Below are 72089 nucleotides of genomic sequence, written 5' to 3'. Positions count from 1 at the left end.
ATATCTCTCTTTGAATACAACAAAGCTAAGCACACGATTAGCAATGACAAGTAGGATTAAACAAGCAAAATAAAAGAAAGGAAAGCAAATAAAAAGACTCTAACAATAGCAAAAATAAATGTTAAACAAGTTGCTCCCCGGCAACGGCGCCAAAATATGATCTCGGGTTAGATAGGTCGTTAAACTACTACCCTAATCAAATTAATCATTTATATACCTAAACTACCCTAATACAAGTATAGGGGCAAGTAAAGGGTCAAACCACTAAGGAAGCTCACTCATTCAACATCAATTTTCACTAATGCAAGAGTAAAAGGAGAATGTTTTTGTTGGTTTTTGAATAAAGAGCACTAAAACTACAAATAAGCAAAGATAATGATGATTAAAATCAAGAGAGACGACGCTAGGGATACGAGGGTGTCGAATATGACTAGAAAGAGGGGAATAATGATGATTATCATGAAACACATGCCAAAGAACACAAGATTCTACCTAAACAATTCATTCTCATGCAATAATATAGGCAAATCAATAAAAGAGGTCTACACTAATAAGGATCATTCTCATGCATCCTATTAGTTACAATAAAATCAAGAGAATAAAGAAGCACAATCCATAAAAACTCCACTTCAATAACTCATTCTCATGCAATCATTAAAATAGAGATGATCTTAATCTAGTTCAAATCACTTTCATGCATTTAAACTAGAAAACATCAAATATTGTGCAACAATAATATCAAGCTATTAAAAATCATGTCTTTCACCAATTCATGGAATAAGTTTAATCCAACCATCATCATTCATCCAACATCAACTCATATCTTCCACCCCCTTCCCCTAGCTAAGGGTTTAGCCTAGAGAAAGGAGATTAAACATAATATCAAAACTAGAAATAAATTCAAGAAACTTATAACAATACATGATTAAAATCAATGAAATCAATAACAACTAGAAGAACTAATAAGATTAACAAGAATAAGCAACAATAAAACAAATAAATAAAAATAAAGGAAAGGAGAAGAGATTACTAAAGAAATGATTAATGAAAGATGAAAAATTGAAGTCTTGCTTGATTGAAAATTAAACTTGAGCAAAGTTGAATACTTGGAAGAAAATTGAGCAATAATCTACTTTCTCTCTCTAAAAATTATCTAATATAACCCTAAGAGAGAGAAGCTCTCCTAAACTAATTAAGAAAATAGCATAAAAAATTTTCCTTTAATTACCCTAAAAATGGGTATTTATACTAAGCTAAATAAAAGAAAAAGTAAAGAGAAAACAAAAGAAAAGAAACTAAAATAAAGAAAACTAACTAAAATAAATAAATAACAAAACTAAAATAAAATTAAAAAAAAAAGAAAAGAAAACCCAAAAACCCCCCAAAATCCCATCAAACCCACGAAAATCCAACAAAACCCCTTCATTTCGTGGCTGCTCTGATCTTTGATCTTCTTCACCATCGCCGCATCATCAACCATCATCTTCACCGTTCAATCATCATCAACTATAATCGAGCATCAAATCGTGGCCATCCGATTTTCATTAAAATCACATGAAAAGCTCGTGATTGAACCCACATTTGCGCGCCCGCGAAGACGTCGCGTAGAGGTCGCGCAAATGCTATTGTATGATTCTGTTTTTGGACTCCAATTGTGTGCGCCTTCTAACAGGGATGTGCGCCCACGAAACTCCAATCAAGTTGAAGCTTGATTGAGGTTCGATTGCTTGAAAAATGGTGAAGAGCGTTGACCGGAAATCGCTGCTAACGTGGGCGGCATTGGTGGCTGGAGATTGAGTGGGAGTGGGTCGGTTTGTGAAGTGGAGGAGCTGCGGTGGTGAGCTGTTGCGAAGGTGGAATTGCGGGTGCTTGGTGTATTGGAGGTGCGTGAGGGAGGTTGTGAGGAGGCGTTGCGGCTGGAGGGAGCAGGGGAACAGGTGAGGTTGAGTTGTGGTTGCGCGGAGAGGTGAATTGGTGGGCTGCTAGTGCGAATTGGTGAAGGGGAATTGGTTGGAGTTTGTGGTGCTGAGATGCGGGTGGTGGCTGGAGGTCTTGGTGTTATTTGGTGGCTGGTTTGGGCTGTTTGTGGGGCTGTGAAAAGATGGAGCAGGGGTTGCTGGTGATTGTTTGGTGTGTGGAAGTGGCTATTGCAGTTGGTGTTGTTGGGGGGAACAAGGGATTGAGTGGTGTAGGATATGGTGTGGCGGGGTGAAGGATAAGGGGCTAGCAAATTGAGCAGCTTGGGGCAGCAGCCATGATGCTTGGCTTGGACACCTTTGACTCAAACCCGGAATTTCGAACTTGATTTGAACATGGAAATCGAGCGTCAACCCGAACACACCTACAACCAAAAACCAAACACGAGGGGATTATCAAAAGATAAAATAAAATTAAATAAGATAAATAAAGTAAAATAAAATACTAAAACTAAAGAAATAATAAAATTAAATCAAATGACATAAAATAAAGAAAACAAATTAGAAACTAAAAGAAAATAAATAAAACGAGAGAGGTGGGAAATTATTAACTAAAACTACAAAAATAAACGAAAAACTAATAAGAAAAGCAAAAATACTCAAAATAGAGATCAAATAAGGAAAATAAGAAAATAAGCAAAATAAAGTATAAAACTAGGGAAAATATTAGAAACTAAACCAGAAAATAAACATAAAAATACCCTAGAAGTGACATAAAAGTCACGTATCAACAAGTATAATGGTAAGTCGAGGGGCGAACCACTAAGGAATGGAGGGCGATCTTATATTGTCAAGTCAAGCTATTCCGAAAAGGATAGGTAAGGGTGTGGATGCTAAACAACTAAACAAGCTAGGTTGGGACAAATGTAATAAACACTAGGGCTCAGGATCCACATATACTTGTAACGGGTTCCGCTAATTGGGAAAGAGTTGACTAAGTCGAGTGATGCGAGGGAAAACCAATCATGCAACCAAAAGAGCATATCAAGTTATTTTCCTAGAGGTGTAACTAGCGTCAACTACGATAAACTCTAGCTAGGAATGTCACAAGACACCTCAATCGTTAAATGCAAGCCACAAATCATTGGTCCGTATCAAAGTGAACCTACAATGCAATCTAGTGTGAATAACTAGGGTGATCAAGCCTAAATCAAACACACACATGCACATAATCAATTAACCAATTTAATCACATCATCAACTCCATCAATTTCCCCAAATTAACATCAATCCATTACTCATATATGCTTCACCATTACCCTAGAAATCAAACTACTCACAATCCATAGAAATCAAGATCAAAACAAAACTAAACAACAAAGATCAAATTAAACAAACTAAAATCAAATAACAAATCAATTAAACTTCAATCAAACTTGAACATTCAACAAAACGATTGAAATCAAACTAAAGATCAAACTAAAGATTGAATTAAAGAAAAGGAATCCTTACAAACTTGATCAAAGATCAAAGGAAATGGAGAAATATTCAATCATCAACAATCCACCATGAAATTCTCTCACTAAAACCTAGAGTTTCTCTCTCTAAAAATCTCTCTAATTTTATCTAAAACTAATTCTAATTCTATTCTAATCATTCTCTCTCTAAAAATAGAAGGAAAAACTATATATAGTAAAACTAACAAGAGAAGAGTTAGTTAAATCGTCCAAAAGAAACCCCAGAATGTGCGGTCGCAACAAGGGAGAGGCGCGGCCGCGAGAAAAGGGGTACGGAACAGGGGCCCTGGCAGGCGCGCCCGCACCTGCATCAGGTGCGCCCGCATCACCCTCGTGCGCGCCCGCACCTAGCAGCAGGGGAGCTCCCTCTTCTTCATCCTAGCTCATCCTCGTGCGCTCGTCTTGGTGATGATGATGAACACTAAGGTAGGAAGTCTTAAAATGGCCATTTTGGTGGGTTCATGCCAAAGATGATGCTCCCACCGCATGCATGCACACCGATCTCAGAAACTTGCTCCTTGCATTCCTTTAAACTTGAGCTCCAAATGACAAGCGAGAGGCATCCAAAATTATGAGAAATATGAGAGGAAGGCTCGGGAATCCTTGGAACACGATCATAACCTGAAAATACATGAAAACAAGCAAATAAAAGGGAAAAAACCAAATAAACAAAGAAATGCACAAAGAAAGAAAACTAACTAAGGAAAGCACAAACTAAAGAAATAAAGAACAAAACTAAGGAAAACTAAAGAAAAGAGCTATAAAAGAGCATGAAAATCATCCTAAAAGAAGCCAAATGAGTGCCATAAATGACACTCATCAAATGTATCTTTGTTTTGTTCTTTCTTTGGACATAATACTTTTGGACTTGTATAGTTGAATTCTTTTCTTCTTAAATGGTAACAGTGTGCACGGTTTGAGAGTATGTTTGGTTGATTCTAGGATAGAGTATGCTAAGGTAGTCGTTTAGAACTATTGGGACCTTAAAGCCGAATTCTATTTGTTTTTGAAAATTTGCAATTGCTCCCTTTTGGTGAATTTGAAGCTTTTGGTGAGTTTTTGCCACAACCTTGTGAGGTTTCATGATTTTTAAGCCTTCTACATTACTTGCATGAGCAGCATGGATCCTTGACTATTGCGGACCTAATCTTAAATCTTGACTCATAATTCTCAAACTCGAGACCGAACCATCTAGGGAGGAAAATGACATCTTTTTGGGGTGGTAATTTTTCTTTTTCTAGGTTTAATCTTCTTTATTTTAGTTCATTGGGTTTACATTTGCCTTCTTGCTAACCATTTGAGTGTTTTCCCTTCTTTTCAAGCCACATATTTAAAACTTTGAGCCTTTTGTTTCTTTTTGTTCCTTTTTTTTGTTTTGTGAAGCAAATGATCTTGTTCTTGGAGCTTGTGGTATATGAGTTTGGATATTGGTTCTTTTTGTAAGCAAGCTTGTGTTTTGTGTATATTTTGTGAATAATGGAAAATGAATGATGGAAAAATCCGTCCAAAGTTAAAAAAGGCAAGGACATAATAAAAGCAAAGTTGTAAGAACCGTCCATAGTTAAAAATGACAAGGACAATTGCTTTGAAAATATGAACACAACAAAAAAGTGAAAATTAGAAAATTCAAAAATATTTTCATGTGAATTATTCTCCTTTTCTAAGCATTGAGGACAATGCTTCATTTAAGCTTGGGGGAAAAGCGTTTACGCTTTTTGTATATATGTTTGTGAGTATAGCTTTGAATAAGCTTGGGGGTGTTAGTTTGTTTTTGTTTGGTGACTACTTGATTGTGATTCTAAGAAAGGGCCCGTTCTTTGCTTCACTATTAGGGGTACCACCAAATTTTTAAATTTTAGCCTACCCTCAACCTTTTACCTTTACGTTACAACCATTGGGAAAGACCTTTTGACCTAGAGGTTGAGTCACATATCGAGGGAGGGCATTATGAGTTAAAGCCTAAGGAGAGGGGATGCAAAGTCAAGATGTCGAGAAACCTCAAATCTATTTGTTTTTCCGGTTCCTTCGAGGAACTATAGAGACGCTCAATAAAAAGTAGATTTGAAGCTAAATTGGGAGGATGTGCTAAAATGTTTTGAGATAAAAGTGAATTGCGTTTCTTTAGTTCTCTATGCTTAGCATGTCCTATGTTTCAATCAACCTTAGATGTCTTAGAACGTGCACTCCCTTACTTGTTTAGAAAGATTTGCATTCACTTGTGCTTGTACATTTGGAAAAGTCCTTTCATGAACATTTGTTTGCTTATCTTGTATTTTGGTTTCTTTTTTCGTGCTTTTCCTTGTTTGTATTATTACGAGAGTTATAGGTTAATCTCTTAGGAAACCTTTACGAGAGCATCACTCGTCCTCTAGGGCGATCTAGGGGTTTAAATGGCTTGTCTTTAGTTGCTAAAATTGACTGTGATTCTTACGAAAGTGAGTTAGTGTATATTCTTGTGTTTTCTCTTTTTCTTTTGTTTGTTTGAATAAGCTTATCATTTCTCCCTTGGTTTTGTTTTGCTTGAGGACGAGAAAAAGGTAAGCTTGGGGGTATTTGATGGGTGTCATAAATGGAACCCATTTGATGAGCATTTAAATCGTTTTTACCTTCTTTTCATAGCTTTCTTTCTTTCTCAATAAATGTTAAGTTTTATGTTTTTTCTCTCTATTTTACCTTTCCTCTCTTGTTTTATGGCTTTTGTGCATTTTGATGGTTTTTCTAGTATTTTCTCCTTTATCTGTTCTATTTTGTTGCTTTTCCTTTATTTTAGATTTTATAGATTTAGTTTTATTTTATTTTGGTTTATTTTATTTCATTTTTTTCATTTCATTTTCTTTCCTTTATTTTCTTTTCATTTTATAATATTTTCTTTCTTTTATTCTTTTCATTTTCATTTTATTTCTTTTAATTTTTTTTGTTAATTTTGAGTTCATTTTACTTCATTTTCTCCTCGGTTTCATTAGTGTTTTGTAGGTGGATATTCCAAGTTTAACTTCTTGTGCTCGCAAAGCCGCGCTCTCAAGTCGGGTAGTGTTGAACCCACCGTGGAAGTGTTATGGGACTGCCTACTATAGTGTTCATCATGAGCATGCTGTGAGGACAATGCTCGTGCCCACCAACCACTCATCCTCACCTCAAGAAATTTCCCCTACTCCCCAATTAATTCCCCTATTCCCCAATTCAACAGCAGTAACAACTCCAACAACAACCGCAATTAACACCCAAAATTAGCCACCAACCGCATAGTTGCTGCCCCATGCTCAGTCACAGCTAACGCCACCAGTTCCGCAACACCAACAGCAATTATTCCGCCACCAATTGCAGCCAATCCGCCACCACATGACCAGGACCACCTTTATCCCGCAACAGCAAATCCACCTTCTGCCTCCTCAAACCGCAGCCACCGCAGCTCCCAATTCCTCCACCACCGCACAAATCAGCTGCTGCCCCTGCTCCATCTTCACCACCGCAGCTAGCAGCCCCGCAAGCACCTCCGAGCTGCCTCCTATCGAACACGGGCGCGCATTCATTAATAGCGGCCGCGCACAGCTGGGTATGAATTAGGGTCGTTGATTTTTATTGACTAATGTTTGAACGGTTGTGATGGTTTGTGATTTGGGTGATGATTGTGCGAAGCATGGGATTATTCCCACTTGTTGGAGCAGCGAAGTTCGCAGCCCCTGATTTCATTTTCTTTTATTATTCATTTTTATCTTCTTTCTTTAATTCCTTTTTTATTTTGGGGTTGTTAAATATCGCCCTCAAATATCTAACTAACGCCCGCAAAATAAAATAAAATTATGTATTTATCCTTATAATAATTATAAAAAATAATTAATTTAACCTCAATTTCACACTTTTACTGTACACAAAATTTTTTACCGTTCTCTCTAGTGGTCAACGGCCACCAACGCTCATCGAACAACCACCCAAACCACCGTGAGTTTCAAAATCAAACAAATTTTTAAAATTTTGCAAAATCAATTTTGTTAGATCTTATGGACAACGACGAAATACAAGAAACACAACCTTAGACGCTTGTAGAAGGCTCGTCAAACTGTATGAAATCAATACGTCGCGATAAATTTTTTAAAAAAATTTAAAATCCAGGGAACGCCTAGTTTTTTAGAATACCCTAGGCTGAAACGCCTAGTTTCTTATAATACCCTAGGCTGAAACGCCTAGTTTTTTCGAAACATCCTAGGCTATTCGAAAAACTATATGGAAACACTCCTTTCAAAATTTCCATCATTGCATCATTAGTCGAACAATTATCCACAGTTATAGAAGACAACCTAAGATCAAGATTCCATGATTGAATGCTTTCTTTCAATGCATCAGCAAGGACCTCGGCAGTATGAGGGGCAGGGACATATAAAAACCTATCAAAACCATTGAAATTGACATATAAAAACCTATCATCATCACTTATAATTACTATGATATTTTCCAGGGAACATCAATATAAAGGTATGTTTTCATTTTAAATCTCACACAAAAAACTATAACAATACAAAGGCAACCAAAAAAATAAACAAGTTATAAGTAACTAGAAAACAATACCTTATGATCCGACTTTGCAACTTCCATGTATTATCAATGAAATGTGAGGTGACAGCCATATAACCTTTTCTCTGGTTGTCAGCCGTCCACATGTCAGTAGTTAAGGCAATCTTGCCCTTTGCTTTCCTCAACAAGGTTGCAACATTCTCCTTCTCAAGCTCATATCTTTTCATAATATCTTTTCTTGTTGTGTTGCGAGATGGCACTTTAATTAAATCCAGGTTGGAGTGTCTTCCTATACTTTCTAAAACTCATATGTTCAACCATGCTAATTGGATACTCATGCAAAATAATCATCTCTGCCAAGTCTCTTCTTCCATCTTCTTGGTGGAATTCATAAGGGGCCAATGTCATCGTTTCATTCTTATCATTCAGGTTTTTTTGTGTACCAAACAATCTTGATTGTCGAATATCTTGACATAATCTCTTTGGACATATTTTAAAATGATCTTTCAAATGAGTAGTCCCTGCTTTCGACCCACCGGCAAGTAGCTTAGAGCAATGGTTGCACTCAGCTTTTACTGCATCACCAACCCTCTTTCTCTTAAAATCAGACCACACTGCTGAAGTATGCCTACTAGTTATTGGTAGGACGAAAGGATCGGAATTAGTCTCCACGGGACTTTCATCGTCATCCAATGTAATTGGAGTATTACTAGCGGAAGTGGGAACACTAGCATTATTGTCATTTTTTGATGTCATTCTCTGGTTCTCCTCTAAAACAAACTGCAGTAATTTAATGGTCAATTCATGAACAAATTAAACTACTACTTTCAACAAGTCAACACATAATCCTTTAGTGTACTTAAAAAAAGATATCCTACAAGTATCTGATCCTTGAACCTCCCAATTTCCCATACAAATACAAATTATCAACATATACTTTGAAATTATCAAACATCTACGGTTAACAGTAGACAGAATTGAACATACAAGTACAAATTATTCTATATCATGCAACTAGACAGATCAAATACAAATTATACAAATACCCTTGAACCCCCCATTATCGTCATACAAATACAAAATAAAATGCAAATAGACAGATCAATTATATCAATATCATGCAACTCAAAAAACAAGTAATCAAACATAATAGCAAATTATTCAAGTAATTAATCAAATTATTTTTCATCAAAAAAAAAATAAATGGTTTTGTTACCTAGGACATACTCACAGACGCAAATCAATTAAATTAACTCATACATAATCAAACATTCAAACTTGTAGTTTTAAGCATCCAAAATCTTAATGGCTTCTTAATTTCTTAGTTAATTAGTTCATTTATTTTTCATAAGATAAAATGGTAAGGGAAAAAATAATTGGGGGAAAAAAAAGAGAGAGAGAGAGTTAGAGAGATTACCTGGTCGAGTTTCTGGTCGGATTTTTCGTTGACCGGCGATGAGATTCACATCCTCAGAGGCGGAAGTAACGTGACAGCCTGAGAGGAGTAGAGGACAGAGGAGAAAGTGGGAAACGGAGGAGAAAGTGAGCCTGACTGCCTGAGTACGTGACGGCTAGGGTTGAAAGTTTGAGAATGAGAAATTGAGAATGTATGGCTTTTTTCCAGAAACTTCATTAATTATTATTTTTTTTTTTTGCTGTATACATAATAAATAAATTAATGATATATATGTACATATGGGTGGGTCGGGTATAATGCGGGTATGGGGCGGGTATGGGGTGGGTCAGGCGGTGCTGGGGCGGGTCAGGCGGGGCGAGGCGGGTCACGCGGGACGGGGCGGGGATGGGGCGGGTACTGCCTAAAATCCACCCACGCCCCATCACCCATGGCGGGTATGGATTTTAGACCCATCCCCACCCCGCGACCCGCCAAAGCTAGACCCATCCCCGCCTCATCGGGGCGGGGATGGGGCGGGTCTCCTACTAGACCCGCCCCACTGACATCCCTAGGTGGCATATTGCAATGTCCAGCCACTAGACTGGAAGCTTCGTCTGCTCCTCCTCGGTGAACAACCTTCTGCGTTCACCCGGGAGATAACCGAGGCGGCCCAGCCGACCAAGGTTAAGAATGTATTGGTTGGTACCTATGATGGTACCACCAATCCAGAAGATCACCTCATGGCTTACACCAACCTCATGTATCTGCAGGGGTTGGATGATGCCACTTGGTGTCGTTGCTTCCCGGCTACATTGAAGGGCATTGCCCAACAATGGTTTGGTAATCTGCCAGCCGGGTCCATCGATAGTTTTAGGAAGCCACCTTCCTATTTGCTGCCAACTTCTCAATGAACATCCCTGCTAAGAAAACAAGCTTGGACTTGAGCACCATTAAGCAGGGGGAGAGAGAAGGGCTGCGCTCCTATGTCAGGCGGTTCAATATGATTAGAATTCAGATTCAAGGACTGTCTGACGAGGTAGCTTTTATAGACTTTTTCAAAGGTCTGAGAGACGGATCGACTTTCAAGTTCGACCTAGTCAGAAAAGGGGCTTTCACCTTACAAGCAGCTCTGAAGGAGGCGGAAAGCTACATTCAAGCTACTGACCTCTGCTCGCCTGGTAGCCAGTCGGACTCCAAGAATTCCGACAAGCAGAAAGACAGCCGGCCTGCCTAGCCGGCCAAAAAGAAAGGAGAGAGCAAGAGGAGAAAATAAATTTGGGCGGTTAGTGATTCTGTCCAGCCGTCCCAGAAGAAGAAGAAAGAATTTAAACCGTACGTCCCAAAGTACGAGTTTAACAAGGACTGCAACTCCATCCTCATGGAGATTAAGGATCGGTTGTCCCAAGAGAAGCCGAATCCAATGAAAATTTCCATTCAATCAAGGAAAAAAAATAAATTTTGCCAATACCATGAGGAAGTTGGCCATGACACCAATGACTGCTTCAGCCTTCAACGGGCGTTGGACCGCCTGGCTGACAAGGGAATGCTGAAGTCCTACATTTCTAAGTCCCCAGCCGGGGCAAAGAAGAAGAACAAGGGTCAGTCCTCTAAGACTACCCCCAGCCTGCTAGTAGCTCAGATACCGATAATGAGCCGGTCTACACAATAGCAGGCGGGTTCTCATGTGGTGGCCCTACCATCTGGGGCACCAAGAGCCATCTTCGAAAGATGGACAAAGATGATGATGGGCAGGCGTCTGCAAGCTCCACCTTCCCGGATGTTCTGATCACCGAGAAGGATAGGGGCAGTGTTCGCCGCCCGCATGATGACCCGGTCGTCATCGAATGTAAGGTTGCCAACCAATTGGTTGGACTGATCCTTATTGACACCGTCAGCTCATCAGACATCATCAGTCTCCGGTGCTTGCAGAAGCTAAAATACAATGACAGCAGCTTGCATCCGGTTTCCCACCCCTTAGTTGGCTTTGGAGGTGGAATGGTTTACCCAGTCGGAAGGGTTGATCTACCTATCCGGCTGGGTGAGAAAGGAAAAGGGCGACACCTGGTCGTCAAGTTTTTGGTCGTTGAGGAGTTGACCGCCTACAACATTATTTTGGGCCGGCCAACCCTCAACGAATCCAAAAGCTGTAATCATCCCTTCCCTCATGCTCATCAAGTATGAGAGGGATGACGACTCTGTTGGTTCCTTGAATGGGGATTAGTAGATGGCCCGGGAGTGCTATCTCTCAGCCGTCAAAGATACCGTGGCCCAAGACGGCCAGGAACCAATAGACCTTGACAATGTCAAGGATGCTGATCCAGTACCAGCCCCGCCAGCAGCCGGGAAGAAAAGAAAGGTACCTATGCTGGTGGAGGTGAAGAAAGAGAAAAAATAGCAATCACTGACCGGTGAACGGCCAGATGAGCTCCGTCCCCAACCGGCTGGTGAACACATTGATATACCTCTGGACGACAGCCGTCCGGAGCGTACCGTGAAGGTTGGGACGGTTGCTTTTGCTAAGTTGAGTGCAGACTTGCACCTTCTGCTGAAAGAATTCAAAGACATTTTTGCATTTGAAGTGGAAGATATCCCAGGCGTCAGCCCGGATCTTGTTGTCCACAAACTCGTCGTGGACCCTAAAAAGAAGCCCATTCGGCAGAAAAAAAGAAATCACGGCGAGGAAAGAAGTCAGGCGGCAGCTGCCGAAGTTAAAAAGTTGTTGGATGCTTGGTTCATTTGACCATGTAATTTCCCCAATTGGGTAGCGAATGTTGTGCTTGTAAAGAAGCCGAATGGTACCTGGCGTATGTGTATTGATTACACAGATCTCAATAAGGCATGTCCCAAGGACAGTTATCCGCTTCCTAAGATCGACAACATGGTCGATTCGACAGCCGGGCATGCCTTGATGAGCTTTACGGATGCCTAATCCGTCTTCCATCAGATACCCCTGTGGAAGAAAGATCAAGAAAAGACGGCCTTCGTCACTGATCAGGGGCTATTCTGTTACACTGTGATGCCGTTTGGCTTGAAAAATGCGCCGGCTACGTTCCAACAAATGATTAATACGGTCTTTATTAATCAAATTGGGAGGAATGTAGAGGCGTACATTGATGACATGATAGTCAAATCCAAGCAGCAGGCGGATCACCTTGCTGATCTCCGAGAAACCTTCACCATACTCAGGCGGCATAAGGTTATGTTAAATCCTAAGAAATGCGTCTTTAGTGTTGAGTCTGGGAAGTTTCTCGGATTCCTGATTGATCAAAGGGGGATAGAGGCTAACCTTGAGAAGATACAGGCAGTAATTGACATGAAGTCACCCCGCACTGTCAAGGAAGCACAGAGACTAACCGGTTGCCTGGCCGCCTTGGGGAGATTCCTCAGCCGGTCAGGTGACAAATGCCTTTACTTCTTCCAAGCAATCAGGAAGAAGACCAAATTTGAATGGGGGGATGATGCTGAGGCGGCCTTTCAACGGCTGAAAGAACACTTGCACTCCTTGCCAAGGCTTGTTAGCCCACTGCCTAGAGAGGTGTTATACATGTACCTAGCCGTCTCGGATCATGCCCTCAGTGCCGTTCTCCTTGCTGAGAGAGACGGTGTTCAGCTTCCAGTCTATTTCATTAGCCATGTTTTAAAAAATGCTGAGCTCCGGTACCCCATGGTAGAAAAATTTGGCCTTGCCCTATATATGGCTTTCAAGAAATTGAAACCTTATTTTCTGGCTCATCCGGTGGTAATCTACACCGACCAGCCCCTCAAGCGGCCAATGTCTACTTTGGAGTCATCCGGCAGAATGTTGAAATGGGCTATTGAAATGCAAAGTCTTGAAATCACTTTTGAACCTAGAAAGGCAGTGAAAGGTCAGGCGTTTGCCGACTTCATTGTTGAAATGACTCGACCGGTGCAACCGAATAATGTTGACCAGGTTTGGAAAGTGTATGTAGACGGAAGCTCAACGAAGAACGGCTGTGGTGCAGGAATTATATATGAGTCTCCTGAGGGGGACAAATTTGAATATGCACTGCGGTTTAAGTTTCAAGCCTCAAACAATGAGGCGGAGTACGAAACCCTGCTAGCCGGAATCCGCATGTGTAAGGCAGCAGGGGCAACTAAAATTGACTCCTATTCTGATTCTCAATTGGTTGTCAGCCAGTATGAGGGAACATATGAGGTAACTCATCCGGCTATGATCAAATATCTTCAGGCAGTCAAAGAAGAGGCTGGGGCACTTGAGGAATTCCGTCTGAATCAAGTGCCTAGGTCAGATAACAACCAGGCGGATGCGTTGTCCAAATTGGCTTCATCCGCCTGCTGTGATACTCCTCGGTCGGTCTTTTGGGAAGTTCTTGAAAAGAGAAGCATACATGAAGAGCCCATTGGAATCTTAGACCGAAGCTCTACCTGGATGGATGGCATCCGGGCATATTTAGCAGACGACAAGCTTCCTGATTCACCACAGGAGGTAGCCGTCATGAAAAAGCGAGCAGCAAACTTCGAGTTGAGAAACGGAGAACTCTTCAAGGCGGGTTTCCTCAAACCTCTACTGAAGTGTGTTACCTCAGAAAAGGGAAAAGAAGTTCTCGAAGAATTGCATGTTGGGTACTGCGCCTCTCATATAGGCGGCGGGTCCCTAGCCGTCAGAGCTAGGCGGCATTACTTTTGGCCTACTCTTGAAGCAGACGCTAAAGAGTTAGTCAAAAGATGTGACAAATGCCAAAGGTTTGGCCCTCTTATTCACCGCCCAGCTACTGATTTGACGGCAATCCACAGCCCAGTCCTATTCGCCAAATGGGGCATGGATATCTTAGGACCTTATACGCCTGCTCCAGGCAGAAAGCGCTACATTTTGGTGGCTGTGGATTATTTTACCAAATAGGTAGAAGCTGAGCCGGTTAAGAACATCAAGACAAAGGATGTCATCTCTTTCTTCTGGAAGAAAATCATCACCCGGTTTGGGGTACCTATGTCTATAGTGTTTGATAATGGCCCCCAGTTTGAGACCTCACAGCTCAAGACTTGGTTGGGAGATCAGGGTATCTCACACTATTTTGCATCAGTCAGCCGACCCCAAGCAAACGGCTAGGTTGAAGCCTTCAACAAACTCATCTCAGACGGCATAAAAAAGAAAATTGAAAGAGCCGGTAGTTTATGGGCAGAAGAGTTAATTCAAGTCCTATGGGCCATCCGGACTACTGCTAAAGGGGCAACCGGAGAAACCCCGTTTCTTATGGTATACGGTGCTGAAGCTGTCTTGCCCATTGAGCACTATGAGCCGACTCTCAGAGTTATGCTCTATGATGAAGAGGCAAATTGGGAGGCCATGCGGGTGGCATTGGACTCCCTCCCGGAACGCAGGGGCAACGCTGCCCTACGCCATGAGATATACCGTCTGAGAATGACCAGAGCTTATAACAAGAAAGTGCACAAGCGTTCTCTGAAAGTGGATGACTTTGTGTTACGAAAAATGGAGGCAACCGGTAGGGCCAATGAGACTGGGAAGGCCCCTGTCGGATTTATGAAGAAGTCAGGAACGACACCTACCGTCTAAAAAACCCCAGACGGTCGCCGCCTGCCTAGAAATTGGAATGTAGATAATCTAAAAAAGTACTACTTCTAAGAATGTATATTTTTTGTAAACAATAAGTCAATTAATGAAAATTCAGGCTTTGTTTGCAGATTCATTTTGCCGCCTGGCAATGCTCGGACGGACCCTGAGTTTAACTAACTAAGTTTGATACTTAGTTTAGTTGAACATTATAATTGCTAGTCTGCCTGGGTAAAACTCAGACAGACTCTCTGTTTGAATCACTAAGTTTGATACTTGGTGTAATTTAACAATTGTTAGTCCGCCTGAGTAAAGCTCAAACGGACTCTTTGTTTAAATTAATAACGTTTGATATTTGGTGTAAATTATCAATTGCTTATCCGTCTGGGTAATACTCAGACGGATTATTCATTCAACCAACTAAAACTTGGCACAAAAACGCCTAGTGGCTATACAACCGGTCTCAACAAAAGGTCAATATGGCCGGATGGTTGCTAATTTTACAAAACCGCCTGTCCCAACATGGACAAAGGCGTCCGGCGACACCCCTCCGGGTGCAATCGTCGCAGAGAACAGACCATTTGTCGGTTCTATGTACCAACGCAGACGGTGGAAATTGAAAGACCAAATTGGTCAACTCATAGCCGTCTGACCAGAATAATCTAAAGAACGATTAAGTTACCGAAAACCGGATGCCCTGAGGCATCAGTTGGTCATCGGCTGAAGTTCTTACTTAGGTTATTTATTCCAAAGTTGCACTCACTCCCCCTATTAGGGCAAAAGATTGTGTAATGGCTACGCGTCAACCCCAGACGGAATACAACCGCCTGGGCAAGAAGCTCAAAGCACCCGTTCTAATGGTCGGCTGTGCACTTGGTTTGGGGCAATCACCATTGTGATTGATTGGCCTAAAAACATTCCATACTTCTCCTAGTATCAAGTGTTTTCAAGCCAATCAATCAATTTGAAATAAAACCAACCACACAGCCGCCTAGGGGCAAGAGCACCCGGATTGCAAACCGCCGCATGCCTTTTTAAGTTGGGCAAAATATTAAAGAATTGCAAACATACGCAAAATTCAAATTGAAAACTCAAAACACAAATAGGTATAAACAACTGACTGAGTCGGAATACTTCATTAATATTTAAAATGGCACAAAATATTAAAGAAATGCACGTGCGACCTGTGAGGGGCAAATGTTTAGGGTAAAAATACCCTAGACACGTGGACCAATGAGAGGAGGCCACGTGTCGAGCTCAGGATGGCCCACGTGGCTTAACATCCTCTTGACACATGGCGCCCTCAGATACACCTCTGAAATGGCGGCCTTCAAGGGCCCAAATCCCTAGAAGCGTCGTTTTACGGCGCAACCCACTGAAAGTTAGGTCAAGTGACCTAGATAGGGGTCCACTCTCCAAGGACCCTATAAATAGGGAGATATTTCCCCACTTTGGGGACAGATTGAATCATTGATTACACCTGCATTCTCTCACATCAGAGAAAGACCTGAGCCTGGAATCCGAGCAGATACCCACCTAAATTTCCGTACCTTTTTCTCTCCCTTCAAGTTTCTAACTTGTGCGTCGGAGGCGGAGCACCACCCAACCGGTGTCTCCGTTTGTTTTGCAGGTACAGCTCACGCCGGATCAGTCTTCGTGTGGTAACTCTCCTGAGGGACAAAAACACCCAAAACATCATGCATTTAGGTTTTTTTTTTAACCACTAAAAAAAATGTATTTAACAAGTAACTTCCATTCCACTACATTATTTATTTGTTTTTTAAACCAAAAAAAAAATCAATAACTACCCAACCAACTTTTTTTTTTTTGGATTTTTTCAAGGGATTGCAATAGCTAATGATAACAATTCATTTTTTAAACACTACTAACATTTCACTTTGTGTTATTTTCTTTCGTGTATAATATGTGCCGTGTATTAGCACGGCTGCACGGATATACAGTTACTTTATCAACAATCCACCATAGAACTCAAAATCTCCAACCCTTCAATCCAAACAACTTCCACTTCTCTAATCATCAAAACAAAAATATGTACAACACACTTTTTGCGTAACTGGCCTCATCGAATAATTGCTTGCAAAAGAACAAAATAGCCCCTCCTATAGCACTGATGGAATAACCTATATGACAGTAACCAAGTAACCCCTATAACACTGAACGAGTAACCTCTATAAGCTTTGACAAAGTAACCCCCATAATATCTTGACACATTTGGGTGGCCACCCACATATAAGAGTAAGGTTTTGTTCTTTTGAGGTTATGAGCACAATAGAGCAAATCAGATTGCAAAAGATTAGCGCAGGTGACAGTACAGTAGAGTAAGGCTCAACAAAGTATATCAGATTTTAACAGAGTAGAGCCAGAGCAGACTATAAATAGTTCAAAATAACAGGTTCTAAGTTACTATATCTAAATCAACTTCTCGTAATTGAAATATATTTTTTCTTATATTATATATTAAAATATTTCTAATATAATATGTATCCCATGCATTTTTCACGGGTACACTATAGTCTTATATATAATTACAGAGTCGTTTTCACCATAACCCTCCAAATTCCTAATCCTCAAATCTCATGCATTTAGGTTTTTTTCTGTTTTTTTTAACCACTAAAAAAATGCATTTAGGTTTTTTTTTCATTTTTTTTATTTTTTTATTTCTTTTTAACTAGTAACTACCATTCTACTACTTTATTTATTTGTTTTTCAAAAAAAAAAAAAAATCCATAACTACCCAACCAACTTTTTTTTAAGGGATTGCAATAACTAATAATAACAATTCATTTTTCCTTAAACACTACTAACATTTCACTTTGTGTTATTTTCTTTTGTGTATAATATGTGTCGTGTATTAGCAAGGTTGCACGGATATACAATTACTTTATCAACAATTCACCGTAGAACTCAAAATACCCAACCCTTCAATTCCAACAAATTCCACTTCTCTAATAATCAAAACAAAAACATGTACAACACACTTTTTGCATAACTGGCTTCATCGAATAGTTGCTTGCTTGCAAAAGAACAAAGTAACCCCTCCTATAGCACTGATGGAATAACCCACATGACACTAACCGAATAACCCCTATAACACTGAACAAGTAAACTATGTAGCTTTGACAAAGTAATCCCCATAATAGCTTAACACATTTGCGTAGCAACCCACATATAAGAGTAAGGTTTTGTTCTTTTGAGTTTATGCGCAGAATAGAGCATATCAGATTGCAAAAGTGTAGAGTAGGTGACAGTACGTAGAGTAGAGTAGGGCTCAACATAGTATATTGGATTTTAGCAAAGTAGAGCCAGAGCAGACTATAAATAGTTTAAAATAGCAGGTTTTAAGTTACTACATCTATATCAATTTCTCATATTTAAAATATATTTTTTCTTATATTATATAATTAAAATCTTTATAATATAATATATATTCCGTGTATTTTGTACGGGTACACTCTAGTGTAACGAAACGGAGGGTGTAACGAGAAATTAGAGTGTTTAAAACGGATAAAATTTAATTTAGGGAGAGAGTAGACAACGGGAAACTGTGTATTATACACAATTAAATCCAGATGTCATCTTTCAAGTGGTGATTAAGGATGTTGTTGTTTTTTTTTTTTTTGGTGTTAAATTCGGTTCACCCTTTAGACTAATCCAGATTCGTAAGGATGTCGTTATTTGCCAAAACTCTTACAAATTTTGTTTGTCGTACAGGTTGGAAGGCTTGTAGCCTCTCACTAATTTCTCTCTCTTGATCATTCCACTCCACTCTCTGCCTCTCATTCCAACCTTAACTTCTGTGTCACTCTTCTTATGATCATCGTCTTCAACTCATCATTGATCACGCTCTTTTTGGTTTTTGTAAGTACCAATTGCTATCTTATTCTTATATTTGTTGAATGCATGCCTAATATCGAGGAATTTTAGTTCGATTTTGTCATATTATTTACTGGAATTGTTGTGAGTTACCCGGTTCATATTTGAATTTGTCTATATTAATATACCATTCTAATTAATTCCCACATGACTTTTTTTTATTTGGTTGTATGTTGGTGGATTTACTCGTTGGTAAAAGTTATTTTTATTGGACCACATATGTATTGTAAATGGAACAAACAGAAACATATGAAGATACTATGAAATAGAAGCTTTTTGGTACAAATTGTATAGGGTTTTGTGGAAATTTAATTTGGTTTCACTTAGGGGATGCTTGATTTTTATGTATTGTTGTCAAAATTTCTGATTATGTTGAGTATTCATGTATCAAATATGGTTATTTGATTGGTAATTGATGGACTGTTAAAATCAATCCTACAAGGATCGATTTGTATACTATATCATAAGTTTAAGCTTTTGGTTGAGTTGATCTCTTTTAAGTGGAATATTTCGCGCTAGGTATGAATGGGGTTATGTCGCATCCACATTTCAAACCCAAGGGCTCTCATGTGAAGGGGCGTGGTAGAGTATATAAATTGATCTTGGGCTTCACAGATGACCCTTTAATAATAATATTTTGTTCATTTTATATATTTTTCACCATGTAGATTGTGTTTTTTTTGGGTGTTTAGAGAGTCACAATAGCAGGTGATGAGAATCGATTCGAAGATCTTTTGAAATCGGGAGGGGAGCTCTCCACTTGAGCTAACTGTCACTCCCAGGCACCATCAGGGTACACTCTAGATCGAATAATGTTTTCCACAGAATGGTTTGGCGCTTTTTGGGTGTCTTGTACCTAGGGTTGTGTGGCTAATTAAGTGTAGAATAGTGGGGGAGCATAAGGTGTGGTAGGTATTATATCAAAATATGAGACTCTGGTAATTTCTAGTGGGTGGGGAATAAAAAGGTAACAATATGAGGCATCCATTTTAGAAGTTTGATAATCATTATGGGATGGAATGAGTATATTTGATTCTGCCCAAAAGTCTACTTAGCAAGTGTGCTGCAATTTCAAATGTATATGCTATATCATTGTTGAGCTCTTAATAAAGATGACAACTCTTGTTATACGGGTCCATATAGGTCCAATTGCGTCCAAATCAACAAGAATGAAGTATTAATGTATAACAGATAATAATCTGCCTGAGTTGGGTAAAGAATACTAACCAGATAGATTGGCTAAAGCAATAACAGAATACGTTCTATCTGAACAACTGTCATGTTATTCTTTCGAGTTTTTATACATTGAAGGTTTATGTTTGGAGTCTTCTGCAGGGATCTTAATCTTATAACGAAAGATGGCATCAGCTTTCAAAGGAATGCTAATCAGAACTGTCCCTGATAGATGCTCAGATACACAATTGAAAGTGAAGCACTCAGAACAGATTGGTTATTTGCAAGACCAAAGTTTACTTGATTGTAACCATTGCAAAAGTATTCAACATGTTCGATTGCAGAAGAGCACATGCCTGCATCCATTTTCTAGCCATATGAGGTCACAGGTTGTCATGGCTCTGGTCTCCGACCCAATTTCCACCACTAAAAAGGTAGACTATAACAGTATAACTAGTTGTTTGTGTTTTGAACAAGGCATATAAATCCCAGCAGTCACTTGCATCAGTTTCCCATTCTTCCCATGCATGATGTATAGTTCCTTTTTTATTATTGCCATTCGTGTTTGATTGAAACTTATAATCATTAATCTCATGATCTCATCTGTTTATCAGCATAAAAGTTGAATAACTAAGATGCAATATTTGTCAGTTTTATGTAATTTTCTTTATTCATACAGCGAGTATTCACTTTCGGTAAAGGAAGAAGTGAAGGCAATAAGAGCATGAAGTCCTTGGTAAGTCATTGGCTTTAGATATATGGATTTGATGAATGAATTAAAGTTTTCACTTGAAATTAATTATGTTTTCTTGTAGTCATTGGATCGTATTTGTAAGAGAAGTAAACAAGCTTGAGTGTAATTTCTTTTGCCTGCATCATAATACCATAATATTCCAGCTAACTGTCCCAGCAATAACTTTTAGCATTTTACTTAGAAGTGTATCATAGTCTGTGGTGCTGAGATATCTCCTTCGTCGATTCATTATGTGCACCTGGGAGTTAAAAGAGCATGTGTTGCAGAAATGGTTTAATATTTTACTAAACTAGAGTGTACTCGTGCTAACACACGGTATGTATGTAGCTTGTATATTTAGAAAGAAAAACAATAGGAGATGTAGAAGTTATACAAAACAGAAAAAAAAAAAAAAAAAAAAATTTAAATAAATAAAAAATAATAAAATAATAATAAAAAAAAGAACTAAAATGCATGAGATTTGAGAATTGGGCTTTTGGAGGGTTGTGGTTAAATGACTCTGCAATCCTATAAAAGATAGTCTGTGTTGCTGAGACCCTTGCCTGAATCATTATGTAGTTGGGAGGCAAAGGAGCAAATCTTGCAGAAATGGCCAGCATAGGCTTATCTGTTCCGCCTGGGTTAACCATATCTACTGAAGCATGCCAAGAGTACCAGGACCATGGAAAAAAGCTTCCCAAAAGTTTGTGGGAGGAAATCCTGGAGGGATTGAGAGTGATAGAAAATGACATGGGAGCTTCTCTGGGAGACCCTTCTAAGCCTCTTCTACTTTCAGTTCGTTCTGGTGCTGCGGTAAGAGACTACAATGTCTTATTATTGGTTTAATATATTTTGTTATTAGAAGTTGGTTTAATTGCTTTCTTTTTGCTCCCTAATAATAATTGGTTCTATATGTCTACAGATTTCAATGCCTGGAATGATGGACACTGTCCTCAACCTTGGACTTAATGATACAGTGGTTGTAGGCCTAGCAGCAAAAGGCGGAGAACGATTTGCCTACGACTCATTTAGGCGTTTCTTGGACATGTTTGGCGGTGTAGTAAGTAATTACTTCCATGTCGTTTCACCTAATATTTCCTTAGTAAATGACTTTACCAGTCTCCCTTTTCTTTGCTTAAAAATTGTCCTGTAAAATGCATATTTTCACAATCAGAGGCATCTTAAATGATTTGCATGACTTTTGTGTGAATAGCTTTATTATTAACTTAATTTTGACTCTTTTCTCTTTTCTTTTTTAATTTTATATTTATTTTTCAAATGAGTTATTGTGTAAGCTGGTTCTCCAAATCTTGCTTCTAGTTTAGATATATGAATTCAAGCTTTGTATCAATCAATTCTCTAGCTAATGTTCAACTTTTGACTTCAAGGTCATGGGTATACCTCACTCAGCATTTGAGGAGAAGTTAGAATTGTTGAAGCAAGCAAAAGGAGTTAAGCTTGACACCGAGCTAACTGCTTCTGATCTTAAAGAGCTTATAGAGGAGTACAAGAATGTGTATCTTGAAGTCAAAGGAGAGACTTTCCCTGCTGGTACCAAATTAAATATGCTTCGTTATCCTTCTCATTTTCCAAGCCTAGATTAGTTTGGATTATTTCAGTATTTGAGTTTCCTTCTTTTGCATGTTTATTAAAAATGTAGATCCAGAGAAACAACTTCAGTTAGCTATTCAAGCAGTATTTGATTCCTGGGACAGTCCACGGGCTATTAAGTATCGGAGCATCAACCAGATATCTGGGTTGAAAGGGACTGCAGTTAATATTCAGTCTATGGTGTTTGGCAACATGGGAAATACTTCAGGGACAGGTGTTCTTTTTACGCGAAACCCAAGCACTGGTGAAAAGAAGCTCTATGGGGAGTTTTTAGTTAATGCTCAGGTATTTCTACAAACTTGTACAAATCTTAGAGAACATTACTGTTGCTCTTTATTCACGACCATTGAAGCACTGCATACACAGGGAGAAGATGTAGTTGCTGGCATTAGAACACCTGAAGATTTGGACACCATGAAAAGCTGCATGCCTGAAGCCTATAAGGAACTTGTGGAGAACTGTGAAATTTTGGAACAACATTACAAGGATATGATGGTAATAATTGATAAGATATCATAATAGACTTTAATCAAACACTAGTTTTCTTGCTTGTGCACATTAGATCTGAAATAAGGAAGTTTTGTTAGTCAAATAATAGAATTTGTAGCAATAATCATCTGGTGGATCATTTATGTTAACACAGGATATTGAATTCACTGTTCAAGAAAATAGGCTGTGGATGTTGCAATGCAGATCTGGTAAGCGAACCGGGAAAGGTGCAGTGAAAATAGCTGTCGACATGGTGAATGAAGGAATAGTTGACACTCGAACTGTTATTAAGATGGTAGAACCTCAACATCTTGATCAACTTCTTCACCCTCAGGTATACCTTATTATCTGAAATTTACTGTCCACTTCCGTATTATAGCAATGAATTGGTGACTACTGTTTAGCTGTAGAACATCATCATTTCCAAGAAGTTTTATAATGGAACCACACATTTACTTTAGATGACCATCCAGAAGAAAGTAGGAGCTAATTGAGATCGGGACTCCAGTAGGTGGAGAATGAATATCGACACTCATTTCTACGGCTCTATGGATTCTTTAATTTGCTATTTGCCATGCTGTACATATGCACTCATTTCTAAAAAATTATCTTGGATAGAAATGTTTTCGCAAATAACTATCTTAACAACCTTTTTCATGAACAACTATTTTACATTCATTTTTAGCTACCTCTGCGTGTTAACTTTTTCCATTGAAATTAAAACTACAAATAGGTCAATTGGTAGTCGTTAAATCAAAAGGTTTAATATTGTACTTCTTTATTAAAAAATTGTATTAGGAAGCTATGTATTATAAATTTATAATTGATTTGAATATGATAGGTAGTTCTAGATTTTATTTTTTATTTTTAAAATATGTACATATATAGCATATGATACCCAATCGATCTAGATTTCACTTGGTCATAAACTCAAAATGTTCATATGTTTATGTTTTGGAACAACTTCATAAGGGTAATTCCTGCATATTTCTTCACCTCCCTTAATGTACTTTTAAAAGACTAATGTTTTTATTGCCTTGAACTTTAAACTTATTCCATACTTCTTAATATAGAATGGCCGTATAGTAGTTGTACAAGAATAGGTGTCTGAGCTTACTAATTAATTCAACACCCGTAGACCCCTAGTCACTTTTATGTTATGTTACATGGACTCTACGTTTCACTTCAACGCTTCATTTTGGGCCAAAGTACTCATGTCAGACATGGGTACCTGAGTCCAAGTAACATAGCTGGCTTAGCTGCTATGTAACCCACTACCTGTATTATTTACCTTTGTAGCATGAGATATGCTATTTATGGAATTTTTTTCCTCGGTTGCATATGCATTAGTTTGAAGACCCATCTGCATATAAAGACAGAGTGATTGCCTGTGGACTGCCAGCATCTCCTGGAGCTGCTGTGGGGCAGATTGTATTCAGTGCTGAGGATGCTGAAGCCTGGCATGCTCAAGGGAATAGTGTCATTCTGGTATGATATATACTTTTTGTTTTTCTTGCTTTGTATATATTTTTATTATTATTATTATTATTCCGAGAAAGTTAAACTCCAAATGAAATGTCAGAGACCAACTTCTTATGTTTTACATGTTCAAAAGTAGCCAACATGGAGAGGGAGAGTTAGTCCCAAAGAAAAAAAAAACATGGAGAGGGAGAGTTAGTCCCAAAGAAAAAAAAAACATGGAGAGGGAGAGGGAGAGCATCAGCAACTCTACTTCCCTAGGGTGGGGTGTTGAAATTATTAAAAGAGATGAGAGAGGGGAAAGAATAACATGAACATAGTACATGACTGATTATATATAGAATGTGACTAACTAACTAGAGCTACAAACTAGGATCCTTATCCCATGATCTCATAATCTAATATCATGCCTAACCCACTATCTACATGATCTCCACAACTAAGACCTTAACGAAAACTTCAAACATTGATGATATCCCTCAAGGATGGAAAGTGTGTCACTACAACTACATGTTTGAGGACTTGTTCTCTTCAACTTGTTTCAGATGCTTATTACTTATTTCTTAATCAGATTAGAAACATTCACATTAGAGGAGATCAGAACTTCTAATTACCATTTACTTATTGGTAAATATTGTTAATTGCATATTAAAAAAAATACATATTTGAAAAGTTCTTAATGAGACAAATCTCACAAGATCCATTTTATAATGTTTTTCTTTATAGATTATTATAAAAATGCGATTAAAGTTTAGTCAAATTATTTAATTAGATCACATCAGACAAGATAATAAAAATTCAAATCAGACCATATCAGTCCTTAATAAAACCAGATCTCATTGTTTTAGGTGATATGTTCCTATGCTAATAGGAACTACTTTGAATCAATAATCCAACATGCCCCTTTGATTCAAAGTTCATGGTGTTCATGTTCGACTTTGATCAAAAGATCATTTCTTGAACACCATGAAGAGTTTGCTCTCTTCACCATCTGAAGCAAATTTTGTTTGCTCTTATAGAAATCAACTATGCCATAACTACAATTTCCTTATTCCATTCATTTGACATTTTTTTGTCAAATTTCGTAACATTTTGTGATGTATTTCATCAGTTACACAGTTTTATAGGTGCGTATTATCACTTATGTCGCTCTTTTAATCTAACCCAACTTGCATTTTGATATTATAAGAAAAGCAGATTAAGATAGAAAATGAACTTTCATTTTCTTAGTGCTTAAAATCTGTTGGAAGCATAGTGGACACACAAATGCACTAAACAATAACTCTTATATCTCTTATAAAATGTGTCTTACAAAAACGCAAATACATAATGCGTTTATATAGTAATTGGGAGTTATAATTGATTGTTCACCTGTATATTTCTCTCTTTTTCTAATATAATAGCATACCCCTTAATTTAATCATTGTCATTCTTTAAATTAAACCTGCAAAATCATTTGTCAAGTTAGCTAATTTTAACACTCCCCTTAAACTTGACTTTCTCACAATGCTAATTAACTTCTGCATCCTATTAAAATCTTCAAACTTTAATGGCTTTGTAAAGATGTCAGCAATTTCATCCAAAGACTTTACGAACTTTAATTCAATTTCTTTGTGTTCGATGCACTGTCGTATAAAATGGAACCTTCTGTCAATATGTTTGCTTCAGTCATGGAAGATCGGATTTTCCGCTAAAGCAAGAGCGTATCAGTCATAATCTCAATGGGTTCCATTTGTGGTAGTTGTTTAACAATCTTCTAAGCTATATCGAATGACATGCGCATGAAGTAGTTGCAATGTATTATGATTCACATGTAGATAATGTAACAATTGGTTGTTTCTTAGAACTCCAAGAAACAACATTGTTACCTAATAAAATTACGAACCCTGTCGTGGTTTTTCGATCATCTATGTCTCTAGCAAAATCACTATCTCAATATTGAAATCTTTTGAAGTAGAGTATAACAATCCATGGTCTAATGTACCTTTCAAGTATCGGGGAATTCCCGTCGCCACTTTTAGATGAGAAGTAAATGGATTCTCAATAAAATGACTTACTAGTCCAACAACAAAAATGATGTATTAGCGAGTACATGTCAAGTATCAAAAACTTCCTAGTAAACTTTTAAATAAGGTTGGATTTCGCCTTTTTCTCACTTGGATCATTCTTCGATGAGATGAAAATTCCATCATCACTCTGAAGTCTTCAATTCCCAAATATTAGGACTAGAGTCCCAAATCTGTCATCTCAAATTCGCGTGCCATTCTTTTCATAAAATCTTCAAACATTTCAATACTACTTTCGGTGAAAATTAGATCAACTACATCGATGCAAACATAGAACATGTCATTTCTCTTCTTAACATAAAGTGCATATTCATGAATGCACTTTGAAAATCCATTTTCTTGCAAGTATTTATCGAGTCTATTATTCCATGCTCGAGTTGCTTGCTTCAACCAATATAAGCCTTTTTCAATCTCAATATTTTATTATCTTGTCCTTTGCCAACGTAACCTTCTGGTTGTTCAATGTAGATCTCGTCCTCTAGATATCAAGCGGATTTTACATCCATATGATGAATTTTCCATTGAAATTGTGCTGCTATTGAAATCAACAACCTTAATGTCTCTAGTCGAGCGATTGGGGAAAATACCTCCTCATAATCAATTCCTTGTTTTCGCTTGTATCCTTTAGCAGCAAGCCTTGTTTTGTACCTTTTTACAACACCTTTGTCATTTTTCTTGATTTTGAAAACCCATTTTACTCATATTGCCTTCTTTTCTTTTGGAAGTGTTGCCTATTCCCAGGTGTTATTTTTCAAGTGTTGTTTTTCTCGATGGCATGTATCTCTTTATTCGTTGGTTTAACCATTCTCTTTGATCTTTTGCTCCATTGATTCAGTATCAGGAATAAGAAAAATAATAAAGCATTATCTTCTATCCTTTCTATAACTTCATAAAGATTAAAGAGGCTTCTATTTTTCTTTGGTGCTTCACTTAAACTAGACGAATCTCCACTTGAATGTTATGAATGTGATGACATATGAGGAGATGGTGGTGGAGTAGTGAAAACTTGCAATACACTAACTCACTGTAATAATATTAGAATAAAAATAAGTAATAAAGATGCAATTTTTGAGGGAAGAAAGTTGCTGATTGATTAACTGATGACAAAAATGGAGTCTTGGGAAATTTGGTGACTTCAGGCCACTACTCTCTAGGGAGTACCTTGAGGGTACAACTCTCCTTAACCTAGGGATTACAAAATGACTGCCTAAGACAACACACTCTCCCTTCCCCTTTCTTATATTTACATAACAAGCCAAGGATAGAAAAAGACAAATTGTAGTTGTCGCTGATTGGTAGGTTGATTCCCCTGTTGTGCTTGTGGCTGCGGTATTTGGTGTGCTTGTGTCAACCCTCTCTTCCCCCTATGCTCATATGTAATCCAGTCCTTACGCTTGCTCTTCCCAGCATTCGTTACATCCCCCCCCCCCCCCCTTCAAATTCACCTTGTCCTCAAGGTGAAATGATGGGAACCTCTCTTGAATCGCTGCTGCTTCTTCCCATGTTGCTTCAATTAAGGGCAAGCCTTGCCACTTAATTAACACCTCCAAAATGTCAAGATTACTCTTGGCAGCCCTTAAGTCCAGCACACTCTCTGGTTCAGCCTTGAGTTCCAATTCTTCAGTCAGCTGCAAAGGAATGGTCGGGCTTGCCAACGGCTCTCCTAAGCACATTTAAGCTGAGACACATGGAACACGGGGTGAACTCTACAAGACTCTAGCAGCTCGAGCTTGTAGGCTACCTGGCCAATGCGTTGGATCACCTTGAAGGGCCCGTAGTAACGTAGGGATAGCTTCTCGTTTGGTCGCCTTGCAAGGGATTTTTGCCGATAAGGTTGTAGCTTCAAATAGACTGTGTCTCCAATCTGAAACTCCTCTTCTCTCCTTCTCAAATCCGCATGGTGTTTCATCCTTTGCTGAGCCTGCACCAAATTCATATGCAATTCATCTAACACCCAATCTCTCTCTTGCAACCATTCCTCCAACTTATCCACTGGTGTTTGCCCTCTGCCCACTTTGATCAGTTTGGGTGGGTCTCTGCCATACACTACTCGGAAGGGTGTGAATCCAGTAGAGGCATGGTAGGACGTATTGTAGGCATATTCCGCCCAATGCAGCCACTTTCCCCACGATTTGGGTTTACCATTAACAAAACAACGCAAATACGTTTCCAAGGTTTTGTTAACAACCTTGGTTTGGCCGTCGGTTTGGAGGTGATACGCGGTACTTCTCTTAAGGTCCGTCCCTTGCAATCTAAACAACTCCTTCCAAAATACACTTATGAAAATACGATCTCTATCCGATACAATTGAAGTAGGCATCCCATGTAGTCGCACAACTCCTTGGTGAACACTTCCACAATTGTTAAGGCACTACAGGGATGTTTCAACCCGATGAAATGTGCATACTTCGATAGCCTATCCACCACTACAAATACCGAATCTATACCCCTTGAGTTCGGAAGTCCCTCCACAAAATCCATCGAAATATCCTCCCAAATTGCCTCGGGAATTGGTAAGGGCTGCAACAACCCGTCCGGTTGCAATTGTGAGTGCTTGGCTTGTTGACAAACGGCACATTGCCTCACATATGCTGCCACCTCCTTCCGCATCCCCTTCCAATACCACTCCGCAGCCAACCTTAAATATGTCTTTGTTTCACCTTGATGCCCTCACATCGGGCTGTCGTGGTACTCCTTCATAAGCTTAGAGATCAATGGTGACCCCTTAGGAAGTATTACTCTTCCCTTAAAGAGTAGTCTCCCTCCCTCGAGTGTGAAGCCCCCATGCATTTCCTCCCAGGTCTGCCACAATTTTTCCAAGGTCTAAATCGGCCTTCACCTCTCTTTCCACCTCCTCCCAATCAATTCTAGAAACCAAAATCATGGCTGCTAATTCCTAAACCCCTTCTCCCCTTCGTGACAGAGCATCTGCCACCCCCTGTTACTCCCCCCGGGTTTGAATTGAATCTCGAAGTCAAATCCCAATAATTTCCTAACCCACTTTTGATACTCCCCACTCACTTCCCTTTTCTCCATAATGTACTTTAGGCTCTGTTGATCGGTTCTCACCACGAAGTGGCGCCCAAGCAAATAATGTCGCCACTTAACTATGGCCAAACAAATGGCCATTAACTTTTTTTTCATATATAGCCTTAGCTTGCGATTTTGGGCCTAGCAATTTACTGTAGAAAGCCACAGGCCGCGATCTTGCATTAAAACAGCACCCAGCCTTTTGATTGGCCGAACTCACATTTTTTGAAATTTGCCGCCAAGTGATGTTCTTTCAATTTGGACAACACTACCTTCATATGCTCCAAGTGACTCTCCTTGTCGGGGCTATAAATGAGAATGTCATCGAAGAACACGAGCACAAATTTTCTCAAGAACGGCCTAAACACTTCCTTCATCAGTGCTTGGAAGGTGGCCGGTGCGTTAGTAAGCCTGAATGGCATTACTAGAAACTCATAGTGCCCTTCGTGGGTTCTAAATGTTGTCTTACGCGTGTCCTCTTCTCTCACCAAGTGACAAACCGACTTAAGGTCGAGCTTCGAAAATACAGCAACCCTATGGAGCTCATTGAGAAATTCCTCGATTATAGGGATGGGGTATTTATCGGGGATTGTCTCTTGGTTTAGGGCGCGGTAATCCACACAGAATCTCCACGAATTATCCTTCTTATTAACCAACAAAACGGGTCTGGAAAACGGACTGACTGACGGTTTGATTATCCCCGCCTCAAGCATCTCCTTGATTAGTCTCTCAATTTCATCTTTCTGAAATTAGGGATATCGGTATGGCCTAACGCTCACCGGATTGCTGCCTTCTTTTAATACTATCGCGTGTTCATGCCCACGTTTAGGTGGCAGCCCTTTTGGAGCTGAAAAAAAACACCCTGAAATTGCTCAAGAGTTTCTCTGGCACCGCCGCACCTCCCACCTTTGCATCACTTACTGCCGCCTCGACACGGTTAATATCAAACCATAATCCTCCCCCTTCGTGTTGCAGGGTCGGAGCATAGCCTTGAGGGATATTTTGGTCCGCTCCAAGGCAGGATTTCCTTTCAAAGTAATCTTCTCATTCCCCACCATGAAGCTCATAAAGTGAGTCTTCCAATTATGCACCACCGGGCCTAATTCCTCAAGCCACTTAATTCCCAAAATCAAGTCAGCATTTCCCAATCGCAGTGGCAAAAAATTATCCACCACCACGAAGCCTCCCTGCAGCACGACCCTCACTCCTCGGCACCTACCCTTGCCCCAAATGACGTCACCATTTCCCAGGGATACACTGAATTCACGAGCGCCCTCCACTGGCACCCCCACCTCCGCCACCAACCCGTCCGAAATGAAGTTGTGGGTGGCCCCCGGATCTACTAGTATCACCACCGGTTTGGGTCCCACCTTACCTTCGAGTTTCATCGTGCGTGGGTTGGAGATAACCACCAGAGAGAGGGAGCCCGGCGCTAGCTCATCTTCGTTGGAGTCGGCGTATGGTGGCTTTGAAGGCCCATCACCTTCATCACTCGCACCGCCAAGTAGCAGTTCGCTCATTTCCCGATTTTTACATCGGTGGTCGACACTCCTGCGCTCGTCGCAGCGAAAATAGAGACCTTTAGCCTTCCGTTCTTGGTGCTTAGCGTCCGTCAACCGCCGTGGTTCACCTGATTTAACCGAGGAATAGCTGGTGGCTTTTGGGAAATTTACCCCTGAGATTGAGATGGGACCTTAGGCCATCCTTTGAAGGACGACGTTTGTTGGGTCGGGGTGCCATATGTATTAATCAGGCCTAGCCAGTTGACGCCGACCCAGTTGAAGTCTTAGGCCCACAAATTTCTACGCCTTTAGTATCAACCCGTTGGGGTCCGTGCCTTCGAAGAGCGGCATGTCTAGCTTCCTCGGCTTCCAACAGTGGTCGCCGCCGCCATTTAGATCATTCAAGTTCCGCATTCCAAAGTTACTCCCTTGCCCTTGCTCGTGGTTCCTTCGACTCACCAAATTTCGCAACTCTTCAAAAAATTGAGCTTAGGTGGTGGTATTCACCATCATTTGTGCCTCTTGTTGTTGTCGGAACAACTCGAATCGGTGGTCAAGCCGCTGAACAGCCTCCTCCATCAATTTCTTCAGGGTCTCCTCCTGAGTTTTCATTGCTGTCTCTAAAGCTCCCAACTAGTTTTGAACTCCGGTCATTTGCTCTTCCAAAGTGTCACACCTCTGAGTGAGAAATAACCATTTTTTCTTCTTCTTTTTTTTTTAAAATAAGAAGGTAGTGTAGTGGGTGGTGGTTTCCGATACCGGTGGTCGCAAGATTGTCGCTTTGATACCATTTGCAACACACTAACTCACTGTAATAGTATTAGAATAAAAATAAGTAATAAAGATGCAATTTTTGAGGGAAGAAAGCTGTTGATTGAATAACTGATGACAAAAATGAAGTCTTCGGAAATTTGGTGACTTCAAGCAACTACTCTCTAGGGAGTACCTCGAGGGTACAACTCTCCTTAACCTAGGGATTACAAAATGACTGCCTAAGACAACACACTCTCCCTTCCCCTTTCTTATATTTACATAACAAGCCAAGGATAGAAAAAGACAAATTGTAGCTGTCACTGATTGGTAGGCTGATTCCCTGTTGTGCTTGTGGCTGCGGTACATGGTGTGCTTGTGTGAGCCCTCTCTTCCCCCTACACTCATATGTAATCTAGTCCTTACGCTTGCTCTTCCCAGCATTCGTTACAAAACTGCATCCTGAACATGATGTATTGAATATTCTTCATTAAAATAAGGAAGAAATTTGTTAGATTCTTCCTCTTCTATGCTCCAATCCCATATTGCTTCTTCATTAAATTCTACATCTCTACTAACCACTGTATTGTTGGCACTTGGATTAAACAATTTGAAACCCTTATAGATTTTTCGTCATATCCTTTAAAAAGTAGTTTTTTCACTTCAATTAAGTTTAGACCTTAGTTTCTTGGGAACTTGTGCATAAGCACTGGACCAAATACTTGAAGATGTAATACACCGGGCTTCCATGCACTCCAAGCTTCTTGAGGTGTCAAAGTCTTTGAACTCTGTTGGTGAACGATTTGACAAATAAACTGCACATGCAACTGCTTTTGCCCAAAATTCTTTTGGCATCTACTTATTTTTCAACATGAATCTTGCCATGTTGAGAATAGTTCCATTCTTCCATTTTGTTGTGGGGTTCTAGGAACAATAAGCGACCGGCGAATTCCTTGGTTTCCACAATATCTGTTGAATTCATTATATAGGAATTCACCACCTACGTCAGTCCTTAACGCTTTTATTTCATAACCACTTTATTTAATGTTGAACTTCTTGAAAGTTCAAAAGCTTTAGATATATTTTTTAAGAAATAAGCCCATGTCTTCTTGCTATAATCATCAATGAAAAGCATAATGTATGAATTGTTACCTAGCGAAGAGGGTTTAATGATTCCACATAAATCTGAATTCACTAACTTAAAATGACGTTGGATCTCTTGAATTAGTTTGTTTCGGAATACGCTTCACAAAGTTGATTAAGATGATCAACATTGGATAATCCTTAAATCATTTTCTTGTGATCTAGTTCCTTTAGTCCTTTAAAATTAAGGTGACCAAATTTCATATGTCACTTCCAAGATGGATCTTTAATACACATCTTCTAACACATAGGTTCAATTGTTTGTAAGTTTATCGAGAATATTTTGTTATTTATCATAAAGACTATGGCTATAAGCTTAGAATATCTATCATGTAGCCACAACTTTTGTCCCTCTATTATTATTTTATATCCATTGATCTTCAAGAGTTCACGTACTTAAGATGTTACTTCTTAAGTTAGGAATATAATAAACATCTGGAATTAATTTTGTGACTAGATACTTTTAATTCAATCATAATTGTACATTTCTCTTCAATCATTACTTTTGATCCATCGCCAAAAGTAACATTCCCAACCAAAGTTGTATCAAGATCAACAAATTTGTTTGTCTTCTGTCATATGATTACTCGCTCCATTCTCCAAATACCATGTGCAATTTTCATCTCTCTTGTCTTTTATTTTGAGAGCTAATAGCACGGTTGAATCTTCTACGTCTTCTTTATCTTCAATAAGATTTGTTTCTTCGTGCACCTTTTATGAATAACATTCCCACGCAAAATGGCCATATTGATCACAATTGTAACGTTGAATATTAGCTTTTTTATTGTTCTTTGCAACTGGCTCACTCCTCTACTTCTTCCTCGACCTCTAGTAGAATTCAACTTTATAAAAGTTATTGGTGTTTTGGTCTCTCTTCCTCTTCCCTGGCCACGTCCACGTCCTCGTGGATCGCCTTTACCAGGTGATTGAAATCTTTGTTTATCACGTGTATCTTTTTTATTATTAAAAGAGATTTTAACTTGCAACACTTGTTGCTCATCTTCCTTTTTACCTTTTTTAACTATTCTTTGTTCATAGGCTCTAAGAGACCCATTCAATTCATCAATCGTCGTGGAATCCAAGTCTATATTGGCCTCCTCGATAGCAACCACTACATGGTTGACATCATAATGAAGAGAGCGTAGATTTTTTAACTACACAAGAGTTGACTCACCAAGCCTCTTCATTTGATTCACAACGTATGAAACTCTTCCAAATTAATTTTAAGACGGATTCTTTATGAGACATCTCAAGGTGTTTAACATTTCCTCTTAGAGTTTGAAGACGAACCTTCTTACTCAACTTACTCCTTCAAACGATTTTAGAAGAGTCCATGCTTGTTTGGAGTTGGTTGAATTAACAACTTTCTCAAACATATCATCATCCAATCCTTCATGGATTAACGTAAGTGAATTTTAATCCTTTTTCCTCTTGGTTACCAAAGCTTGTTCATCTGCCTTTACAAAACCTTTTTCAACAATCTCTACGCAAGATTAGTTTTCATTCGTAAAGAGCATTTATCATATCTTTCTTTTGTGAGTTTAGGGGTATTGAAAAGCCACAACATTATTTTTCGTTGCCATGTTTTATATATAGCGTGGCTCTGGTACCATTTTGTTGCAAAGCGTGGTGGACACAAATATAATTCACACAGTAATATATAGAGAGGAAAACAAATGCATTAAACAAACAATAACTCATATCTCTTATAAAATGCGTGTCTTACACAAACTCAAATACATAATGTGTTTATATAGAAGTTCAGAGTTATATTTGATTGTTCACTCGTAAATTTCTCTTTTTTTCTAATAAAATAGCATACCCTTTAATTTACTCATAGTCATTCTTAAATTAAAGCCGCTAGATCATTTAGTCAAGTTTAGCTAATTTTAACAAAATTGTAGTACACAAAGGTCATTTAATGCTAAAGTCCAACAACAAATGAAAGCTAAACTTTAGGAACTACTTCCATATTTCACGGAACAACTAACTAACCAAAACATGATAATAGAAAACACTAAGATACTTATACTGAGGGTCTATTTGACAAAGTAGCTTTAGGTGTTGGATGTTAGCTGTATAGGTAGCCGTAAGTTGTTAAATGTCAACAATCCTTTTTAACATACTACGTACTATAATAAATTAATTGTGTCGTCTGAGTTAAACATAAAGAATCAACTATATTATCACAAATAACCTTCATATTAGTACAAATTGTTGTTCCAACTTCACCGTGTGAACTAAGAGTGACATCTAGTTCGAATGAAGGTTAGTGAATACTTCTAACACTCGAAAAAGGGGATCATTGGTGAATATATTCTAATATAATTATAAAGCGTAAAAGTCACAACTATAATTTGTATTTGTGTCTCAACACTAAATTGCGGTATTTTATCTTCCATTTTTGCTTCAAGACTCCAAAACATCTCTCGATACAACTTCGAAGTGATGAGTGCATACGATTAAAAGTTTTCACTTTATTTTGTGGGTGGAGGCATGATGCAGGATACCTTAACTTTGGATATGGTACTAGAAAACCATTTCGATCTAGATACCTTTTATCAGGCAAGTAATACATGCCTACATAGATTTGTTATTGAAAATTATCAAATCAATTTGTCATAACAATTTTAAAACGTATAATATAAAAAAAAAATGGGAAAATTGTAAGGAATGTGTAACATATACATACCTTCGGGGGCTTTAATGCTAGTGTTCCAATAACGTGAAGAAAAACACGAGTATCATGTGTTAATCCTTCCTAACCAACTAATATAAATGTGAAGAACCTATAAAATGACATGCAACCAATACATTAAATGTCGGAAGTGTTTTCCTTCCTCTATAAGGCATTTGTTGGGCCTCAGGTATTGTAACTCCAATATGAGTGTCATGCTACACGAAACATAACAATTTGAATGAAATTTTGTCTATTTTTAGACTAAAAATAGGGTCATTTGTGAATAACTACCCGCTTTTTTTTATTTGTTTAGAACTACTCGCAAGTTATGAAACATTTAGGTAGCACTACACAGTAACGTTTTTCGTCCAATTAAGACGTTATTGGGGCCACATTTTCACTTTTCCCACCTAAACTCCCACCAACTACATTCTATCTTCTCTCTCCTCCTTAATTAATTTTCCCTCAATTCTCACTCAAAAAATCCGAAAGAAGATAATCAAGTTGTTGAACGCAAATTCTCAAAAAATTAGGCAATGTTTCACAACGTTTAATTCATTGTTTGTTGTATTTGTGTACAAGTCTTAATTAAATGCAATTAACATAATTAGGGTTTAAATTAGTGATTCAGATTAGGGTTTATGGGCAGGGGCGGAGTTAGAATTTTTTAAGCTAGGGGGGTCGATGATTGAATCAATATATAAATATATGGCTTATTATTATAACAAAATTTTTATTTCTAAATCGCAATTTATGATTTTTAATATTAAAAAACTGTCAATAATAGATTACATGTTAAAATTTTTGCCAAAATATTTTCCTATGTACTACCTTTGTGTCTTATTATGGTAATAAAGGGGTATTATTTGTGAGACATTATATATTCCTTTGTTCCACATAATAAAAAATAGAGATAGTATAAAATTGGTGTAAACTCACTTGTTGACTATTAACCATTCACTTTAAAAATTAAGATTTTTTTTTTTCATGATTATACCAATCATATCACCGAAAAACAAAAGTGATAGGCAAATAATTACTGAACAATTAGACAAAAGTAAAAATTTGATTATTTATAAAATAAAGGCGCTAATTTATATATAAAAAAATGTGTTACCCGATTGAATACAAGATTAAAATTTGAAAAGATAAATCACTTATAGAACATTTGAAGTTTAGTATAGAATTTGGGCAAAAAAAAATGAGGAAAAAATAAAATGAAAAATCTAATGTGGTTGGATTGTGAAGAAGATTATGGAGTTTAAAACTAGGGAGTCAAAGAGTAAATTTTAATGTTCTCCACATAGAGAAACTAAAAAAACAATAATAATTACCCTATTAACCATTCACTTTAAAAATTAAGATTTTTTTTTTTCATGATTATACCAATCATATCACCGAAAAACAAAAGTGATAGGCAAATAATTACTGAACAATTAGACAAAAGTAAAAATTTGATTATTTATAAAATAAAGGCGCTAATTTATATATAAAAAAATGTGTTACCCGATTGAATACAAGATTAAAATTTGAAAAGATAAATCACTTATAGAACATTTGAAGTTTAGTATAGAATTTGGCTAAAAAAAAATGAGGAAAAAATAAAATGAAAAATCTAATGTGGTTGGATTGTGAAGAAGATTATGTAGTTTAAAACTTGGGAGTCAAAGAGTAAATTTTAATGTTCTCCACATAGAGAAACTAAAAAAACAATAATAATTACCCTAAGTAGGATCGAACTTCAGACCTAAAGGAGGTATTGTAAGCCCACATAGCACTAGGCCACCAGAATTTCAGTAACATTTATGTTAAATTATTAGTATATGTAGTAAAATGTTGTAGGTATCAATTAATAAAAAATATGGGCTGCACGTTTGGGCTACAGGGGTCGGGCCTCTACCAGCCCCCCCCCCCCTTAGCTCCGCCCCTGTTTATCGGTACAAATAAACTTGGGGGTTTTGATTTCTAGGGTTTCTGGTCAAAAAAAATTTAGGGGTTTTGATTTCTAGGGTTAGTGGGTTCAATTGAGTTATGGATTTCGGCTATTTTGGCTTTGAGATTGAATTCAATTAAATTAGTGATTCAAATTAGGCATTAGGGTTTATAGGTTCAAATAAATTTAGGGGTTTTGGTTTTAAGGTGAAGTGAGGAAGGTGAAAGAAGAGAGTGAAAATGGAGGGAAATTAATTAGGGAGGAGAGAAGGTAGTTAAGGGGAGTTAGTTAGGTGGAAAAAGTGAAAAAGTGGGCCCATTAACGTCTTAATTGGATAGAAAAAGTTACTAGGTAGTGCTATTTAAACGTTTCATAACTTGCGGATAATTCTAAACAAATAAAAAAAACCGGGTAGTTGTTCACAAATGACCATATTTTTAGGGTAGTTTTTTCCCGTCACCTTACTCAAAACACGATAATCAACACACATATGCATTGAACCATCAACCTTCTTTTGTTGAAACAACACCGGTGCACCATACGGAGCCTTTGATGGCTTGATTAAAACAGCATCCAAAACCCATCTTGCTTGCGTAATTCGACCAATTCAGATGGCCCCATCTGATACGGTGCCTTTGCACGTGGCCTTGTACCGGACTCCAACTTTATTGCGTGCCTTGGTAGAAGCCTCTTGGAAAAATCTCCGACCATTAAGCCTTCAAATTCCTTCAACAAACATCTTTCTTCACAACCAAGGCGGCCAAGAAAGTGGGTTTATCCCATTTAACACCTTTCTTAACCTGCATGGCTAACAACAAATTATCAGTCGAAGTGACGCAACTATCATTTTTGCCTACTTGAAAAATTTATTACCAAGGACCAACTCATAGTCGTCCATTTCCACACAAGCAACTCGACCTTTTCTTTCCATGCCCGCATTTTGACATGGACATCCTTCACTATGCCTATGGAATCTGCGGCGGCAAAATTCACCGTCTTGATCTTGTACGAAGATGACTCAACATTCAAACATATAATAAAATTGTGGTGTTGGTCGCATGGAAAAAAATCGCGGTCGCGGTCTCGTTTGTGGTAACAGACGCGTTGTTGCAGAAGCGGCGTGTAACAGTCAAATAAAACAGATCGCGGATTTCGCGGCGTGATTTTTTTCAAAAACTTCACATAAGCCATTTTTTGAGCTTTTAAATTCATTTTTTTTAAAATTCACTATTTTTCCATAAGTACTTTAAATACAGCCCAATATATGAAATATGGCATTTATAAATTATTTGAATATTATTTGGGCTTTATTTTTTGCTACACTAAAATAGAATAAGAGCTACAGTCAGCATAATATCGTACTCCAAAGTCCAAACAAATTTTATTGAAAGAAAAATCTAATAAAAAATTAGGGAAATTCTACACTATACCCCAGGCTTTTCCAAGCTGTGCCCCTCACTTTGAAAAGTTCCACGCTGTAACCTGTAGGTCTCTCAAGTGATTACACTGTACCCTTGCCATTATCTCTCCGTTACAACTTTCCGTCAGTTTTCCCTTTCCAACAAAATAACGTTGGAAGGGGTTAATTTTGGTGGGAAAATTACCCTCCACAAACAGAGTACTCCACCTTCCTCCTTAAATAACCCTTCTTCAACTCTGTTTTTCACATTATTTGGTTTGAATTTTTTTTTTTTATTTTTTTTTTATTTTTGCGAAATTCTCACGCAAGCATCATGTCAAGTTCTCGTTCTTCTTTTCAAGCCAAATCGAGTTGTGTGCTTCAGTTCATGCCTCCACGATGCTGTTGCAATCCTCCGAAATTAGCGAAGATCAAAATATCGACAACAAATCGCAACCCAGGGAAAGCGTTTTTTAAGTGCAACGACTGTGGTTTCTTCAAATGGCTGGATGAAGGTGATATTCAAGGACTGGGCAATATTCAAGGACTGGGCAATATGCAGACTAGTGATATTGCACTTGTTGTAGACAAATTAGGTGATTTGATTAGTTACTTTAAGGATGTAGTTAAAATAGGGGTTTTTATGTATTTCATGTTGTTGGTGATTATCTTGATTAAAGTTGGGTGATTTGATAGGATTGATGTAATTGCCAAAAATCTCAGCTTTATTATGTAACAACATTTGAAGTTATGTAAGAAATATTTGTGGTTGAATACGATCCAATTAAGATGAGAAAATTAAAGGAGCATTGCATAGCAAAGATAATATCAGGTTCACCATTTGTTACATCCAAAAAATTATCACTCCCACATAATTACATAATAATAAAATCCAAAAAATTTACCCCTTCCCTACTTAATTAGCTGATACTTTTACCCAAAATATAACTCCATGATTTTCTTAACAATTATACCCAAACTAAAGAAACATGCAAAAGACCATATCACTTTGGTTAAAATCAGAGCATGGACAGCCTCTTCAGAATTTTCCTTTTTTTTGGGTTGATGTAGCCTTCCTCATTGTTTGTTGCTGTTGTAGTGTTTGGTTCTGGTTGAGTGGAAGCTTCTGCATGGGTTGTTGTTTGTCTGCTTCTGGTTCTTGGATTGGTGGTGGAAGTCACAGGTTGGCTGGAGCAGGCTCTGGGAACATGTACTTGGGCAGATGCTTGACTGACCATCATTTCTATGAAGTTACCATCATGAGAGCTTGAATGCCTTGTGCTCTTTCTTGCCTTTGCAGCTTCTTTGGTGGTCTTGAACACTCCAGCTTTCTCTAGCATTTCCTTCTTAGTAGGTCCACCCTTGCAAGTCAAAGTACTATGTCCAAACTGCTTACAGTTCCCACATTGGACAGTTGAGCTCCTCTTACCTTTTCTTTGTTCCCCCTCCTCTCTCTTCCTGTTCCTAGAGGGTCTGCCTACACTCCTTTTCATAGTTGGGGGGATTAGTTTAGGTACATCTAGGTCAGGCCAATGTCGTGGATCAGGTATGGGCAAGATATTGCCTTTGTAGGCTGCCTTGTACCTAGAAACAGAGTACCACTCACTCACAAAATCTAAAGGGTCTTTCCCATCATGAAGTATAGCTCTTACTCCATGTCTGCAAGGAATTCCTTCAATTTGCCACCTACCACAGACACAACTTTTAGTGTTTAGAGAGACTGGTAGCATGCTTCTACCATCTGACACCTTAAACTCTCCCCTCCCTGATGGATATGCATGACAGAGTCTTGACTCCCTCTTCACCACCCTAACTCTCTCCCTGATATTTGGACACACTCCCTCATCCTTCCATTGCTCTGATAGTTGTTGTCTGGTAGCATGTCTGACCATAGCAATTCTTCTGACACCTGATCATACAAAGATAAATTAGTATCATATGCCAAATTTACTACTACAATGCCTAAAAGTAAGTGGTTTCTTTGCACCTTCTAGCAGAGTTAAAATAGGGTATGTCCTGTCAACTCCTATGGTGCTGTTGAAGCTCTCCATAAAGTTGTTGGTGTTCTCATCACAGCACAAGTTTGGGTCAAACTTGAATTTTGTCCATCTCTGAAGAGGGCCAAGGTCTTTGAACCATTTCACTGCTCCAAGACCTGCTGCTTTCTGAACTTGCTAGAGAGCCTTTTTGAAACTAAATGCTGAATAAGAATTAGTCACAGCCAGAAAAGTTGTGCATCACCACACCAGGATACACAGTCTTGAAGTTCTTGCATAAATGCCTTGCACAATACCTTCTGTCACAAGTTGGCCACACTTGATCCAATGAAGGATCAATTCCCTAGACATAAACACATAAGGAAAGTTAGTACATAATTATTACAGGAATGAAATTAAGTCAAGTAGAGATAGTGGCTACACCTTCTGCCTATCACTCATAATGGTCCAATCATCTCTTCCAGTCTGAGTGAGGATGTTCTTCAGGTGAGTAAAGAACCAACTCCAGCTGCTTTTATTTTCTGAGTCAACCACAGCAACTGCAAGGGGGAATATCTCATTATTCCCATCCAATGAGACAGCAGAGAGGAGCACTCCACCATAGTTGCCTTTCAGGTGGCAACCATCCACACCCACTAACCCCCTACAATCAGTTATGACTCCATTGAACTGAGCAGCAAAACTTATGAATATGCAGTTGAATTGACTCTGAGGTTGTTGTAGAGTTTTCCATAAGCAAAATGCTATAGAACCTTGGTTTCTGTCCTTAATCATTTCACAGTAGCCTGGTAGCTGCCCATAAGAATCATCATGTCCACCTTGTATCATCTCCATAGCCAAACCCTTCATCTTGTATAAGCTTGATTTTGCCATTGTCACACCAAATTTTTCCCACAACAAGTTATTAAGTGCTTTACCTCTAATGTCAGGTGTAGCCCTAATATCTTCTATCAGTTTCTGAGTTGCCCAAGCACAGGTGACCATTGGGTTGTTAACCATATTCAAATCACAAGAATGGCCATTCTTTATGCTTTTTATAGCCCAAGTACAACCATCAATCAACACACTTGCATATGTTGCTCTGATTTCCTTACCACCAAGCTAAAACCTTCCTGCACTGCTGCACACAGTAATCTCTAAGGGCATCCTTGAAATGGTCCCTATCTACAAACAACTGCCAAGGTTTTAACCTAATCATTCCAAGCTGTGCATCATCAAATACCTCCCCATTCCTATATAGCCTACTCACATAATCACCTGCATCCTCATACACAGCCTCATTGCACCTAAATGGCTCCCAATTACCATCTACAAAATTCTGATTAAGCAAATCCATTGGGTTCTCTTCATCTAAATCTTCCTCACTAAGCACATCAACCTCTTCATCCTGTACTTGTGGTTGATACTCACCATCAGAGTCACTCCTTGAACCAGTATCCTCATCAGAACCACTCCCTGACTCAGTCCAGGCTGAACATCTACTTCTGCAACCCTCATCCTAGGCCTAGTCCTAATAGTGTCACCATCAATGACAGTAGCTTGTGCAGACTGAGTTGCTTGGATTGGTACACCCTTGTACCTAGCAGTGGAATGTGCCATTTTCCTACCATGAGGGAAAAGTTCTACCTTACTCCTCACTTTACTCTTTTTAGCAGTAGGGGACTCAGTAGGGATTTGCTTGGCTGTGTTCATGTGTTGGTTGTGTTCATGTGTTCACAGGGGCTTTCCTAAGATTGGGGCTTGGGACACCTTGTAAAAGCCTAGGACTTCTTCTAGGTGGAGATGATGAAGGTTGAGAGTTAGAAATGTTCAAGTTATCTGAAGGAGAAGCCAGTGAAACATGAGGTGGAGAGTCAGGAGAAATCTCTTCTAAAAGTTTTGGTAACCTCCTACTGGGTTGGGGACAAGTGGGGGCTGGTTCAGTTAGTATTGTTAGGTTTTTTCTATCAGGTAATTTTAGAATGGGTTGTTGTGTTGGGCTGAGTTGAGAAATAATGTGTGTCACATGTCTGGGAGGTGGTTGTGGGCCAGAATCAATTTCAGGGCTTTGGGTTTGAACAACATTGAGGTTTTCCTGTGGGCCAAGCTCAGGATTTTGTGCTTTTCTCACTGTTTGGGCAAGATTCCAAATAAAAGAAGGCTTAGCTAAGCACCCAACCCACACATCTATCTCTTTCAGTGTAATATTCTCAAACATCTTCATCATAGTCCCATCATCAACCAAATTTATACTCTTTCCCCTAAAACAATAGTGCAACCCAGGGTATGTTGGCAACTCAAATTTACTCTTTTTAAACTCCTCACACATCTCATTAATCACATCAATTAACAAACATCTATCTATATCATCAACCTTTACACGAACACAATTAGCACCATAATGGATTTTTCGAATTCTCTCAACCATCTGCAACATAAAACATGCAAGCATTCTCAAACCACTGACAGTTACACCAATTACGAAACACTACAGCAATAACATTGCAAATACAACAACCTAGCACAAAAATTACCCCCAACACGCATGGAAACAAGGTTTATAACCCCACCCACCAAATTAATGCATCCAAACCATTCATTCAAGCACATATGTAATTAATTTCAACAAATTACAACATCGAAACCCTAAATTTAACATCTTTATACATAATTCAACAACTACAAAGAGGGAAAATTTGGGATGCAATGGGTTACCTTCGAAGTCCTTTTACGCAGAAATCACCAGAAACTTCACCCACTTCAAAATCGCTCTTTGAATTTACCCAGCAAAGTTTCTCCAGTTCGCAAATCGCTCTTTGAATTTACCCAGCAAAGTTTCTCCAGTTCGAAATCTAGTAGGTTTGACTTTGAACGTAGATATCTCTCAAACTACAAATGATTTTGAGGTGATTCAAGTTGGAGGTAATAGCTTGGCTCAAGAGCTTTCCAACGATAGGTCATATGCCCAATTCCGATAAGAAACGAGAAAGTTAAGGCCGTTTTACGAAGAACTGACGCTGGAAATATACTGACGAAGTACTTGATAAGACACTACCGTGCCTAAAAGAGACACGCCCATGCCTAGTCATAATTTCAATTTTTTTGGATCCGGTTTCAGCTTAATTATTTTAGGGATAATTTCCTAAAATTATATCTTTTCTATGACGGCTATTTGAGTATACTTGGGGAACAATCTTAGGGTTTTATTAGGGTAACCTTGTTGTAACACCCTAGAAATTCCTTTCTTTCAAAATACATGTTTTGTCTGTTTAAAAATTTAAATAGGAATATCTAAGATATTACCGCCACCGTGAAAACGGCTAAAGCAACCATCAAAGACACACAGCGAAAGACTAACTTCAAAACCGTTCAAAACAAGTCAACTTGAAAAGTCAACCAACGAAAGTCAAGTCAAATAAAATCAAACTACAACTTGGAACCATTAAAGGCCCTTATTCAAAAACCGTTCCAAAACCAAACCTTTGTGTTAGTCCACATAAAATATGTCATAAATAAATAAAGCATAAAACACCTTGTAACCTAATGAAAACTAGTGAGATTCACTCTTCTCTCATGCCCCATCATGATCATGCTTCAATACCTGAAAAAGTTTATCTTTACTTGTTTCCACTACTCTCCATTAAAAATAGGTCATCATAGGGCCAAGATAAAGACATGGCCAAATACACAAACACACACACAATCAGCAAAGTTGAGTACATAAGCGTAAATTAGCCACACTAACATGCTTTCACCTATCAACACACACTTACCTCATTGCACCTGTTCACAAGCACACACACAAATCAACAAGACACATTGACTAGACACTAATTAATTCATTTTGCATTGATTACGCATCGAACGAGTTTCCACCTCCTAACCTCCCCCAAATAAATTGAGGTTAACTGACACGGGAGCTAACCGTGCCAGCGACAAAACCACTCAAAGGTGGCGGAATTCCTGCGCATAATAATAAATAAAAAAAAAAAAAAATACAGCGTCTTGTACTATATTAGAAGTTATGGTTAAATATAAAACCCCATAACTCCCCCCATTGTTCATACTCAAGGTATATACGTTCCAAGAGTTTTGGTGCGTAATCTCTTTCACTTTACGTTATTTACATGTTATTAGACTTGGTGATGACTTTCAAAGCATAATAAGTCAAATCAACAATAATTATTCAATCAAACAAACATACCAATTTAATTCTTGAATAATTAGTGACCACATATTATTTATTGTTGAACCCTTTTTAATTCTACCTCAGTGTCAAAGACACCTTAAACGCATAATGCGCCAAAAATACTATCCCTCGGTGTTAAAAATACCTTAAGTGCACAAAGGCACCAACATACAATTTATTCCTTCCTCATGCTTAAAGCATCAATAAAAATTATTTGAACCATAATAAAATTCCTTTTCAATATTCCTAACATAATTAAACATGTATTTTAATTAATCATGCATTCTAACATGCCATAAATAAAAGTGTGGTTCAAATACAACATGCCCAAAATATAATTTTCCAACCATAAACCATCACAAATAATTCATGCTTCACAATTCAATCACCAACATCATAAATTCACAATTCCATACATAAACCTTAGCATGATACTACTTGTAATTGATTGAAATCAAGCCTAGCATGATTCTACATCATCAAAATATGCTAAGTACGTAAACGTACCTCAAATAAGCTCTTAAAATAACCAAGTACTCTACAACAATTCTCGAACCAAGTCTCCTACATAAAGGGACAATAATACTATATTAATTACCCTTGTATACACAATTTCCAGCAACTTAAACTCACTTTAAATAACTTATAATAATCTGAAAATTATTTAAAAACCCCTAATTAAACTCCTTTTTAATGGATAATCACACCCTTTTATTAAAAATCACAATTATACTACTTTAAATAAAATTTCAACATTTTAAACTAATCAAAAATCCTTTAAAACTTCATCAAAATACATCTTTATACTTAAATTATCCATAGAAACATTAAATTATCTCTTACCCCTTTTAAACTCAAAGATAAAATTTAAAGCATAAAAAAAAACTTCGTTAAAAATCAAAAATTGCTCGAAAATCGTATTTAGAGGCTGAAAATCAAAAATTGTCACTTAAAACGTTGTTTCCACTCGAAAAACACTATTTTTTTATCAGAATCAGAGGAGTTTAGAACCTAATCAGGATTAAAACGGGATTAATATTAACGAACGGAAATCTAATAATTAAAACATGAATTTACGTGTTCCAAAATAATCTGGAATTAATTTAAACTAATAATTAGTTATAATCACCAAAATTTCAAAACATCAATACTATAAAAGCCCTAAATCAATTATTCATTAAAACCCTAAAATCTTGATTTTCAATAATTAAAAACCCTAGATTATAAAATTTACAAAATCTGAAAATTATAAAGTTTAATCATCAACATACACTTTGATACTAATTAAATTAATTTCAAACAATAAAATCAAAACCCATAAATTAATCAATAATTATAATTACACAAATTAATAAAACAAATGAGAGAGAAAATAAGACTAACCTTTTTGTGTGGGAAATTTTTGGAGATTCATGGGGTATTTATAGAGTAGAGAGTGTAGGGTTAAATTTGGGCTTATAAAAATGTGGGCTTGAGTTATGGGATAGGACTTAAGTTATGGGTTTTGGAATGGGTTATTCCAATAAGGGTATGTAGGAATAATTTACATTGCCCAATAATTAATAAACGTTTGGCCCAAAACATATTTTACTTTTATAAAACTTTATATTTAAAATACTTTAACCCTTTAAAATATTTAAATAAAATACTTGAGCCCTTGACAATACATTTTATTAATACTTAAATACTTTATAAAAATACATAAAAATACGGGGTATTACAGTTATGTTATAAAAAGACCCTTTAGTTGATCAATTAAATCATACCTTTTTGAGCCATTAGATTTAGGACTCCTTTGTATTGTTCTGAAGCTCTCGAATCCCCCACCCGTGGATGTAGGTCTAATTTGACTGAACTACGTAAATCCTTGTGTTCTTTATTTATCTTCTTTATTGTTTTTCTCGTTCTTATTTTCCATTGATTTGTTCCGCATTTTTTTTAAAGGCGATTTGTTCCGCATTAATCAAACACAATTACACCCTTATTTCCTAACATGGTAGTTTTTTTTAGATGGTAGTTGCATTTTTTTTTTTAAAAAAAAAAGGATGGTAAATTTTTTTAAAAAAATAAAAATAAAAGATGAGAGGGGTATTTTGGAAAAGTAAAATTTATCGTCCAAAACCCCCTTTCACTTTATAAATTACTATAGATATTAGTTTATGTCCTATTTTTGGATTGAAATCATTTTAGTGAAATTTTTTTTTTTTCTAAATAATTTTTAGATTGAAACAAGTGATCAATTATTATTGATGGTGACTCACCGGTTCGAAAATCCTGATGGTGACTCACCAGTTCGAAAATCCTGGATCCGCCACTGGTATCATATTGTCGCTGTTGTAATAAATGTGCATTTATCTACTGAACCTCTTAATGATTAAGCTTATCCTCCTTCTCATCTTGAACATGACTAGAATATGTTGTAATACATTACCCTTGACTAGAGAACGACGGTTATAGTCAGGGGCGAAGCCAGGATTTTCAAGTCCCGGGGGCCGGACTTATTAGACAATAGATTGATGGAAAAAATTAAAGTGTACTAATATTTTATTGTCACTAAAAAACATTAGTTAAATCATACTTGATGCATAGTTATAAAATCATCAATCAAAGATTAAACACTAAAATCTACGACAAAAAAAAAAAAAAAAAATCTAGTGCTAGAAACCCACGTTTTTTTTGGACAATTAGAAACCCACGTTGAATAAGAAGTTTTAATTAAAAAACTTATGTGGGAGATGGGATTCGAACCCAACCCCCTTGGCAAAATAAAACATTACCCAACCAACATGACAAGGTGTATTTATTGTATGGGTAGCAAATCTGGGCCGGGGAGGCCGGACCTCCACCAGCCCCCCCCCCCCTCCCTTCGCCCTTGGTTATAGCGAGGGATGAGTGGTGAGGGTGAGAGAACAACGATAGTAATAAAATAAGAGTGGCGGTGTGTGAGAAGATGAAGGTGAAGAGATTGCTAATGGAGAGAAATTACACTAATATTTTCCCTAAGGAGGCATGGGTAATGATTACCCTCTAATAGGGGGTAAAGATTATGAGCACAAATTTGAACCCCATTCTAGGCAAGTGATTTAGGCCCATAACATTTATCTCATGAGAATTATGGACTATCACATGCGTCTAGGCAGACCCTTGATTGGAACTATATTTAAAATATAGCAAGTCGGAGCCTCTAGAAAATATTCACTTTCCATTAGAAAAGTGATTTATATAATCTTCATTATCAAGTTTACGTGCTGAGATCAAGTTCAACAGAATATCTGGAACATGTGCGACATCATGTAGTGTTAGGTTACAACCTTTATTGGTTTTCAAGCATACATTTCCAATAGTTTACCTTCTTGAACTTATGTGAATGCTGATTTCTTTGTCCCGACTAACATACATATGCATTATAAAGGTGAGGACCGAAACTAGTCCAGAGGATGTAGGGGGCATGCATGCAGCTGTTGGAATCTTGACTGCAAGGGGTGGAATGACATCTCATGCTGCTGTTGTGGCTCGTGGTTGGGGAAAGTGTTGCATTTCAGGGTGTTCTGAGATCCAAGTGAATGATACTAACAAGGTAATTCCTATGTTTACTTTATATTTTAACCTTGATCATTGTTTATCTGATGTGATGTGTGAGATTTATTGCTCATTTTCCAGGTTCTTGTGGTTGGAAACAAAGCAATATCTGAAGGCGAGTGGCTTTCTCTTAATGGATCAACTGGCGAAGTGATCTTAGGGAAAGAACCACTATCACCTCCTGCTCTCAGTGGGGACCTGGAAATCTTCATGTCATGGGCTGATAACATACGACGCCTTAAGGTTATAAAGTTTCGACATACTGTTTCTCAATTCCATGCATTGCATTTTCCTCATCAAACTTAGCCATCCCAAAATCTGGTCAGAATTACCTTGGAGTTATGTGCAGATATTAATTGTGTGAGTGATACATACAAGCATTCATTAAGAAACAGTTACAAGTTAGCGTACCTCCATCATTCCCTAAACAACTATGATTGATAGTATTTTATCTATGTAGCTTTCATTATAGACTGTTTCTTTGACATTGGCTATAGCAAGGCTAAAATCATGGAAAACATCGCAAATTATTATAAATCACATTCACTGTTAGTATATGTACAGGTCATGGCAAATGCAGATACTCCAGAAGATGCATTAGCAGCAAGAAACAATGGTGCTGAAGGAATTGGACTTTGTAGGACTGAGCACATGGTAGTTTACACTTTTTCTCTTAGTAATCTATCGTTATGGGATGATTTCATGATTTGTTGGTGTTGCTTTTATATTTATCAGTAGTTATCACAAAGAAGGGCTATTTCAATTTTGAAATAACATTATAATGCCCTTGATGCTAAATTTTGTATATACTTGTAGTTTTGTAGTGGAAATGTGATTGCAAATATTTCAAATCTTGTTAGACTCAACTTTGACAGGAGTCATGCAGGAGTTGCCTTTAATTTCATTTCAATAATGGCTAAATCGTGTGTTGTCTGTCCTATTCAAGTAAGAAGTGATTTTAATAATATTTAGAAGGCTTCACTGCCTTTGTTCTGGTCTGGTTCTTACAAGTCATTTAGTCATGAGATTCTTTTTTGTTAAAAACTTATATCATAATGTGCCAGATAACTCAAGGAAACATAATTAATGTATGCATTGTCTTAGTTCTTTGCTTCAGATGACAGGATAAAGACAGTGAGGAAGATGATAATGGCAATAACTCCTGAGCAGAGGAAAGTAGCTCTGGATCAGCTATTACCTTATCAGAGATCGGACTTTGAGGGGATTTTTCGAGCCATGGATGGCAAGAAAATTTTATATTTTGATGTTTATTTTGGTTAAGTTACCTTGTAAATAGGCGCTTTATTGTTATTATTATTTTGTTAATTTCAGGGCTTCCAGTTACAATAAGGTTGCTAGACCCTCCACTTCATGAATTTCTTCCAGAAGGTGACTTGGAACAAATTGTGAATGAACTGGCATCGGAAACTGGGATGGCAGAAGATGAAGTCTTCTCTAGAATAGAAAAGTTATCAGAAGTCAATCCCATGTTGGGTTTTAGGGGCTGCAGGTAATGAATAAGGTGTTCGCATATATATCTATTTATAAGTTATCAGAAGTCATATATATACCATCTGAAATGTAGCCTTTCTTCAAAAGACGTGTGTTATAATATTAATTATTAAGCAAACACGACCAACTTAATACTTGTAGGAGGGGAAGGGGGGAGGGGGGTCAGATGTACGCAGTCTTACAAAGAGGTCAATTCTTATAAATCCTTAATCAACAGAACTAACCTCTAATACTATACTAAAATTAAGAAATGAAAGAAATCTTATGAAGCCAATGTACTTTAAATCCCTTGTGATACTCATGTCAGAGAATAATGGATACTCTACTTCATATATGGACACATAATGATTAAGCACATAAGCAGAATATCTAAACATTTCATTATGTGCACAATGACAGTGACCATAGGGTCATTAGGTTATTATTAATTTTTTTTAGAACTTGATGTGTCCTTACAGGTTGGGAATATCATACCCTGAACTAACTGAAATGCAAGCACGTGCAATATTCCAAGCTGCAGTTTCAATGAGCAACCAGGGTATTGCAGTTCTTCCTGAGATTATGGTTCCTCTTGTCGGAACACCACAGGCATGGACCCTTTTCTTTTTGCCAACATTTATTTTCTTTTCTCTTTTGGACTTGCTACCTTTGTTAGAACACTGGATTTATTTCCTGAATGGCAGGATCAGTAGGCATAACACTTGTTGGGGATATTGTATTACTTTTTTTGACTTCTTTTCTAAAATTTATTTTGATCCCCTTTGATTGTTGATTTGTAGGCTTTTTGTTTATGTTATGTTCCCTAAACTATTGCATATCTGAGTGACAGGAGTTAGGGCATCAAGTGAGTTTGATACGAGAAGTAGCGACAAAGGTATTTTCTGAGATGGGTTCTTCCTTAAAATACAAGGTGGGAACAATGATTGAGATCCCAAGGGCAGCTTTAATTGCAGACGAGGTACAATAAAATTACTTTCTTCCTCTTAAAGATTCATATAATAGCTTTAGTATATACTCAGGTGGTTTCCAACATACAGCTCTAGCAGAGTGAAACTTACTACTAAAGCTAGGTTTATTGATAAACATCTATATAGTATGTTACAGTTCATTGGAATTGTTTTATTTTTGTGCATTTTTGAGGTACTACACTTACCTAAAATATTGAAGTACAATATTTTATTTTGTAGATTGCAAAGGAAGCAGAATTCTTCTCTTTTGGAACAAATGATCTCACACAGATGACATTTGGGTATAGCAGAGATGATGTTGGGAAGTTCCTTCCTGTATACTTGTCAAAAGGCATACTGCAAACTGACCCCTTTGTGGTAAGTCAGTCTGACTCAATACTCACATCCCATCAGAATTGGCAATCAATTAACTAGTCTTTACACAATGCTGCTCAATTTGAATTTAGGTTCTCGACCAAAAAGGTGTGGGCCAACTCATCAAACTTGCAACCGAGAAAGGTCGTGCTGCTAGGCCTAGCTTGAAGGTAAATTACAACATGGAAATCAATATGCCTTAATCACCAATCCATTTCAGAAATTGTTTAAACTTGAAGGTTTGTTCAAATTCAATTTATAGTCATTTTTGTAGGTGAGGTGCTAATTCAAAATAATTTACTAACCCCATTTATTTTTAACCTAACACTTTTCCATTAGCGCTATGCACATAGTAGCATAGTCCACTTTGACCAATGTTGGTAATTTATATGTAAAAATCACATAGACAAGTTAGATCTTGTTGAATTTGTCTCAATATATATATTTAATTACAAATAACTATATATATTTAATTACAAATAACCTGGGTCGGCCCTGAGGAGTAGGCCTCAAGTGCGACCACCTAGGGCCCACGCTAGAAAGGGGCCCAATTTTAAAAAAAATACCGTATAATTTAACTCTGTACTTCTTACTCATTTAAAAAAAAATAAAAAAAAAATAAATAATAATAATAATAATAATAATTTTAAAAAAGATAATTACTGCATTTATGTAGCAATTAACATTAGCCGTCAATTAGGTGGAGATTACAATGCAATATAACCCTTCACTTCTTCTAATCTTGCGGTTTCTATGATTATCTACTCCAAAATATTAATCTTTTCAATTACATCGTTTCATATTTATTCAATTTCCAAAATTCAAGCTTTTTAATTTTGGCTAATTAATATTATGGAAACGGTTAAGAATTGTCAATTGAGACGAATATGTTAGAAAACATCGGTGTTGATTTAATTATAAATAATTTTGCATCAAAAAATACTAAAAGAAATCGCTTGTTATGATTTTTCAGGAGGGAAAATTTTATTTTTAATATTATGCAAAGTTATTATTGTGTATCGAGAATTAATATTTAAATAATATAAGTTATTTTTATTGCGTATAAAAAAATTGTTTAAGCAAGAGGCCCTTTTCTTACATTATGCCTAGCGCCCATAAATTTTTAGGAATTGGGCTGCAAATAACAATCAAGTCAGTGTTTTTAATCCTAGAGTGATCATTTGTCTCGTGATGTGATGGTATTCATCTCTAAATAGCATTAAAGATTGATCACAAAAAAGAAATAAAATAAAATAAAATAAAAGAACAAAAGGCAACTCGTGGGCATTTCGGATCTGGTTGATCCTACTTAGCTCATGTTCCTGTTTCTGTAAATGAGCTGAGATTGAACTCAATATATGTCATATTTGAGCAATAAAGTAGCTGAAAACAGTTATTGAGCTCTTGTGAAAAATTTTAATTTTAATTTTGATGAAACTGCTCTATCATTTATCCCGAGGCCTAAACTTGTGTATCCCTACCTTATAAAAAGTAGAAAGATGTTTTTATGAATAGTGCACGGACTTTTATACCCTTCAAAATATTATTTTACCTTTGTACCCCTATTTACCCTTCAAAATGTGTTTTACCTTTGTACTCTTATTTGTAATTTTGTACTCCAACAGTCCAACTTCAAATAGTTCTTACCCGTCTACATTTCCTTACACATTTGAGCTCTCTCTCCTCCTCTCCATGACTCCATCTCTTGAAAGCTTTTACCTTTCTCTCTCCACACTATCATTGCCATTTCCAAGTACTAAATTCCACATCTTTGTTCACCACCTTCCCGAAATTTCCAAATCAAATTGTGGCAAAAAAATTTGACAATACCAATATATAGCGGTTGTTTAATATTGTTAGCCTCTGTGGTGGATTAGGAATTGGTCGTTTCTGTTTCATCATTGATGATTATTTCTCTATTTCGTATTGTTCCACCACAATTAAATAATGCTAATATCAACATTGCGAAAATAAACAAACAACAATTCTAACATTTGTTCCTTTTCTGCATTATCATTGAAAATCTATGAATTATATTCTACAGTGACTCTACATAGTATTTCAATTAAAAGAATCACCCTATACAAATAATAAAATAAAGATTTTTTTCAATATACGAGATATTTCACACATTACATTCAACTTAGCATGACTACAAACAAACAATGCCTAAGCAATAGAAATACTACCTCTGGTTCAATTTACTCGCAACAAAGGGGTATTATTTGTGAGACATAAAATATTCCTTTGTTGCGAGTAAATTGAACCAGAGGTAGTATATTCCTTTGCCAGTCTTTTATTCCTCCATGTGAAGTGCAAACACAAGACAAGTAAAATTAAGTTGCAAAGGCTAGTCATTCCGCACGCAACGCGCGAGTTGGCTGCTCTAGTACAAAGATCAGGAGATTCTTAGCACAGCTTTCCTGGGTTAAACACTGGCATGGAGTTGAGCACATTGAGCTGAGCTTGAACTTGAACTCAAATTTTCATTTAATCAGCAGAATCCAGCCTATCAAGTTCAAGACGAGTTGTGCCTAAGTTTGAACTTGTTGAAATTATGCTAAGTTGAGTCAAGTTAGAATTCAATTCTGCTTGTGACCAGCCGTACTTTCATTGCTTTCAAACCTGTGATAAACTATATCAGGACCAACCTACCATTTGTACTTTTCCATCTACTGAAACACACTAAAAAGTACTTCGTATGCTTTTAATACACTCACAGGTGGGTATATGTGGAGAGCATGGGGGAGAGCCTTCATCTGTTGCATATTTCGCCGAAGCTGGACTTGATTATGTTTCATGCTCGCCATTCAGGTTTACCATGCTTATTCTTGTGCTTATACATTCTTGCCTAAGCATTTAATTTATTTTTATTTTAATTTGAGCAGTCATATGAATATGGTTTTAATTCTGTTGGCAGAGTTCCCATTGCTAGACTAGCTGCTGCTCAAGTTGCTGTTTGAAGTACACAAAGATGGTACATACATACTACACCAAATATAAATTGTAAATAATTGTATTGTACATCATAGTTTACAGGTTTCACCACCATCCAATAAGAAGAGAGAAGCATCAGTCTTATTTAAATGTGTAATATATGATGCAAAACGAGCGCTACTGTCAATTATGTATGACGTACAGTTCGCAGCTTGTGATCCTTTTTTTTCTAGTAGCTATTTTCGGATCTTTATGCTAAATAAGAGTTTCATTGATGAACCCTATTGTTATGGACAAAATTCAAGGTAAACTTCAATCAATAAAATAATATCTTCATTTCACATCATTAAGCCTTTTCTTTTTGTATTGGCTTCGGGTAAGCTTTTTTTAACCGGGATCTTTGGCTCATGATGATGATGATTACTTGTTTCCTAAAGGATTAATTTGAAGCTTCACAAGTTCAAGTCAATTCTAAAATTCTTAAAACAAATCATGGCTCTGACCATCAAATAGCTTAAAATGTTTCAAGAGTCAAAACCAAACTCACAATGTTGAAAATCTTTGGACTAGCCTATGAAATATGTATGGCTTGATAGCCCTATAATAACCTATCCTGGCTATCCAGCGACCAGCGAGTCTAGCATTATGTTACAAGCACAATTTCTAATGTTTCCATCAGTTTACTATGGGGCTTAGAAAAAAATGTTCCAAGCTCGGCAAGATTATCTTACATCTGTGTAATGCATTGGATCCTTGCTCATTTCGTTGAATCCTTAGCTTGTTAGTTTTAATCTATTTTCATAATTGGTGGTCATTGAAACTCGACCCATGATCTATTTTTAGCCTATTGCATATGGTGCTAGCATTGTAAGTTAACTTTGTCAGGAGAACATCTGCAGCTATAATGCCAGAGGCATAACTCTTGATTTGTTGGAATTAGAAGGCCGGTGTTGAAAATGCTGAATATCTTGACATATAATAATGCACATAATTTACCAAACTAACAGTAAATACTACAATATGAAAGACCTACAAAAACTAGACCTAAGACGCATTTTTAAGGTCCTTGATATGTTCTTTGTTCAATCTTTACTTGTTTCTTCACTGATTTAAATGCAGCAAATACAGCTTCTTGACCAACTGCGTTATCACGAGTATCATAGCTTGTTTCCGCAGAAGAGCTTCTGAGTATGTCATATAATGAGCTGCCATTAGCTGTTTCACTTCTGATCTCTGTGTGTTGGGTACTCAATTTGGCCTGAGAGCCAGTAAATTTAGCTGAGCTATTCTTCTTCGGCTGATTTTCTTTTTGGCCCTGGATATGAAGTGTACATGTTTAGATCAAGATAAACGTATAAGACAATCAATATGCTACGATTGCTATGCAAACCCAAGTGTACTTGAATACCCAAGCTTGAGTAACGCAAGAATGCAAGATATGATATGTATACACAGTATGTACATTTGCTTGTAGACATAGCCATATTTATAAGGGATCCAACATAGGAACTCAAGGTGAAATGAAGATTCACGTGAATATACATACCAGATTTTAGATATGGGTAGTATCAATTCAGAATTTATTATTAGTCTATTCTAACTCATCGCATTACAACTTGTAAGTAGGGATCTTATATGCTGCAGTGTGGATTAATCTGCAGATATTTGAAATTTGAGAATAGATGCTTCCTTTTAATGTTAAAATGACTTGTGAATTAAGCTTTACCATATTGAGTGAGTCTTCCAGCGAAGTCATTGAGCTCCGGTTATTGCTATCATCTCGTCCAAAAATAAATGATTTTCCAGTTTTTGGTCCATGCCTATGACTTGAAGGCCCGTGATGGCTGGATGCTCGTCGCAAAAAGGAAGACTACATTTTCAAAAGCAAAGTATCAAAGAATGATCAGTTACATAAACAGGGTATAAAAAATCAGCAGTGAAAGCATCTTTCAAAACATTCTGAACATTGTTGGTCAGATGTCAGATTGCTTACTTCCGAACCCAGCAGATCATACCATAATATACGAGTATTCTTTACCTTTGAAGAGTCACTGCTGCTACCTTTTTTGAGTAGAGCTTCAAAAATTGCTAGAAAACAGAAAAACAAAAGACAATGAGAACAACAGCAGACAAACTATAAGGTAAAATTAAGTATACAATGCTAATCAAATAGGTCTGACTTTACATGGTGTTTTTGATTTCTTCTTGGTTTCAAGAGGAACATTAACCTTCTTTATACGATCTAGAACTTCTTTTGATGTCTCATCCGCTACTGGTGGCAGAACTTTGGGCTGCTTTTCCATTTCCTGATAGTGATTACCAGTAATTATAAGATTACACAGAGAGCAATTAGTAACTCTGGCAAGTATGAAACAGAAGCAGAAGCAGAATAAATATTTAGGTTGTAGTATCATATACCACTTTTTGAAGCAAGCACTGCTTAGACAACATTCTTTCTGTTTCTTCGTCATCAGAAGACACGAAACCATCATCTTTATCAGTAAACATGAGGGGAATCATTTGCTTTAGCCTTTTTGTAGTTGCACGACAACTGGACATGTGAGGTACATTCTTATCTTCTTCATCATCATCTTCCTCTTCTTCTTCATCAGCATCTGTTCTGTCAGCATCCTCGTTATCAGAAATGGATGGCTCCCTCTTCTTTGTACCATACTTTAGCTTCTGCAAGAGCTTTTCTGTCACAGCTTCGTCGTGTTGCTGATCCCATTGCTGGTGCAATTGGTTGCGCATTTCACCATCAATTGGCTTTTCTTTAACATCAGTAGCAATATAATCACAATTTTCTTCCATGTCAGAATTATCCTCATCGTCTTGCTCTTGAGAGCGCAAAAAATCATCATCACTATCATCTTCCAATGCTTCTTCATCCACAAAGTCTTTGACTGGATCGCCAGTTGCAGTGGAACTTCTTTGCAGGTGTTTTGGGTGGGGATCAGTATTTTCCTTGTCACTTTCTTCATCACTAGAAGAGCTGAAAAATGTACAAATACGATTATCAAGTTCAAGGTAATCAACAAAGAGCAAGCAAAAGCATGCTAAACAATCCTAAGCAAATATATCAAGTAAAATGGTAATTACAGGTCATCATCAACAGCTGCAGAATGGCCAGAATCCCATCTTAAGTTCATTGATGGTGCTGATGGAGTTATATCTTCATCAGGGCAGCTAGGTAACTCATCGTCTTGTGAATTATTCCTTTCAGAATCCATTAACAAGTCCTACAGATTGTACATTCACATTAAACAACTATAAGTTTAACAACAAAAACACAACTCCAAACAGCTTACAAACTACTGTAAGAAACAAAAAATGAAAGATATGTCAACAGGGAAACCTGTGTATCATTGATCGGAGCACGAAACGACTGTGTGATTGCATCCTTAGAAGGCTGCATCAGATCACAAACATAAATTCTTAACAAATTAATCAGAATCTTAATGCTTGTTTATTACAATAACAATAAACATGCCACAACATACTATTTGAATCAAATTGCCACAAGTAGTTTGCTCATCACTTGATTCGGGTTTTTCTTCACTTGTTGGTGTCAAGGAAACCATGTTTTCCTTGTCCTTTTCAGCAACTCCATCATCCTTAACCTGATCTTTTTCGACACCTCCATCTTCCTTAGCTAGATCGTTTTTAGTACCTCCAACTTCCTTCGCCTCGTCTTTATCAGCACCTCCATCTACCTCCTCATCCTCTTCGGTGTAGGAAGCCCACTTTTTCGATACCTCCATCTTCCTTTTCCTGATCTTTTCCAACACCGAAGAAATCGATTTCTCAACCATAGGAATAGGCTTAAATCCCACACCTTTCATATCTACACAAAACCAATATACACTTGTAAACACCAAAATAAATGCATAGTAACTGCGAATATTATTCAAAAATCGATGTCTCTGTTAATAAAACTACCTCTCATCACCCTTTGAAAATCTGCTTGCTGATTTGAACGCGCTTTCCTCTCCTAAAACAATCATTTTAACGTGAGAAATTTTAATTCAAACAACAAATTTAATAAAAACAAAACCAATTCACTATACTAGTATCAGAAATCCTTACTTTCTTCTCCTTTCGACTCGAAACAATCGATTTATTCTTCTCTAAATCACTCCTCACTCTTCTCTTCTTCTCTTTATTATCACGAAACTCAACCGAACCTTCTCTTTTCTTCTTCTCCTTATTATCACGAAACTCAATCGAACTTTTCCTTTTCTTCTTCTCCTTATTATCAAGAAACTCAATCGAACTTTCCCTTTTCTTCTTCTCCTGTTTGTTCTTATTCTTATCAAAATCAGGATCGTCATTCTCATCCTCAGACCCGAACCCATCAAAACTGTCATCAAAATCCAAAACCCGCTTCGCAGAAAACTGACTGGAATCCCCAAATAAAGGATCAAACCCATCAAACTCATCATTCCCTGTATCCAACCCATCAATCTCATTACTCGGGGCGGAACTGGTAGTGACATCATTTGCAGTCGAATCGTTCTTCTTTAACCGCTTCATCTTCGGGTTCTGATCCGTTGGGGTAGGAGCTTCAGACTGCAGAAGTAGCAATTGATCTAAATCTCTTTCGGAATCCATGAAAATGGAGGAGAGAGAGAAAAGGCTGAAAATGAGATCTTAAATTGTGAAGTATAGTAATTGGAAGACAGAGAAAGTAGTGAATAATTTTTTAGAAATAATTTAGTGGGTAAAAGGAGAAATTTGGAGAAATGGCGAAAATTTGAGTTAGGGAAATGAAAGTAAGGCGCGAAAGTGAAAGTGTGAAGTGGCAAATTGTGAAAATAGCTCCCGCCTAAAAGTGAATGATGGGTGCGATCTGCCAAAAGTGCGCGGTTTCTGCGAAATGAGCTTAGACTTTGGTTTTATATGTGTAGTAGTCTTTACATGAAATATGACACGATTAATCATCTTCTTAATAAAGTAAGATGTATTATTGAAAATTTGAAATTGTGAATTGCGATTTCGTTGTAATGCACTCTAATTTGTCTTCTTTTTTTTTCGGGGGAGATAAGGTGGTGTGATTTGTTTTTAATTTTTTTTTTTTTTTAAGTGTTTAGTTTTACTAGCTTATAGTTTATTCAACAAAATTAATTTTGGTTGTTAACATTTAGCCTGGTTACGGATTGGATATACGAATACTTGGATATCAAAAATTGATATCCAATCCGATTTGAAAATTTCAGACATCTGATATTCGGATATCTAAAATTTTTGGATCGGATGTTTCGGATATCCATTATCCAATATTAAGTAAAATTGATTGTGAATTTACGAGTACTTACTAAATTTGGAATAAGGGTCTGTTCTCATTGACTGAAATCAGTTGAACTGAACTAAACTAAACTAAACTAAACTGAACTGAGCTGAACTGAACTTAGTAATTAGTGATTTTTAACAACGGATTAGTGATCTTTGATTATTTATTACTATACATATGTGTATATACATATGTACATATTAAAATATTTATGAAAAATATACTTTATAATTATAATATTTATGGAAAATATATTATAAACATGAAACCCCAAAACATTTTAAACACATATACTATATAATTTAAAAATAAAATAGCATTATGACAAAAGAACACAAAACACTTTGTTGTTTAATTTTTTTTTTTAAATAAAAAATTAAAAATAAAAAAAAATTAAATTACGTTTTCTGTTGCAAATAATCGTTGCTTGTTGTACTCTACACAATTTTACTCGTTTACATGAACTAGGGATTCTATTCACGCACCAAGTTGAAGTCATGGAGCGAAGAGAAGATCATACTATGTACGATCCTAACAGAAAAGCAACTATGGATATTGTACGACAAGAAATAACTTATCAGATATGGGAGTCAGTTCAGAGGAATGTCGAGGTAATGGAGGAGCTTGGTGGACAAGAAGAAGACGAAGAACTAATCAATTATGAAAATTAGTTTAAGTTGTGTAGTACTCTAATTTTCTCAATGAGTTTAATAGTAGAAATGTGTATCAGAAAAATAGAACCATTTGAACAATGATTTGTATTATTATTATTATTATTATTATTATTATTATTATTATTATTATTATTATTATTATTATTATTATTATTATTATTAATAATAATAATCTCAAAAACATACAAAGTTATACACCTTATAGAAAATTAGTGGGAAGCCGAGATACAATCTGGGCCCCCACTCCTCTAGCTATTGAAAAGCCGATCCTAGTAAAGATATGAGTTGCAGCACGCGCCCCAATGTCCCGAGTCTTCGAAAACTTCTGGATTCGCTTCAGCAATGCAACATCCTCCTTTTCTAACTCCCAAAGAGAAGAGAAAGAGAAAAGAAGGAAGCCATATCCTATTGCTCGGCAACTAGATTCGTACTTCACCCGCTTCCGATTAGCCGCATCAGTCACTACCCATCCAGGAACAAAGTCAGAAAGCCCAAACTGTGTCAATGAAGAAGACCCTGTCAAGTCAACACAAACATCGCGACCACGATCCCATGAATAAAGTAACACATCTGCAGGTCTGAGAGCCCTGTCGTTCCCTCCAGATAACCCAATGTCCACCTCCTTCCTAGCAGAAATCCCTGACCGAGAGCAAATATCAACAAGGGTATCCCAAACAACATTGTGCCGATGTTTAATACCCACCATACCAGCACACGACACCGCGTGATCACCGAAAATATCCCATGTGAAAACCCTTATTATTATTATTATTATTATTATTATTATTATTATTATTATTATTATTATTATTATTATTATTATTATCGTCGTTGTAATAAGAGCTTAAAAGAATGAAATTTGGCTTTATATCATTAGCAATATCATTAGACATAAACTGAACTGAACTAAATTTCAACGTATCAGAACATACCCTAATTCACTAATTTTATCGCTAAGTTGTACGACATATTTTAATAAAATAGTTTTCAGACTTGTTCTCTTAACATGAAACAAGTTGATCTGGTTTGAATTTTTTAAGGTCTGATCAGAATTTTTCTGATCTGGTATGGTTTGATTTGATTTAATCAATTAATACTATATACTAAAAGACACACCAGCGATGACACGTGTCATCTCCTGGTGTGTCCTTAATTATTTTTTTTCTTTTTAAAAAATATTTTAATTAAGGAAACAAATCATTTACAAAAATCATTTTTTTGTACATATTCCATATTGACACGTAATACTTATTATATTTAAAATAAAAGATTTATTCACAAATCTTTCTAATATAAATTGGGCAATATATACCAAAAATCAATATTTTTAAATAATTAGTGACCTATTTTACAATAAAGATTTTTGCCTACTTTGTTTCAGTTGTGTATTGGAAGCTACAATTAAAATTGCAAATATCAAATTAACATATCACATACTTTTATTATTTCTTGACTAATTTATGGTTATAATATTTCTCAATCAATAAAAAAAAAATCAACATGCATGGCACGGGATCTAACCTAGTAATTTGACTAAACTTTGACCACATTTTAATACTAATCTATAAAGAAAAACATAATCAAAATGGATCTTGTTAGATTCGCCTCATTATGAACTTTTTAAATATGTAATTTTTATAATTTTTTTACTACGCAATTAACAATATTTAACGATAAGTAAATGATAATCAAAAGTTCTGATCTTGTCTGATCTGAATCTTTCTGATCTGGTCTAATCTGATCTGAATTTATTACTGAACAAGTAATAAATATGTGAAATAAGTTGAAAATAATAAGTCCTTCCTTTTGCAATAAATATAATTATATCAAATATATTACGAATCCCTATTTTTTTTATAAATTTTTTTATAAAAAGTGGAAGAAAACTCTTATGAATAAGACAATTATATCCCTTGAAATATTAATTTACCTATTTACCCCATTTATAATTTGATATTCCTGAACCTCCTTTTTCACTCCTTTGTATGCCTTTGACTCATGATTTTCTCTCAATTTCGCTTTATCCCTTCTCTTCTTCTCTCTATTATCTAATACCCAACTCCTTGATGGCATATTATCCTTTCATCTTGGTTGGATTTTTTTTTTTTTAAAAAAAAAATATTTTGACAAGAATAAGTTGTATTTCATTTTAAGTTTATGATGCTGGTTTTGATTTTAATTTTAATTTCAGTTATATTTCATTTTAATTTTTTGATATAGGTTTTGATTTTAATTTTCATTTTAAGTTTTGATTTTTCTGATTAGGCTTTGCCAAAACAACAAGCTGTTGATTAGCAAGCTTCAAGTTTATTGTTGATAATGGCAGGTAAATTTTCTATTTTCTAATTTTTGTTTTTTTTGTTTTTATTTAGATTTATAAAATATTCAAATTTATTGAAAATGAGAATTTAATTGTTTAGAAGCACATGATTTGATAAATTTGTTTTCGAATGTTTGGTGTTTTGTTTTGCATGACAATCAAAAAGTAACAGGGGTAAATACTCTCTCCCAAAAGGATGAACTCATTTTTTAATTTAACTTATTTTTATGGGTCAATATGTAATACCTCGTATTTTTATACGTATTTTAAGAAGTATTAATTAAATTGAATTATTTTTTTAAAAGTATTTTAATTATTCATTTTAAATAAGTTTGAATATAATTATAAAAGGAAATTTTATTTAATTAACTAATTTAATCAAGTTGGGTTTTAATTTAAGGAAAGTTTTAATTTAGTAAAGTTTTATTAGGGATGGGATTAGGAAAATTAAAAGTGGAAAGCTAGGGAAAAAGGGTTTATAGAGAAGAGGTATAAATATCCCACTTATGAGGCAAATCAACTTTGCCCAGAGTGGAGAATAAAAAACCCAAGGTAAACTTCTCTCTCCTTTCTCCTTATTTTCCTTCTTTTTCTTTCTCCTTTTCCCCTTCCCCTTTTCTTTTTTTTTTTTCGGCTGCTCTCCCCCCCCCCATTGCCAACCACCGGCATCAGCATCAGCCACCGGCACTGGCAGCCGGCGTGGTCGATGTCGCTGCTCTCCCCCTCTCTTTTTCGAATGTAAAAAAAATTGAATCTTTATTGTTAAAAACTAATTTATTCCTAAATTTAATTGTTAATTATGAGTTTTGGGATTTGATTTTGATGTTTGATTATAAGTATTATGTTAATTAATTTTCAGATTATGTTTTTAATTAAAAAGCCCCAATTTTTGAAACGCTAGGTTCTTGTTTTTAATTAGATCTTTGATTAAAGTTTTTTAAGGCTTAATTATAGCAAGTTTTAATCAAAATATAGTGCTGGAATTTTTAGTAGAACACTTAAAATCAAGTTTCTTTAAGAAATTTTTAATTACCCATGAATTGGGATTAAATTATGATATTTTAAATATAATTGCAGCATGTTTTAATTAAATTATGAGGGGTTTTATAATAGTATATGTTGCTGGAAATTTGTGTAAAGTGGATTTTAATACTCTTCTATCATTTTAAATTGTAGGAGACTTTGAAGTGAGTGATTTTTCTTAGTCGTGGCGATTCTAAGATCGTATACAAGGTACGTTCGCGTACTTAGCATAGTTATGATAATATTATAACATGCTAAATGTGTTTGATTGATTACAATTAGTATCATGCTAGGTTTGGATTGGAAATTATGATTTGGATGTTATTGATGAATTGATTATGAAGCATGATTTATTTGTGACGGATTATTGAATGGAAATTAATAGTTTGGAATATTATCTATGAACTACATATATATTTATGGCATGTTAGAGAGCATGTGTAATTAAACTAAATGTTTAATTTAGTTTGGAATATTAAAAAGGAATTTATTTATGGTTCATATAATTTTTATTGATGCTATAAGCATGAGGAAAGAGCTATATAAGTGTCTATGTACACGAGGAATAAATTATATGTTGGTGCCTTAGTGCACTTAAGGTGTTTTAAACACCGAAGGATAGGATTTGTGGTGCTTTATGCGTTTAAGGTGTCATTAGCACCGAGGTAGAATTAAAAAGGATTCAACATTAAATATTATGTGTCACTAATTATTCAAGAATTAAATTGGTCTATTTGATTGATTGAATAATTATTGTTGATTGAATGATTATGGTTTGAGAGTCATCACCAAGTTTAATAATTTGTAAATAATGTAAAGTGAAAGAGATTACGTACCAAAACTCTTAGTACGTATATACCGAGTATGAACATATGGGGGGAGTTATGGGGTTTTATATTTAACCATAACTTCTACTGGAGTATAGGACGATGTACATTCTTTTTATTATTATTATGCGTAGCAATTCCGCCACTTACGAGTGGTTATTGATGCTGGCACGGTTAGCTCCCGTGTCAGTAACCTCAAATTTATTTGGGGGCGGTTGAGGGGGAAACCCGTTCGATGCGTAGTCAACATTAAATAAATTTTGTAGTGTCTAGTTAGAAATGTTATTGAATATTAGTTGTATGCTTGAAAGTGTTGAAACACAGGTGCAACGAGGTAAGTTGTGTGTTGATAGGAAATTATATGTTAGTGTGTTAATTACGCTTATGTACTCAGCTTTGCTGATTGTGTGTTTTGTGTGTTTGTTGGCCTTGTCTTTACCTTGGCCCTATGATGACCCATTTTTAATGGAGAGTAGTGGAAGTAAGTAGAGATAAGTTTTTCAGGTGATGAAACATTTTCATGAATGAGCATGAGTGAAGAGCGAATTATACTAGTTTCTATAAGTATATGAATGTGTTATTGCTTTAATTATTTATGACTTTATTTATTACATGTGACTAATGAAAAGGGTTTTGAATTTCGGTTTTGCTTTAATAAGGGCTATAATGGTTCCAAGTTGTAGGTTGACTTTATTTTACTTCGTTTGACTTTGGTTTGACTTTACTTTCGTTGTTTGATTTTCAATGTTGACTTGGTTTGAAATTAGTCTTTTGCTGTGTGTCTTTGATAGTTGCCTTAACCGTTATCATTGGTCGACTTTATTTAGGAATTGTGAGTTAAAGCCTTCTGAAGTTGGCCCCGCAAATCTACCGCGGGCCCGGGCTACAGTACCCGCGGGCGCGGGGCTGCTGCAATCTATTTCTGCCCATTTTCGACCAGGAACTTGGAGAGGGCTGGCCGCGGGCACCCCGCGGGCGCGAGCGATTTCTCCGCGGGCCCGGCTTTCTGGGTTTTGCTCGCGATTTCTTTTATTTCCTCCTTTTGTATATATAGTGTACGACCTTCTTTATTCTTCATACATGAAATACTTTAGTTTAGGATAGTTTCTCTCTCCTCTAAGGAGGATTAACTTAAATTAAAAGTTCCTCTCTCTAGATTAGGAGTAGTTTTAGTGAAAGAAAGTGAAGGATTTCAATGGTGATTGAGAGATTGAAGATACAAGGGTGACAATTGTGTTCAAGATCTTCTCTATTATCAATGAGCATTCTTAACTCTATCTCACCTTATTGCTTTGTTTTAATTTCATGTTTGTTTGGATTGGTTTTGATGTTTGATGCTTGATTAGTGTAGTTGTTCTTGATATATTGTTGATTCTTAATTCCTCTAGTTGTTTATTGATAGAAGATGATATTTGAGTAGTTGTTGGCTAGGAATTGGGTGAAACTTGTATGATTGATTGATTGTGATTAATTTGGGAATTTTGTTGATTGATTGTTGAGATTAAAGGGATTAGTGAAGCTTTGCATCTGTATAATTTGATTAGGCCTTGAGTGTAATACCCCGTATTTTTAAGCCATTTATTAATTATTAATTATGGATTTTTCCGAAATATTTTATTATACAAAAAAAATATTTATTTAAGTCCATATATGATTTTACAAAAATATAAATTTATTATACGTTGTAATTATATGAGTCAACTCAAAGTTGTCGGAATTTCAGCCTTCAGTATTTTACTTCCGAGTCAAACTACCAAGTACCAAACTCTTCCTCCTCCCGTAATCAAGGTCAACCCTTACTACTCATATCAACAACATTTATTAGGCCAGCTGCATTTATTGGGTCAGCAGCATTTATTGGGTCAGCAACATTTATTGGGTTAGCTGCATTTATTAGGCTAGCAGCATTTATTAGGTTGGCCGCATTAATTGGGTTTGTTTAGGGTAATTTTACCCCGCCACGTGGTCCAACCAGAGGACGACACGTGTCAGCTTCAGGTTGGCCCAAAGGTGACCAATCTATGCCTGACACGTGTCACTCCAGAAATTAAGGGAAAAAAGGCGGCCTTCAGGCCCAAATCCCGAGAAAGCCGCAAAGCGGCGCAACCCACCGATGATTAGGGTTCAGTGACCTAATTAGTGATAGAGACATCTGAGCTTGGAATCCGAGCAGATACCCACCTAAATTTCCGCATCTTCTCCTTTCTCTACAAGTTACTTACTTGTGCGTCGGAGGCGGAGCACCACCCAACAGGTGTCTCCGTTTGTTTTGCAGGTACAACTCATGCCGGATCAGTCTTCGTGTTGTAACTCTCCCGAGGGACAAAAACACCTAAAACATTTGGCGCCGTCTTTGGGGAGAGTACCTCAAAGATGGTTCAAGAGTCTGTACCCCTTAATCGTCTGGGTGATGACCCAGAAGTCTTTACAGACCAGGAGGATGAAGATCCCCAGGTCGAAACCTTTACAGCTGATGACGGCTCTCTCAGAATCAAGCGCATCCGGCCCAGAGAGACTCTGGAGCGGGGTGCCTCCCAGGCGGGTTCAAGTCGACCCCCTGGGCAGCCGGAAGGGGAAACCCATACGACCGCTGTATCAGCACCTGTCACCCGAGACGAACTCATGAGGTTCATGACAAATTTCAAGGGCGAAATTAAAGAGTTGATCACTTAGAGCTGGGCTGGCCCAAGTAAAGGTCAGTCGGCCAAGAAGACTCCTCTAGAAAAGGGGAAATCAATCAAGGATCGGCAGCCAACTCCCCATCCAAAGGAGAAGGCAGCCGGGACCATTGATTGGTCCAAGATTCTTCTTCCTAAGAGGAATAACAATACCCGCCGGACTCAACAGCCGGTGGGAAGTAAAAAGTCATCTCTTGATGCCCGGGAAATAATCAATCAAAAGAGAAATCAACAGCTGTCTGAGTCGGATTCAACGTCGAACTTCCCTGACAGCTTCAACAATACTTCTGCAGGGAATGCTCTCTTCCTGCACGAGAGCCAGACGGGTGGTAATACCGTCCACTCTGGCCCTCAGATGATTGGAACTGTGCCGTATGTACCTACTCAGGTTTACGGTCAGTATCCCCCTCACTTCATGCAGCCGACCCTCTTCCGGGGTCAGGCGGCATATCAAAATGTCCAGCCACTGGATTGGCAGCTCCGTCTGCTACGCTTGGGTCAACAACCTTCTGCGTTCACCCGGGAGATAACCGAGGCGGCACAGCCGGCCAAGGTTAAGAATGTATTGGTGGGGACCTATGATGGTACCACCAACCCGGAAGATAACCTTATGGCATACACCAACCTCATGTACCTACAGGGGTTGGACGATGCCACCTGGTGTTGATGCTTCCCGGCTACATTGAAGGGCATTGCCAACCAATGGTTTGGTAACTTGCCAGCCGGGTCCATTAACAATTTCAGGAAGCTCGCCTTCCTGTTTGCTTCCAACTTCTCAATGAACATCCCTGCTAAGAAAACAAGCCTTGATTTGAGCACTGTTAAGCAGGGGGAGAGAGAAGGGCTGCGCTCCTATGTCAGGCGGTTCAATCTGATAAGAATTCAGATCCAAGGACTGTCTGACGAGGTAGCTTTTACAGACTTCTTCAAGGGTCTGAGAGACCGATCGACCTTTAAGTTCGACCTAGTCAGAAAAGGGGCTTTCACCTTACAGGCGGCCCTGAGGGAGGCGGAAAGCTACATTCAAGCTACCGACCTCTGCTCGCTTGGTAACCAGTCGGACTCCAAGAAGTCTGACAAGAAGAAAGACAGCCGGCCTGCCCAGCCGGCCAAAAAGAAAGAAGAGAGCAAGAAGAGAAGAATTCTGGGCGGTTAGTGATTCTGACCAGCCGTCCCAGAAGAAGAAGAAAGAATTTAAACCGTACGTCCCCAAGTACGAGTTTAACAAGGACAACAATTCCATCCTCATGGAAATTAAGGACCGGATGTCCCTAGAGAAGCCGAATCCAATGAAAAGTTCCATTTAGTCAAGGAACAAGAACAAATTCTGCCAATATCATGAGGAGGTTGGCCATGACACCAACGACTGCTTCAGCCTACAACGGGCGTTGGACTGTCTGGTTGACAAGGGGATGTTGAAGTCTTACATTTCCAAGTCCCCAGCAGGGGTAAAGAAGAAGAACAAGGGTCAGTCATCCAAGACTACCCCCCAGCCTGCTAGTAGCTCGGATACCGACAAGGAGCCGGTATACACAATAGCAGGCGGGTTCTCCTGTGGTGGCCCTACCATCCGGGGCACCAAGAGCCATCTTCGAAAGATGGACAAGGATGATGATGAGCAGGAGTCTGCAATCACCTCCTTCCCAGACGTTTTGATCACTGAGAAGGACAGGGGTCCGCATGATGACCCGGTCGTCATTGAATGTAAGGTTGCCAACCAGCTGGTTGGAAGAATCCTTATTGACACCGACAGCTCATCAGACATCATCAGCCTCCGGTGCCTGCAAAAGCTGAAATACAACGTCAGCAGCATGCATCCGGTCACCCACCCCTTGGTTGGTTTTGGGGGTGGGATGGTCTACCCAGCCAGAAGAATGGACTTACCCATCCGGATGGGAGAGAAGGGCCAAGGACGACATATTGTCGTCAGATTCTTAGTCGTTGAGGAGTTGACCGCCTACAACATTATCCTTGGCCGGCCAACCCTCAACGTAGCCAAGGCAGTAATCATCCAGTCTCTCATGCTCATCAAGTATGAGAGGGATGACGGCACTGTTGGTTCCCTGAATGGGGATCAGAAGACGGCCCGAGAGTGCTATCTCTCAGCCGTCAGAGACACTGTGGCCCCAAGCGGCCAGGAACCAATAGACCTTGACAATGTCAAGGATGCCAACCCAGCACCTGCCCCACCAGCAGCTGGGAAGAAAAGAAAGGCACCTCTTCTGGTGGAGGTGAAGAAAGAGAAAAAGTAGCAATCACTGACCGGTGAACGGTCAGACGAGCTTCGTCCCCAACCGGCTGGTGAAAACATTGATCTCGTTCTGGATGACAGCCGTCCAGAACGTACTGTAAAGGTTGGGAAGGTTGCTCATGCTACCTTGGGTGCAAGCTTGCACCTTCTGCTGAAGGAATTCAAAGACATTTTTGCCTTTGAAGTGGAAGAGATGCCAGGCGTCAGCCCGGATCTCGCTGTCCACAAACTCGCCGTGGACCCCAAAAAGAAGCCCATCCGGCAAAAGAAAAGAAACCACGGCGAGGAAAGAAGTCAGGCGGCAGCTGCCGAAGTCAAAAAGCTGCTAGACGCCAGGTTCATTCGGCCCTGTAACTTTCCCGACTGGGTGGCCAATGTGGTCCTTGTTAAGAAACCGAATGGGACCTAGCGCATGTGTGTTGATTACACAGACCTCAACAAGGCGTGTCCAAAGGACAGTTACCCGCTTCCAAAGATCGACAGTCTGGTCGATTCTACAGCCGGCCACGCTTTGATGAGCTTTATGGATGCCTAATCCAGCTTCCATCAGATACCCCTGTGGAAAAAGGATCAAGAGAAAATGGCCTTCGTCACTGATCAGGGGTTGTTCTATTATACTGTGATGCCGTTTGGCTTGAAAAACGCGCCTGCCACTTTCCAACGGATGATTAATACGGTCTTTATTAATCAAATTGGGAGGAATGTGGAGGCGTACATTGATGACATGATAGTCAAATCCAAGCTACAGACGGATCACCTTGCTGATATCCGAGAAACATTCACCACCCTCAGGCGGCATAAGGTCATATTGAATCCAAAGAAATGCATCTTTGGTGTTGAGTTTGGGAAGTTTCTCGGATTCCTGATTGATCAAAGGGGGATAGAGGCTAACCCCGAAAAGATACAGGCGGTGATTGATATGAAGTCACCCCGTTCTGTCAAGGAAGTTAAGAGACTCACCGGTTGTCTGGCCGCCTTGGGGAGATTCCTCAGCCGGTCAGGCGACAAATGCCTTTACTTCTTCCAAGCAATCAAGAAGAAGACCAGATTTGAATGGGGGGATGATGCTGAGTCGACATTCTAGAGGTTGAAAGAACATTTACATTGTCTACCTAGGTTGGTCAGTCCTTTGCCTAGGGAGACGTTGTACTTGTATTTAGCCGTCTCAGATCATGCCCTCAGTGCCGTTCTCCTTGCTGAACAAGACGGCGTACAGCTCCCGGTTTACTTCACTAGCCATGTTCTCAAAAATGCTGAACTCCGGTACCCCATGGTTGAAAATTTTGGCCTTACTTTGTATATGGCATTCAAAAAGCTGAAGCCCTACTTTTTGGCACATCCGGTGGTGATTTACACCGACCAGCCACTCAAGCGGCCAATGTCTACCTTGGACTCATCCGGGAGAATGTTGAAATGGGCTATTGAAATGCAAAGTCTTGAAATCACTTACGAACCAAGAAAGGCAGTGAAAGGTCAGGCGTTTTCCGATTTCATTGTTGAAATGACCCGTCCGGTGGCTCCGGATAATCTTGATCAAGTTTGGAAAGTGTATGTAGACGGGAGCTCTACAAAGAACGGCTGTGGTGCAGGCGTAATCTACGAGTCTCTTGAAGGGGACAGATTTGAGTATGCACTATGCTTCAAATTTCAGGCCTCTAACAATGAGGCGGAATATGAAGCCCTGCTAGCCGACATTCGCATGTGTAAGGCGGCAGGGGCCATGAAAATTGACGCTTACTCTGATTCTCAATTGGTTGTTAGCCTGTATGAGGGAAGCTACGAGGCTACTCATCCGGCTATGATTAAATATCTTCAGGCAGTCAAAGAAGAGACCAAGGCACTTGAGAAATTCCGGTTGAATCAGGTGCCTAGGTTGGAAAACAACCAGGCTGATGCATTGTCAAAGCTGGCATCTTCCGCATGCCATGTTACGCCTTAGTCAGTCTTCTGGGAAGTTCTTGAAAAGAGAAGCATCTATGAGGATCCCGTTGGAATTCTGACCGAAGCTCTACCTGGATGGATGGCATCCGGGCATATCTCTAAGACGACACACTTCTTGACTCGACATAGGAAGCAGCCGTCCTGAAAAAGCGAGCTGCAAGATTCGAGTTGAAAAATGGAGAACTCTTCAAGGCGGGGTTTCTTAAGCCTTTGTTGAAGTGTGTCACCCCAGAAAAGGGGAAGGAAGTTCTCGAAGACTTGCACTCAGGATTCTGTGCCTCTCACATAGGCGGCAGGTCCCTAGCCGTCAGAGCCAGACGACATTATTTTTGGCCCACTCTTGAGGCAGACGCCAAGGAGTTGGTGAAGAAATGTGACAAGTGCCAAAAATTTGGCAAACTTATTCACCGTCCGGCTACTGATCTGACGGCCATCCACAGCCCAATCCCGTTTGCAAAATGGGGCATGGACATTCTAGGTCCTTACACGCCTGCTCCAGGCGGTAAGCGCTACATCTTGGTGGCTGTGGATTATTTCACCAAGTGGGTGGAGGCTGAGGTGGTTAAGAACATCAAGACCTCAGACGTAATTTCCTTCATCTGGAAGAACATTATCACCCGGTATGGGGTACCTATGTCTATGGTGTTTGATAATGGTCCATAGTTTGATACGCCTCAGCTAAAAACTTGGTTGGGAGATCAGGGGATCTCAGGCTATTTTGCATCTGTCGGCCGGCCCCAAGCAAACGGCCAAGTTGAAGCCTTCAAAAAACTCATCTCAGACGACATTAAGAAGAAAA

At 37.8% G+C, this 72089-nt stretch overlaps 3 protein-coding genes across 6 annotated transcripts; 1 reads left to right on the top strand and 2 right to left on the bottom strand.

Moving 5' to 3' along the window:
- Positions 1 to 8203: 8203 nt before the first annotated feature.
- Positions 8204 to 9003, bottom strand: LOC110719931 (zinc finger BED domain-containing protein RICESLEEPER 4-like). Its single transcript, XM_021898911.1, has 2 exons — positions 8989 to 9003; positions 8204 to 8722 (listed from the first exon to the last, which is right to left on the bottom strand). Exons 1-2 carry the CDS (start codon positions 9001 to 9003, stop codon positions 8204 to 8206), a joined length of 534 nt encoding a protein of 177 aa, XP_021754603.1.
- Positions 9004 to 18441: 9438 nt separating this feature from the next.
- LOC110719952 (pyruvate, phosphate dikinase, chloroplastic) lies at positions 18442 to 54627 on the top strand. 3 transcript variants are annotated; one of them, XM_021898948.1, is made up of 22 exons: positions 18442 to 18768; positions 19476 to 19576; positions 20119 to 20390; positions 20636 to 20692; positions 21269 to 21502; positions 21612 to 21749; positions 22078 to 22240; positions 22350 to 22585; positions 22667 to 22795; positions 22944 to 23123; positions 24140 to 24277; positions 48349 to 48513; positions 48597 to 48758; positions 49080 to 49169; positions 49620 to 49758; positions 49848 to 50025; positions 50486 to 50615; positions 50857 to 50985; positions 51215 to 51352; positions 51442 to 51519; positions 54072 to 54163; positions 54270 to 54312. In XM_021898948.1, the coding sequence occupies exons 3-22, from the start codon at positions 20142 to 20144 to the stop codon at positions 54310 to 54312; spliced, it is 2868 nt and encodes a 955-aa protein (XP_021754640.1). In that variant the 5' UTR covers positions 18442 to 18768; positions 19476 to 19576; positions 20119 to 20141. The 3 variants fall into 3 exon arrangements, with proteins under 3 accessions (XP_021754640.1, XP_021754637.1, XP_021754639.1); XM_021898945.1 differs by lacking the exon at positions 19476 to 19576; XM_021898947.1 differs by lacking the exons at positions 18442 to 18768; positions 19476 to 19576 and having other exon boundaries at positions 20142 to 20390; positions 54270 to 54627.
- Positions 54628 to 54709: 82 nt separating this feature from the next.
- LOC110719953 (glutamic acid-rich protein-like) lies at positions 54710 to 59428 on the bottom strand. 2 transcript variants are annotated; one of them, XM_021898949.1, is made up of 10 exons: positions 58373 to 59428; positions 58226 to 58277; positions 57787 to 58130; positions 57642 to 57695; positions 57386 to 57525; positions 56705 to 57278; positions 56472 to 56592; positions 56325 to 56374; positions 56013 to 56156; positions 54710 to 55601 (listed from the first exon to the last, which is right to left on the bottom strand). In XM_021898949.1, exons 1-10 carry the CDS (start codon positions 58895 to 58897, stop codon positions 55344 to 55346), a joined length of 2262 nt encoding a protein of 753 aa, XP_021754641.1. In that variant the 5' UTR covers positions 58898 to 59428; the 3' UTR covers positions 54710 to 55343. The 2 variants fall into 2 exon arrangements, with proteins under 2 accessions (XP_021754641.1, XP_021754642.1); XM_021898950.1 differs by having other exon boundaries at positions 55474 to 55601; positions 56515 to 56592.
- Between the last annotated feature and the right edge of the window lie 12661 nt (positions 59429 to 72089).

This window comes from Chenopodium quinoa, unplaced genomic scaffold (assembly GCF_001683475.1).
Source record: "Chenopodium quinoa cultivar QQ74 unplaced genomic scaffold, ASM168347v1, whole genome shotgun sequence".
Lineage (NCBI taxonomy): Eukaryota > Viridiplantae > Streptophyta > Magnoliopsida > Caryophyllales > Amaranthaceae > Chenopodium > Chenopodium quinoa.
This window is presented reverse-complemented; position numbering and strand designations above follow the sequence as displayed.

Excerpts from the sequence above, each read along its gene's own strand:
- LOC110719953 (XM_021898949.1), bottom strand. The coding sequence starts at position 58,897 with ATGGATTCCGAAAGAGATTTAGATCAATTGCTACTTCTGCAGTCTGAA. Across the intron at positions 58,131-58,225 it reads TTTTCAAAGGGTGATGAGAG|ATATGAAAGGTGTGGGATTT; the intron begins GTAGTTTTATTA and ends GGTTTTGTGTAG. Across the intron at positions 57,279-57,385 it reads GCAGCTGTTGATGATGACCT|CTCTTCTAGTGATGAAGAAA; the intron begins GTAATTACCATT and ends TACATTTTTCAG.
- LOC110719952 (XM_021898947.1), top strand. The coding sequence starts at position 20,142 with ATGGCATCAGCTTTCAAAGGAATGCTAATCAGAACTGTCCCTGATAGA. Across the intron at positions 21,503-21,611 it reads CAGTTCGTTCTGGTGCTGCG|ATTTCAATGCCTGGAATGAT; the intron begins GTAAGAGACTAC and ends ATATGTCTACAG. Across the intron at positions 48,759-49,079 it reads ATAACATACGACGCCTTAAG|GTCATGGCAAATGCAGATAC; the intron begins GTTATAAAGTTT and ends GTATATGTACAG.